Here is a 51,947-nt window from a genome sequence, read left to right on the forward strand (position 1 = left end):
GACACAGGCAGTAGTGCTAGGTAGCAGCTGTGAGGTCAGAGGTTCACCCAACTTCATTGTCATCATGCTGCTCTGTCTCTGTGCTGTCATGAACTCAGATGAACCTCTGAGGTCAGTGCCAGGACACAGGCAGTAGTTCAAGGTCCGGAGCTGTGACGTCAGAGCTTCACCCGAGTTCATCGTGCTTCTCTGTGTCTGTGTGCAGTCATGAACTCAGGTGAACCTCTGAGGTCAGTGCCAGGACACAGGCAGGAGTCCGCAGGAGTGACATCAGAGCTTCACCCGAGTTCACTGTCATCGCACAGCTCTGTCTCTGTGTCACTGCCTGATTTGTGGTTACACATGAAGAACTTACCTGTGAGCGCAAATTGCCTGAGTGACGGCACCGCTGATCACGCAGCTCACTTCAGTCAAACAGGCGCCTTGCTGTCACAGGTGGAGGACTCTAGCTGTGGCCACGGGTAACCTGAGTGACGTCATCACCGATAGAGCGACTCACTTTATTTGCTGCATGGAGCTCACAGAAAGCGGTCGTGCTCTATGGCCGCTCGTTGTCAGCTTCCAATGTAGCAGAGCTGAAAGCGTCGGGAGACCTCGTGTGGATTACGTCGGACTTGGAGGGGTGTTTGGGGATTAAGAAAGTGGTGAAAGAGGGTGGGGTTTTTTGTCATTTATTCCAAATAAAGGATTTCTTGGGTGTATGTGTTTATTTACTTTCACTTACAGGTTAATCATGGGGGGTGTCTCATAGCCATGATTAACCTAGGACTTAGTGGTAGCTACGGGCTGCCATTAACTCCTTATTACCCCAATTGCCACTGCACCAGGTTAATCGGGTAAGGTCCCGGGACTGTCGCATCTAATAGATGCGGCAATTCCAGGCGGCTGCTGGCTGATATATTTAGGCTGGGGGCAGCCTAAAAACGATAGACCTCCTCAGTCTGAGAATACCAGCCCCCAGCTGTGAAGCTTTCTCTTGGCTGAGTATCAATTGGGGAACCACACATTGTTTTTTTTTAAGTCTTTATTTATTTATTTTACTGCACGATATAGACCCGCTCACTGGCAGCTGTGATTGGTTGCAGTGAGACAGCTGTCACTCAGCGTGGGGGCTCGTCTGAATGCAACCAATCATAGGCACCGGTGGGCGGGGTAAGCAGTGAATATGAAAAGGCCTAATGAGCGGCCGGCACTTTCAGAAGCAGGAGAGGCCGCGGGAGCAGTGTGAAAGCCGCGGCGTGCCGTGTCTGTGACCGGTGAGTATGAAGGAAGGAAAAAAGGGGAGTGAGGGAGAGGGAGAGACCGACAGAGAGAGAGAGACCAACACCGACAGAGAGACCGAGAGAGACCCGACGCCAACAGAGAGAGAGACCGACCGAAAGACCTCAGTTTTTGTTGACAAGAATGCATCCAAAATGCAGTGCAAACGCCCAGCTAAACATTTTGGTTGCGTTTTGACACACCTCATTCATTTCAATAGGCGGAAAATACAACCAAAACGCAATGAAGAAGTGACATGCTGCTTTTTTTTACACAACGATTTTGACAAATATTTGACAAACAAAATGCTGCCTAAAAAAAAGCAAAGTGCGCATGGAATTTTCTGACTTCTCATAGACTTTGCTGGGGATGCACAACGCATAAATTTTGTCAACGACACGGTGCAGTTTAAAACACAACCAAAACGCAGGAAAAAAAGCACAAGTGCGCACATGGCCTAAAAGAGAAGACACGCAAAACTCAATTCACACAACTTAGAAAGGGCTGGAATTTCAAGGAGCAGTTTGTGCAGCAAAGCAGCGACCTTCTGAAACCGGACAACAGAGGGTTGTCTGTCAACGGTGACATATATCATACTGCCCATTAAGTATCCTACCAAAATTGCAACCATTCTAATGCTATCTGACTAATTTTAAACTTGTTTGGGCAGATAGTCACCCGGCCTCTTACAGTGCTGGCCAAAAGTATTGGCACCCCTGTAATTCTGTCAGATAATACTCAGTTTCTTCCTGAAAATGATTGCAATCACAAATTCTTTGGTATTATTATCTTCATTTAATTTGTCTTCAATGAAAAAAAAAGAAAAGAAATTGTCATAAAGCCAAATTGGATATAATTCCACACCAAACATAAAAAAGGGGGTGGATAAAAGTATTGGCACTGTTTGAAAAATCATGTGATGCTTCTCTAATTTGTGTAATTAACAGCACCTTTAACTTACCTGTGGCACCTAACAGGTGCTGGCAATAATAAATCACACTTGCAGTCAGGTGACATGGATTAAAGTTGACTCAACCTCTGTCCTGTGTCCTTGTGTGTACCACATTGAGCATGGAGAAAAGAAAGAAGACCAAAGAACTGTCTGAGGACTTGAGAATCCAAATTGTGAGGAAGCATGAGCAATCTCAAGGCTACAAGTCTATCTCCAAAGACCTGAAAGTTCCTGTGTCTACGGTGCGCAGTGTCATCAAGAAGTGTAAAGCCCATGGCACTGTGGCTAACCTCCCTAGAAGTGGAAGGAAAAGAAAAATTGACGAAAGATTTCAACGCAAGATTGTGCGGATGGTGGATAAAGAACCTTGACTAACATCCAAACAAGTTCAAGCTGCCCTGCAGTCCGAGGGTACAACAGTGTCAACCCGTACTATCCGTCGGCGTCTGAATGAAAAGGGACTGTATGGTAGGATACCCAGGAAGACCCCACTTCTTACCCCGAGACATAAAAAAGCCAGGCTGGAGTTTGCTAAAACTTACCTGAGAAAGCCTAAAACGTTTTGGAAGAATGTTCTCTGGTCAGATGAGACAAAAGTAGAGCTTTTTGGGAAAAGCCATCAACATAGAGTTTACAGGAAAAAAAAGAGGCATTCAAAGAAAAGAACACGGTCCCTACAGTCAAACATGGCGGAGGTTCCCTGATGTTTTGGGGTTGCTTTGCTGCCTCTGCCACTGGACTGCTTGTGTGCATGGCATTATGAAGTCTGAAGACTACCAACAAATTTTGCAGCATAATGTAGGGCCCAGTGTGAGAAAGCTGGGTCTCCCTCAGAGGTCATGGGTCTTCAAGCAGGACAATGACCCAAAACACACTTCAAAAAGCACTAGAAAATGGTTTGAGAGAAAGCACTGGAGTCTACTAAAGTGGCCAGCAATGAGTCCAGACCTGAACCCCATAGAACACCTGTGGAGAGATCTCACAATGGCAGTTTGGAGAAGGCAGCCTTCAAATCTCAGGGACCTGGAGCAGTTTGCCGAAGAAGAATGGTCTAAAATTCCAGCAGAGCATTGTAAGAAACTCATTGATGGTTACCGGAAGAGGTTGTCCGCAGTTATTTTGGCTAAAGGTTGTGCAACCAAGTATTAGGCTAAGGGTGCCAATACTTTTGTCTGGCCCATTTTTGGAGTTTTGTGTGAAATGATCAATGATTTGATTTTTGTTTCATTCTCTTTTGTGTTTTTTCATTGCAAGCAAAATAAATGAAGATAATAATACCAAAGAATTTGTGATTGCAATCATTTTCAAGAAGAAACTGAGTATTAGCTGACAGAATTGCAGGGGTGCCAATACTTTTGGCCAGCACTGTAGCTTCTGCATAAGAAAAGCACAAAGGGGACCTTATTCTTCAAATATTCTGCCCACCTTTCCTAGAAGTCCAACCAGACCTTCCTCGTATATTGTGACTGGGTTAAGATATAATAAATTTCAACCCAAATAAAGCCTGCTTTACACGTTACAATTTAGCATACGATATTGTATGCGATCGTAACCGCCCCATCGTATGTGTGGCACAGTCAATTTGTTGAACGTGTCGCACAAATGATTAACCCCCGTCACATGTACTTACCCGTCCATATGACCTTGATGTGGGCGGTGAACGTCCACTTCCTGGAGTGGGAGGGACGTTCGGCGTCACAGCGACGTCACGCGGCAGCCGGCCAATAGAAGCGGAGGGACAGAGATGAGAAGGACGTAAACATCCTGCCCACCTCCTTCCTTCCGCATTGCCGGCGGGAGCCGCGGGACGCAGGTAAGATCTGTTCATCGTTCCCGGGGTGTCACACACTGCGATGTGCGCTACCCCGAGTACGATGAACAACCTGATGTTCAATTTTTAGGATTTGAACGACGTGCATGCGATGAACGTTTTCCCGTTCAATCGCCATCGCATGTAGCTGTTACATGCTACAATGTAACTAACAATGCCGGATGGGCGTCACCTACAACGTGACCCCGCCGACACATCGTAAGATATATTGTAGCGTGTAAAGCGGCCTTAACTTTAGTTTCCTAATTGTTTTTTTCCTGTCTAGAATTTCTCTTAGTATAAGCAGTGTTCTTAATTTTAGTCTCTATTCCCTACTATCAGTCAGCGAATTTTGCAAATTCTGCCACCGTGGATTAATCTTTAAATATGAACCAACATTTTTTGGGTGACTTTTGAGTGGACACATTGGAGGATTGATATTACTTTAGTTTTGTAATCTAATTTTTTTGCACAAACAGGGAGGCAGAAAAATGATATCAAAACAGCGGTGAAATATATTCAAATACAAGCATTACCTTCAAACTATTGGTAGAAGAAAAGATAAAAACAAAAAAACCCTTATTATACAGTACTGACCAAATGTTTGGACACACCTCCTCATTCAAAGACTTTTCTTTATTTTCATGACTCCGAAAATTGTAGATTCACACTGAAGGCATCAGAACGCAGAAAAGGTGAACGGATGGACTCTACATGGCTGGTTCCCACCGTGAAGCATGGAGGAGGAGGTGTGATGGTGTGGGGGTGCTTTGCTGGTGACAATCCTGGGGTTTTAATCAAAATTGAAGGCATACTGAACCAGCATGGCTACCACAGCATCTTGCAGCGGCATGCTATTCCATCCAGTTTGCGTATAGTTGGACCATCATTTATTTTTCAACAGGACAATGACCCCAAACACACCTCCAGGCTGTGTAAGGGCTATTTAACTAAGAAGGAGAGTGATGGGGTGCTACGCCAGATGACCTGGCCTCCACAGTCACCAGACCTGAACCCAATCGAGATGATTTGGGGTGAGCTGGACCGCAGAGTGAAGGCAAAAGGGCCAACAAGTGCTAAGCATCTCTGGGAACTCCTTCAAGACTGTTGGAAGACCATTTCCGGTGACTACCTCTTGAAGCTCATCAGGAGAATGCCAAGAGTGTGCAAAGCAGTAATCAAAGGAAAAGGTGGCTACTTTGAAGAACCTAGAATATAAGACATATTTTCAGCTGTTTCACACTTTTTTTGTTAAGTATTTCATTCCACATGTGTTAATTCATAGTCCTGATGCCTTCAGTGTGAATCTACAATTTTCAGAGTCATGAAAATAAAGAAAACTCTTTGAATGAGAAAGTGTGTCCAAACTTTTGGTCAGTACTGTACATTGAAGTAGAATTGTTTTTAAAGTAAATATATTTTTGTATGCAAGTGTTATGTCTCCACTCCGGGGCACAAACATTGATTTCTGGTTGTTGGTTGGTTTCCATCTTGGTTGGACCACAGTCTCTTTTGTATTGGTCCAAGTGCTGAAGGATCTTTTGTCTTGTCTTTATTTCTTATTCTCTGTCTTCCCATTTAATTTCTACTCAGGTGTGTGAATTTTCTCGTTTTTTTTGCCCAATCACATTTTGGGAGGGGCTATTGATACTCACTACTCACATGCCTCAGTGCTGGCTACACTCCTGGATGGATGGTTGTCCCAGCTCCTCGGATAAATTTTTCTTACCGAGACATTAGTATTGCTATTCCCAGCAGTTTGCTTAAATCCCTTCCCAGTTATCTTCAAAATTGTTTTATGTAGGTTTAGGAGGGTTTCCACTTATTCTGTTAGTCTTTTTGCTTTCTTGTATTCCATCATTCCTGTATGACTTTATTTGCATGTTCCTAGCCCTGTGTCTCACCCGATCAGCAAGTCGCTTGTGCTAGAGGAAGAGGCCAGGAACGCTAGTGCCTCCTACTGGAAGCAACAATCCCTAAAGTTAATAATGACTAGGGATGATGGAATACCTCAAATTTTCGGCTTTGCGAATATCCGACGAATAGGTCGCCGCTATGCGAATATTCGATGCGCAATGTAAGTCTATGGAAGCCCGAATAGTTCCGAATAGTTATTCGGGTTTCTCATAGACTTACATTGCGCATCCAATATTCGCGAATAGTTGAATAGCGGTGCCTATTCGGCAAATATTCGCGAAGCCGAATATTTGAGGTATTCGATCGTTCCTAATAACGACTCTTAAAAGAGCATTACCAAATAATATAGCATAAGAAGCCAAACCAAAAACTCCATTTGCAGATATGTTTCTTGGTGTTTGTCCGTGATCAGTTCAAAGCGGGAGAACTGGGTCAATAGTGTCTTTTAGGATTGCTACTGCCAAATGATAGTTCTATTATACCGCTCTTCCTGGTCTTTGGAAAGGCAACTTGCATATTTCAATTCCCACGCCAGCATTGCCCTATAGGCTCATTCCACAAGGAAAAACCTTACTTCTAAGAATTCCTATCTTTGTATATAAGGGGCTGCTGATAAGTCTTTGGCTTTGTGATTTTTTTTGTTTCTATGGTAACGAATGTTACATCACTTAAAAGTCTTATGTGTCTAATATATGTTTTCAAAATTTTGAGTTTGTATCTTAGGTCAACAGTGTTCTACGCACGCGGGAAAAACAAAATGGTTGAGTCTAAAGCGATATTCACAGCAACTGAGCGCAGAGGAGTGATAAAATTCTTTTTTCTGCAAGGAAAGTCCACGAAGGATATTCATGGTGATGTGTCGCAGACATTGGAGGATCAATGCCCTTCATATTCCACAGTTAAGAACTGTGTTGCCAAATATAAAACGGGCCACTTCAGCCCCAATGATGAGGAACATCCTGGATGACCGAGAGTGGTTGTTGTTCTGGAGATCGTCGATGCTGTGCACAACCTCATACTGGATAATCCCCGAATTTCAGCTAAAGCAATAGCAGACATCATGGGGATTTCCAGTGAACATGTTTGTGTCATTATTAGGGATGATCGAATACTTCAAATATTTTGCTTCGTGAATATTTTCCGTTTAGGTCGCCGAAATGAGAATATTCGATGCGCATTGTAAGTCTTTGGGAAGCCCGAATAGTTCAGAATAGTTGTTATTCGGGTTTCTCATAGACTTACATTGCGCATCGAATATTCGCGAATAGTGGCGACCTATTCGGAAAATATTTGTGAAGCCGAATATTTGAGGTATTCGATCATCCCTAGTCATTATCCATGAACATTTGGACATGAGGAAGCGATCTGCAAAGTGGGTCCCCAAATGTTTGACAACAGATCAGAGAAGCAGCGAGTGACAACTTCCCGGTCCATTTGTCAGTGTTTCTGGACTGATAAGAACTTCCTGGATCGACTGGTCACTATGGATGAGACCTGTATTTATTTGTATGACCCTGAAAACAAGGAGCAGTCAAAAGAGTGGAGACACAGTGGTTCTCCATGTCCAAAGAAGTTCAGGGTGCAAAAATCAGCCACTAAGGAGATGGCGTCTGTGTTCTGGGATAAGGAGGGCATTCTGCTAGTGGACTACCTTCAAAAGGGTTCCACCATCAATGCAAGGTATTACATTGAATTTTTGGACCAATTGAAGGAAGCTCTGAAGGCCAAAAAGAACAACAAGTTGTCCAAAGGAATCTTGTTCCTGCAAGACAACGCCTCCGCTCACACTGCACAAGTGACCACGGCAAAACTGGCAGAGCTGGGCTTCCAGCTGGTTTACCACCCACCTTATTCACCAGATCTGGCTCCCTCCGACTATCATCTGTTTCCAAGCCTGAAGAAACACCTCAGGGGTACCAAATTACACACCATTTCTGATGCCATGGTACGATAGCCTGGTTTGAGGCACAACCGAAATCCTTCCCTTCTTTTTGCTAGGTTTACAGAACCTGGAATACCGAAGAAGTGTGTTGTCATCAGTGGAGAGTATGTGGAATAAATGTAAAGTTTCATCATCCTATCTCGTTTCTTTCTGGGTAAAGCCAAAGACATATCAGCAGCCCCTCGTTTAACCACAAAAATCCTAAGTGAAAATTTGATATAAAATTAATGAATGTGATGACTAATCCAATTTTTTACCCAAAGTCCTCACTTTTTCTGGAGACAAACAATGCCTGGAAAATAATGACTAGTGATGAGCGAGCACTACCATGCTCGGGTGCTCGGTACTTGAAATGAGCAGGTCAGATGCTGGGATGGGCTGGACTTGAGCACCGAGTATAATGGAAGTCAAGGGCAAACTCAAGCATTTTTCCAGGCGTTCTCAAGGAAAAATGCTCAAGTTTTCTATTGACTTCTATTCTGCTCGGTACTTGAGTCTAGCCCATCTGAGCATCCGACCTGCTAATTTTGAGTACCAAACACCCGAGCATGGTAGTGCTTGGTTATTACTACTAATCATATTAAATACAACTGCCTGTTCCAATAGCACTGAAAGGATTGTTTTCAGTTTTATATGTCAGGAGCACTTCACTCCTGTGCCTTCCAGCTTCCATCTTGCCATGGGGCAGTGCACTCCTGATTGATATTTTAGGTCAGTAAGGTGGCTCAGTGGTTAGCACTGTAGCTTTGCAATGCTGGGGTCCTGGGTCCGACCAAGGACAACATCTGCAAGGAGTTTGTATGTTCTCCCTGTGTTTGCACAGGGTCAGTTTGAAACTGAAGCTACAAGGACCCGTACAGAGGAAACCCTGATATACCCCAAACTGCAAGGAATGGGTGAGATCGTTGACAACTCATTCTAAAATCTTGACACGAGTGGATTCCTCTTTGAGGACCACTATACACTATATGGTTTGATTATATTGTTATTTTTGATACATTTTTTGCACTCATATATTGGACCACTGTCCTTTTCTGAGTGAAATTATCACACTCACATGTATGTTGTGTTTTTCTGTTAATTTCGTTATATGTTTATAGGCTCCCTGGATATACGCTCTAGGCTGAAACTGTCAGCAATCCAAGGAGCTTTGGGTTACTTATTATACCTAATCTAGGCTTTTATCGTGAATAGGATTAAAAGTTACATTTTAGCCTCTTAAAATTGCTTTTCTATATACATATATATATCTGTATATCTCTAATAATCTATAATATAATATATATAATATAATATAATATATATCTATAATAATGTATATTTCTATATACCTGTAGTGGTCAGTTCGGATGTTTAGGCTTTCAAATCCAAGAAAGTAAAGTTTAAAAAATCAGCAGCTTCTTGATTGGCATTTGCAACTGAGCAGATAATATATGGGTGGGTATTCATATGGATTCCCGCCCCCCTGACTGTTGCTCCTCCCTCTCTGAATGAATCACTTTGCTTAAGGACCTGTGTGAAGTCATTCCCATGTGATCAGAAGGGGCAGGGCCTCAGCCAACATAGCTGGATACCAGGTCACATGGGAATGACCTCACACAGGTCCTTAAGCAAAGTGATTCATTCAGAGAGGGAGGAGAAACAGGCAGGGGGGCGGGAATCCATATGAATACCCTCCCATATTTTATCTGCTCAGTTGCAAATGCCAACCAAGAAGCTGCTGATTTTTTAAACTTTACTTTCTTGGATTTGAAAGCCTAAACATCTGAACTGACCACTACCGGTATGTAGGGAATCAGCCTGATAGTGCCAGTATAGCACTGGGTTTAGGTTATATATGAAAATACTGGTGATTGGTTCCCTTTAAACAACTTCAAACTTTCCAAGTCAAAATGGCAACCACAATTAGCCATATTAAATCCAAACAAAAAAAGCAAATTCCCCTTGATTGCACACTAGTACCTTCCCTGTGTATACCTACTCTACCAGGTGACTGGCCAGAAGAGAGAACCTGCCAGCCTTAAAACCTAGGCCCCCAATATTTCACACATCTGTAACCCACCACTGCACCAGAGTTCATATTTAAACATAGGATGAAGTGGCGTAACTAGAGTCTGATGAGCCCTGGTGCAAAGTACGGACCTGCCCCCCTCCCTCACCCCCCACCTGCACAATAGTCAGATGTATGGGCCCTTGTAGGTTTCTACATCATATAAAGATATAAGCATTGGCCCATTATATAGTAATATCCCCCCATATTATACTAATATCCCCTATCCGGGGGTCCCTTCCTGTTGTATAGGTCCCCCTTCCTGGTAAATATGTCCCCATCCTGGTATATGTCTCCCATCCTGGGCCCCTTCCTGGTAAATATGTCCCCCATTCTGGGCCCCTTCCTAGTAAATAAGTCCCCCATTTTGGGTTCTTTCCTGGTAAATATGTCCCCCATCCTAATATATATGTCTCCCATCCTTGAAGCATTCTGGTATATATGTCCGCCATCCTGGTATTTATGTCCCCATCCTGATATATATATGTCTCTCCAGCCTAGTATATATGTCCCCCATCTTGGAAATATGTCCCCCATCTTGGTATATATGGCCCCAATACTGGTACATATACAGTGGGTATGGAAAGTATTCAGACCCCTTTGCCATTTTTCACTCTTTGTTTCATTGCAGCCATTTGGTAAATACAAAAAAAGTTCATTTTTTTTTCATTAATGTACACTCTGCGCCTCATCCCCCATCTTGACGGAAAAAAAACCCTAGAAATGTAGACATTTTTGCGAATTTCTTAAACAAGAAAAACTGAAACATCACATGGTCATAAGTATTCACACCCTTTGCTCAGACACTCATTTAAGTCACATGCTGTCCATTTCCCTGTGATCCTCCTTGAGATGGTTCTTCTCCTTCATTGGAGTCCAGCTGTGTGTCATTAAACTGATAGGACTTGATTTGGAAAGGCACACACCTGTCTATATAAGACCTCACAGCTCACACTGCATGTCACACCAAATGAGAATCATGAGGTTAAAGGAACTGCCCAAGGAGCTCAGAGACAGAATTGCGGCAAGGCAGAGATCTGGCCAAGGTTACAAAAGAATTTCTGCAGTACTCAAGGTTCCTAAAAGCACAGTGGCCTCCATAATCCTTAAATGTAAGAAGTTTGGGACCACCAGAACTCACCCTAGACCTGGCCATCAAGCCAAACTGAGCAATCATGGGAGAAGAGGCTTGGTGAGAGAGGTAAAGAAGAACCCCAAGATCATTGTGGCTGAGCTCCAGAGATGCAGTAGGGAGATGGGAGAAAGTTCTACAAAGTCAACTATCACTGCAGCCCTCCACCAGTTGGGCCTTTATGGCAGAGTGGCCCGACGGAAGATTCTCCTCAGTGGAAAACATATGAAAGGCCGCATAGAGTTTGCAAAAGAAACACATGAAGGACTCCCAGACTATGAAAAATAAGATTCTCTGGTCTGATGAGACGAAGATAGAACTTTTTGGTGATAATTCTAAGTGGTATGTGTGGAGAAATCCAAGCACTGCTCATCACCTGCCCAATACAATCCCCACAGTGAGACATGGTGGTGGCAGCATTATGCTATGGGGGTGTTTTTCAGCTGCAGGGACAGGACGACTGGTTGTAATTGAAGGAAAGATGAATGCGGCCAAGTACAGAGATATCCTGGAAGAAAACCTCTTCCAGAGTGCTCTGGACCTCAGACTTAGTCGAAGATTCACCTTCCAACAAGACAATGACCTTAAGCACACAGCTAAAATAACAAAGGAGCGGCTTCAGAACAACTCTGTGACCATTCTTGACCGGCCCAGCCAGAGCCCTGACCTAAATCCAATTGAACATCTCTGGAGAGACCTGAAAATGGCGTCCACCAACATTCACCATCCAACCTGACCCAACTGGAGAGGATCTGCAAGGAAGGATGGCCGAGGATCCCCAAATCCAGGGGTGAAAAACTTGTTGCATCATTAAACCAGATAGACCGGGTGGAGAAGACTCATGGCTGTACTAGCTCAAAAGGTGATTCTACTCAATACTGAGCAAAGGGGCTGAATACTTATGACCATGTGATATTTTAGTTTTTCTTGCTTAATAAATTTGCAAAAATTTCTACATTTGTTTTTTTTCTGTCATGATGGGGGTCGGGTGGCAGAGTGCACATTAATGAGAAAAAATGAACATTTTTGAATTTACCAAATGGCTGCAATAAAACAGAGTGAAAAATGTAAAGGGGTGTGAATACTTTCCGTACCCACTGTATGTCTTCCATCCTGGACCCTTCCTTTGCAGCCAATGACTTTGGGGTGTTAGGCATTGGTGTTGCATGGCAGTGATAATGTCAATGCCTGACATGCCAAAGTCAGCTGCTGGCCTGTTTGGCCGGCGGCATGTATTGCAGAGCAGCGACATAACAGGTCTCTGTGCCGCAATACATTTCACCTGGATGTGAGTCCTCGGACACACATCCAGCTGAACTAGGTGCTTGGGATGGCAGCCCCTCCACCCGTGGGCCCAGTTGCAACCTCATCCCCATTATGTGGATCTTAGCTTAACATTCTGATCAGACTGTATGAAGCCCACTGCCACGTCACAGCAAACCTCTGTGGGTCCCTAACTTAATAGCCTTAAAGGTGTGGCTGTTTACACTGCTGTCCACCCAGTCTATCTGATCTAATACTGGAGTAACTGGGGGTCCTGATGTAAGAAGAGGCTAAAGATACTGCTATTCACCCTAATAGATCCAATACTGGATAACTAGGAGTCATGAGGTAAGAAGAGGCTGCTCACACTACTGCCCAGTCTGATTTAATACTGGTGCTACCAGCTGTACAGGTATAAGAGGAGGCTGCTCACACTGCTGTCCACTGTCTGATCTAATACTGGAGTTACCAGGGGTCCTGATGTAAGAAGAGGCTGAAGATACTGCTATTCACCCTTTCTAGAAGATCCAATACTGGAGAACTATGAGTCATGTGGTAAGAAGAGGCTGCTCACACTACTGCCTAGTCTGATTTAATACTGGTGTTACCAGGTGTACAGGTATAAGAAGAGGCTGCTCACACTGCTGTCCACTGTCTGATCTAATACTGGAGTTACAAGGGGTCTTGATGTAAGAAGAGGCTGAAGATACTGCTATTCCCCCTAATAGATCCAATACTGGAGAACTAGGGGTCCTGAGGTAAGAAGAGGCTGCTCACACTACTGCCTAGTCTGATTTAATACTGGTGTTACCAGGTGTACAGGTATAAGAAGAGGCTGCTCACACTGCTGTCCACTGTCTGATCTAATACTGGAGTTACAAGGGGTCCTGATGTAAGAAGAGGCTGAAGATACTGCTATTCACCCTAATAGATCCAATACTGGATAACTATGAGTCATGAGGTAAGAAGAGGCTGCTCACACTACTGCCCACAGTCTGATTTAATACTGGTGCTACCAGGTGTACAGGTGTAAGAAGCGGCTGCTCACACTGCTGTCCACTGTCTGATCTAATACTGGAGTTACTAGGGGTCCTGATGTAAGAAGAGACTGAAGATACTGCTATTCACCCTTTCTAATAGATTCTATGCTGGAGAACTAGGGGTCCTGAGGTAAGAAGAGGCTGCTCACAGTCTGATCTAATACTGGTATAACCAGGTGTGCAGATGTAAGAAGAGGCTGAACACACTACTGCCCACAGTCTGATCTAATACTGGTGCTACCAGGTGTACAGATGTAAGAAGAGGCTGCTCACACTGCTGTCCACCATTTTTAACAGATCTAATGTTTGAGAACTAAGAGTCCTGAAGTAAGAAGGGGCTGCTCACACTATGGTTCACTGTCCGATCTACTTCTGAACTTACCAGGGATGCTGATGTAAGAAAAGGCTGCTCACACTCCTGTCCACCCTTGCTAACAGATCTAATACTAGAGAACTAGGGGTCCTGAGGTAAGAGTCTGCTAACACTGCAGCCCAGTCTGATCTATTGGTGGAGATAAAAGGGGTGCTGATGTAAGAAGAGGATGCTCACACTGCTGTCCACCCTTTCTAACAGATCTAATACTTGAAAACTAGGGGTCCTGAGGAAAGAAGAGGCTGCTAACACTGTGGTCCACAGTCTGATCTAATACTAGTGTTACCAGGAATGCTGATGTAAGAAGAGGCTGATCACACTGCTGTCCACCCTAACGGATCTAATGCTGGAGAACTAGGGGTCTAGAGGTAAGAAGAGACTGCTCACACTGCAGTTCATAGTCTAATGAATTAGTAGCAGTACCAGGGGTGCTGATGTAAGAAGAGGCTGCTCACACTGCTGCCCACCCTAACAGATCTAATACTAGAGAACTAGGGGGTCCTGAGGTAATAGTCTGGTAACACTGTGGCCCACAGTCTGATCTATTAATGGAGATACCAAGGGTGCTGATGTAAGAAGATGCTGGATATACTGCTGTTGATCCAGTCTGTTTGCTGTAATACTGGATTGTACACAATTATCTTACAAAATGCTCTGAAGCCGAATCTAGAGCAAAGCAATGTCAAGTGGAAAAAGTGTTGAAGTAGCAATTTAATTTTCCTTCTTTGCAGTGGAAATGAAAGATGTCTTCATTGTAGTCTGTTAGTGGTGGCTTTTGAGGTAAATGTGTTATATTTGCTGAGCATTTTGCATGATTACTGCATCGATAGCCTAACCTCAGATGTATCTGTGACCAGTCAAGTGCACGCTGAAGCCACATGAAGAAAGGTGTGGCCTCCCCAGATTTATAATACAGCCACAGGTTCCTAGTATCACCCCAAACATCGGCTGCCCGACACCAGTCACGAGGATGAGGCAGATGAGCAACTGGCTAAGGTGGCAGGTAATATATAGGCCGTTTTTTTACTTATGCATTAGGATTATTCCATTTTGGATTTTGTATTATTTGTCATTTTATATTTTTACTTTTTTTTTTTTTTTTAATTTTCTGGCCACAATGCAAATATTTAGATTTATTTTTTTAAGAGGCATTTGCAAATTTATACTTATTTATATATTTGTACATTACAAAAAATTCCTTTATGGTGTATAGTATTCCACTGAACTACTAGAGTATTTTTTTCCCTTTTTTATGGTGACTTATGCTACAACAAAACATTGTATTTAGAATGATTGATGTCTCAAGGCTTCTCCTTACCTTTTTCACGTTTTATAGCTTCTTGCTTTCTGCCCAGGAATCCTCTAATTTAGAAAAAAATATATATGATTTTTTTAAATCAGGGGATTCTGAAGTAACAGAGGGATGATCCTATTCTGGACCTCCACCCATAACCCAGAGTGGAGAGCAGGTACAGAGGTTTTTTTTGAAGATCCGTAAAAAACCTTCTCAAAAACGCTTGGAAAATATAGTAATAATTATATTATTATTGATTATTATTATTAGTATTATTATTATTAAAAAAATAATAGCAATTTTCCAAACGTTTTTAGAAGGTTAATTTAATTTTAATTAAAAAAAAATAAAAATATATTAATAATATTATAAATGTAAAATATATAATAAAAAAAATTATAATATATATATATATATTATATATAAATCTAATCTATAAAGCTGAGTATGTATGTATGTATGTGTGTGTGTGTGTGTGTATGTATGTATGTATGTGTGTGTATGTATGTATGTATGTATGTATGTATGTATGTATGTATGTGTGTGTGTGTGTGTGTGTGTGTGTGTGTGTGTGTATGTATGTATGTATGTATGTATGTATGTATGTATGTATGTGTGTGTGTGTGTGTGTATGTCCGCTAAAGGAATCCACCCCGTCGCATTTACAATCATGAAATTTTGCACAGACACCCCATGTGAATCAGGGAACGTCATAGACTATGTTTGGGCGGGAAAATATAACCCCGCGCTTTACAGTTACTCTCCAAAAAAAAAGCCTCCATTAAACTAAATGTAGCTGGGAGCTATAGACTATTGATAGCAGCTGTCAGCGGTTGCTATAGGAACAAAATAAACTGTTAGTATAAGAAGCTTGTGTGTGAGGGAATATGTCGTCGGTGGGGGAACGGATTGAGAGAGACAGAGACACATGCAGACACAGCCCTGGAAAGAGACAGCCCTGGAAAGAGACAGACGGGGAAAGAGAGAGACAGAAAGACACACACATAGAGACAGACACAGAGATAGAGACAGATAGACTGATACAAATACAGAGAGATAGAGACAGACAGACAGAGACATAGACAGACAAGGAAAGAGACAGACAGACAGCGACACACAGACAGAAACTGGGAGAGAGACAGTTACTATCCCGGGCAACGCCCGGGCACTACAGCTAATATATATATATATTATATATATACACAGTATTATTATAATTATTATTTATTTATAGTATTTATAGTATATACAGTACACACAAAGAGTTTTCTTTATTTTCATGACTCTGAAAATTGTAGATTCACATTGAAGGCATCAAAACTATGAATTAACACATGTGGAATGAAATCCTTAACAAAAAAGTGTGAAACAACTGAAAATATATCTTATATTCTAGGTTCTTCACAGTAGCCACCTTTTGCTTTGATTACTGCTTTGCACACTCTTGGAATTCTCTTAATGAGCTTCAAGAGGTAGTCACCGGAAATGGTTTTCACTTCACAGGATTGCCCTGTCAGGTTTAATAAGTGGGATTTCTTGCCTTATAAATGGGGTTGGGACCATCAGTTGTGTTGTGCAGACGTCTGGTGGAGACACAGCTGATAGTTCTACTGAACAGACTGTTAGAATTTGTATTATGGCAAGAAAAAAACTGCTAAGTAAAGAAAAACGAGTGGCCATCATTACTTTAAGAAATGAAAGTCAGCCAGTACGAAAAGTTGGGAAAACATTGAAAGTGTCCCCAAGTGCAGTAGGAAAAACCATCAATCGCTACAAAGAAACTGGCACACATGAGGACCGCCCCAGGAAAGGAAGACCAAGAGTCACCTCTGCTGCGGAGGATAAGTTTATCCGAGTCACCAGCCTCAGAAATGGCAGGTTAACAGCAGCTCAGATTAAAGACAAGGTCAATGCCACACAGAGTTCTAGCAGCAGACACATCTCGAGAACAACTGCTAAGAGGAGACTTTGTGCAGCAGGCCTTCATGGTAAAATAGCTGCTAGGAAACCACTGCTAAGGACAGGCAACAAGCAGAAGAGACTTGTTTGGGCTAAAGAACACAAGGAATGGACATTAGACCAGTGGAAATCTGTGCTTTGGTCTGATGAGTCCAAATTTGAGATCTTTGGATCCAACCACCGTGTCTTTGTGTGACGCAGAAAAGGCGAACGGATGGACTCTACATGGCTGGTTCCCACCGTGAAGCATGGAGGAGGAGGTGTGATGGTGTGGGGGTGCTTTGCTGGTGACACTGTTGGGGATTTATTCAAAATTGAAGGCATATAGAACCAGCATGGCTACCACAGCATCTTGCAGTGGCATGCTATTCCATCCGGTTTGCGTTTAGTTGGACCGTCATTTATTTTTCAACAGGACAATGACCCCAAACATCCCTCCAGGCTGTGTAAGGGCTATTTAACTAAGAAGGAGAGTGATGGGGTGCTACGCCAGATGACCTGGCCTCCACAGTCACCAGACCTGAACCCAATCGAGATGGTTTGGGGTGAATTGGACCGCAGAGTGAAGGCAAAAGGGCCAACAAGTGCTAAGCATTTCTGGGAACTCCTTCAAGACTGTTGGAAAACCATTTGCGGTGACTACGTCTTGAAGCTCATCAAGAGAATGCCAAGAGTGTGCAAAGCAGTAATCAAAGCCAAAGGTGGCTACTTTGAAGAACCTAGAATGAGACATATTTTCAGTTGTTTCACACTTTAAGTATTTCATTCCACATGCGTTAATTAATAGGTTTGATGCCTTCAATGTGAATCTACTAATTTATATATTCTATAATATATATATATATATATATATATATATATATATTCTATAATATATATATATATATATATATTCTATAATATATATATATATATATATATTCTATAATATATATATATATATATATATTCTATAATATATATATATATATATATATATTCTATAATATATATATATATATATATTCTATAATATATATATATATATATATATATATAGATACACACATACACATACATACACACACATACACACACATATATATGTATATATGTATATATATATAATTATATATTATGTATACTAATATATATATACTTTACATTTTTATATATTATATTTGATTATATATTTTTTTTTATAATCTGATTTTTATATATATATATATATATATATATATATATAATTAAAAACCTAAAAAAATAAACGTAATTATTATATATATTTTCTTTATTGAAATTAAAAACCTTCTAAAACGCTTGGAAAGTTGCTATTTTTTATTAATAATAATAATAATAATAATATAAATAAAATAAAAATATATATATAAAAATTTTATTTTTTTACTTCAGTAATTTACTTTTTTTCTGAAGTGGTTTTGAATAACAGTGGTAGACAAAAAGAAAAAAAGGTGCATGTTGCTTTTACAAAGAGGGTCTTGATGGAATCTGCTTCAAACTTGGCACTATACATTCAAAACACTTTGAGAAAAACTCTTCAAAAACTTTTAAGGGAAAAAACTCCTCCAAAGAAGGAATGTTTTCCTGAATCGGTTTCTGCTTGAAAAAGTTGCCGCTTTTGAAGACCTTAGAAAACGTACTCTGGGGGATCTCCACACTTTATATATACCATTGAAGTTAGCGGCTATTGTGCAATACTTCATTTGTCCTGCGGTTGTGCTGTAGAGAAATACAACACTTGATACTAGGTTTTTTTCACGGGTTATATCTGTTCTCAGCAGTAATATCTAAAAGGGTTAAGTCCTTTATTTAGGCAGAGGTGACAGATGTGTCCAGTGTGGCTCTTTGCAAGAGGACTGGCTCTGAGGACACCTAATTCAGAAAAAATGGTGTCCAAAAATATATATTGGGTTTACTGCTTTTTTTTTTTCTTTGAAAAACAGATGGCAGTAGAATGCCTTGCTTGCTTTGTTGACAGTGTATTATTATGAACTCATTGATAGTTTTTCCAGCATTGCCACAAAGCAAGATGTGGCCTGCATTAACACCCCCCCCACCCAACCAAATTATAGCTTTTGTGCTTTTATTTACCTTTGTTACTTCTTTCTTCTAAGCTACATGCGCACGCTGCTTTATTTCCTGCTTTTTTGGCTGCAGTTTTGTCAGCAGAACTTTCTGACATTTGACTTCCCAGCAAAGTCTATGAGAAGTCAGATTTGTCATGCGCACATTGCAGTTTGTCAGCGTTTTTTTGTCAAAAGTTTGTGACAAAAAAAATGCAGCATGTTCATTCTTCGGCTACATGCGCACGCTGCTTTTTTTCCTGCTTTTTTGCTGCTTTTTTGGCTGCAGTTTTGTCAGCAGAACTTTCTGACATCTGACTTCCCAGCAAAGTCTATGAGAAGTCAGATTTGTCATGCGCACACTGCAGTTTATTTGTCAGCGTTTTTTTTGTCAAAAGTTTGTGACAAAAAAAATGCAGCATGTTCATTCTTCCTGCGTTTTTGTCAACATTTGTCACCCATTGAAATCAATGAGGGCATCAAAAACGCAGGAAAAATGCATGCTAATCAAAAGTGGTGCATTTTACCTGCCTTTTACCTGCGTTTTTGCTAGCAAAAACGCAGGTGATTTGTCAGGAAGTGAGGTCAGGCAAGTGGTCCCGTCCCGTCCTCCACGTGTTCCCCGAAGTACCGCTGTCCCCAGGGGAGATGATGTGGAGGACGGGGACTATCAGCAGCGGCAACGAGAGGGGGATGGACATTGGCAGCTGAAAACATTGATTTGTCCCTCTTGCTGCTGCCGCCGCCGCTGATAGTCCCGTCCTCCCCGTGTTCCCCGAAGTACCGCGGTCCCCGCACAGGGGAGATGATGGACCCCTCTCACCGCCACCGCCGCCGCCGCTGACAGTCCCGGGCTCCACGCTCCTGCCGCCGGCCGGCTCCACGCTCCTGCCGCCGGCCGGCTCCACGCTCCTGCCGCCGGCCGGCTCCACGCTCCTGCCGCTGGCTCCACGATCCTGCCGCCGGCTCCACGCTGTAGCGCGATCAGCTGAGCTGTCAGAGGTTACTCGCGGCCACCGCTGGATCCAGTGACAGCGGGTAACCTCGGTGACAACTCAGCTGATCGCGCTATTGTCTTCATTAGCTGCATGGAGGTGACCGGAGCGGCGGTGTCTGCTGCTTCTCCGGTCACCTGCATGCAGCAGAGCTGGATGCGGCGCTGGAGCATGCTGGATTACGCCGGACAAGGAGGGCTTTGTCGGGGTTAATAAATTGGTAATGAGGGAATGTGTTTGTGTTTTTTATTTCTAATAAAGGATTTTTTCGGGTGTGTGTGTTTATTTACTGTAATTTACAGATTAATCATGGAAGGTGTCTCATAGACGCCTGACATGATTAATCTAGGACTTATTGGCAGCTATGGGCTGCCAATAACTCCTTATTACCCCGATTTGCCAATGCACCAGGGTAAATCGGGAAGAGCCGGGTACAGTCCCAGAACTGTCGCATCTAATGTATGCGGCAATTCTGGGCGGCTGTTGGCTGATATTGTTAGGGTGGGGGGGCTCCCCATAACGTGGAGCTCCCCATCCTGAGAATACCAGCCTTCAGCCGTATGGCTTTATCTGGCTGGTTTTAAAATTGGGGGGGACCGCACGCCGTTTTTTTTAATTATTTATTTATTTCTAATTTTTTTTTTTCCAATTCAACAAGCTTTATGGGCTTGTTTGAACTGAAAAATACATGAAACAATTGTTGACAAAACTGCAGCCAAAAACGCACCAAAAAAGCAGCAAAAATGCACCAAAAAAGCACCTACATTTTTTGTGACATTTCCAGGCTCTCTCTGACAAGGTGCAGTTTTGGCTGCAGTTTTGGCTGCAGTTTGTGAACACGAAAAAGAAGCAGCGTGCGCATGTAGCCTTCCTGCGTTTTTGTCAACATTTGTCACCCATTGAAATCAATGAGGGCATCAAAAACGCAGGAAAAATGCACGCTAATCAAAAGTGGTGCATTTTACCTGCCTTTTACCTGCGTTTTTGGTACCAAAAACGCAGGTGATTTGTCAGGAAGTGAGGTAACAGGCAAGTGGTCCCGTCCTCCACGTGTTCCCGTCCCGTCCCGTCCTCCACGTGTTCCCCGAAGTACCGCTGTCCCCAGCTCAATGTTTTCAGTTGCCAATGTCCATCCCCCTCTCGCTGCTGCCGCCGCTGATAGTCCCGTCCTCCACATTATCTCCCCTGTGCGTGCACGCTGGGGACAGCGGTACTTCGGGGAACACGTGGAGGATGGGACTATCAGCGGCGGCAGCGAGAGGGGGATGGACATTGGCAGTGGAAAACATTGATTTTTCCCTCTCGCTGCCGCCGCCGCTGACAGTCCCGTCCTTCACGTGTTCCCCGAAGTACCACTGTCCCCAGCGTGCACGCACAGGGGAGATGATGTGAAGGACGGGACTATCAGTGGCGGCGGCAGCGAGAGGGAAAAATCAATGTTTTCCGCTGCCAATGTCCATCCCCCTCTCGCTGCCGCCGCTGATAGTCCCGTCCTCCACGCTCCTGTCAGCTCCACGCAGTAGCGCGATCAGCTGAGCTGTCACTGAGGTTACTCGCGGCCACCGCTGGATTCAGGTAACCTCACTGACAGCTCAGCTGATCGCGCAGCTGTCTTCAGTTGCTGCGTGGAGGTGACAGGAGCGGCGGTGTCTGCTGCTTCTACGGTCACCTCCATGCAGCAGAGCTGGAAGCGACGCTGGACCATCCTGGAGTACGCCGGACATGGAGGGCTTTTTGGGGCTTATTAAATGGGAGAACGAGGGAATTTGTTTGTGTTTTTTATTTCTAATAAAGAATTTTTTCAGGTGTGTGTTTATTTACTGTAACTTACAGATTAATCATGGAAGGTATCTCAGGGAGACGCCTTACATGATTAATCTAGGACTTATTGGCAGCTATGGGCTGCCAATAACTCCTTATTACCCCGATTTGCCAACGCACCAGGGCAAATCGGGAAGAGCCGGGTACTGTCCCAGAACAGCCGCATCTAATGGATGCGGCCATTCTGGGCGGCTGCTAACTGATATTGTTAGACTGGGGGACTCCCCATAACGTGGAGCTCCCCATCCTGAGAATACCAGCCTTCAGCCGTATGGCTTTATCTGGCTGGCATTAAAATTGGGGGGGACCGCACGCCAGTTTTTTTTAATTATTTATTTATTTCTAATTATTTTTTTTTCCAATTTAACAAGCTTTATGGGCTTGTTTGAACTGAAAAATACATGAAACAATTGTTGACAAAACTGCAGCCAAAAACGCACCAAAAAAGCAGCAAAAACGCACCAAAAAAGCACCTACATTTTTTGTGACATTTCCAGGCTCTCTCTGACAAGGTGCAGTTTTGGCTGCAGTTTGTGAACACGAAAAAGAAGCAGCGTGCGCATGTACCCTAAGAATCAGAACGTTTCTAATTTTTAATTTTATCAACATACTCATATGAGGGTTTGTCTTTTGCGGGATGAGTTGTAGTTTAGAAGTCAACATTGTGTTCACACTTTATATATTTATAATGTTCTGAAAAAAACTGAAAATAATTCTAAGTGCAGAGAAAATGGCTAATTAAACAAAATCTCAATACTGTTTTTTTTTTTTTAGATTTGCATTGGTATAAAAAAAAAAGTTTGTACAAAGTTTTGCTTTGCGTCACCATTTTCTGAGAACTCTCACGGGTTTTTTGTTTCTTTTTTTTTTTTTCAATGTGTCGACTTTAAGTTTGTTACATCTTTTAAACTTTTTTTTATATCTTACTCTATCTATATATAGTAAATATATTACTATATTTTATATATTTTCTTACTCTATATATATAAAATATATTTTTACATATTTTAAAAAAATAAAGAGAGAAATAGATACACATACTGAGCGAGTAAAACACACACATGTACTGATTATATATACTCATATATATATATATATATATATATATATATATACAGGGCCGTATTTACTATTAGGCACCCGTGGTCCGGTGCCTAGGGCGGCAGATTGTGAGGGGCGGCACCTTCTGGCAGCAAAAAAAAAAAAAAAAATTTATTTTTTTTTTTTTTTTTTTTTACATTTTTTTTTTTGTGGCCGCTGAGCACAGGGAGCTGATTGACCCCGGAACTGCCGGCGCCTGCACTTCCGGGGTCACAGGCGCGCGCCAATCAGCTCCTTCCTCTGTGCTGCGTCCACTGCTGTGTGGACGTCACATGCAGAGCTCACAGCAGGACGCCGTGGAGGACGCCGTGATGGAAGCCGGTGTCAGAAGAGGATACTCACGTGAGCCAGGAAGATGGCGGCGGGCACTGGAGCAGGTAAGTGGATTCATAAGGAGCGTGGGAGTGTCTCTAATGCAGACCAGAGATCTGCGCATGCGGGGGGGGGAGGCGGCAAAGGCAGATACTGGAGGGAGGCAGAGGCTGAGACTGGGGGGAGGCTGGAGGGAGGCAGAGGCTGAGACTGGGGGGAGGCTGGAGGAAGGCAGAGGCTGAGACTGGGGGGAGGCTGGAGGTAGGCAGAGGCTGAGACTGGAGGGAGGCAGTGGCTGAGACTGGGGGGAGGCTGGAGGGAGGCAGAGGCTGAGACTGGAGAGAGGCAGAGGCTGAGACTGGGGGGAGGCTGGAGGGAGGCAGAGGCTGAGACTGGAGGGAGGCAGAGGCTGAGACTGTGGGGAGGCTGGAGGGAGGCAGAGGCTGAGACTGGGGGAGGCTGGAGGGAGGCAGAGGCAGAGACTGGGGGGGAGGCTGGAGGGAGGCAGAGTCAGAGACTGGGGGGAGGCTGGAGGGAGGCAGAGGCAGAGACTGGGGGAGGCTGGAGGGAGGCAGAGGCTGAGACTGGAGGGAGGCTGAGACTGGGGGGAGGCTGGAGGGAGACTGAGGCTGAGACTGGGGGGAGGCTGGAGGGAGGCTGAGGCTGAGACTGGAGGGAGGCTGAGGCTGAGACTGGGGGGAGGCTGGAGGGAGGCAGAGGCAGAGACTGGGGGAGGCTGGAGGGAGGCAGAGGCAGAGACTGGGGGGAGGCTGGAGGGAGGCTGAGGCTGAGACTGGAGGGAGGCTGAGGCTGAGACTTGAGGGAGGCAGAGGCTGAGACTGGAGGGAGGCTGAGACTGGGGGGAGGCTGGAGGGAGACTGAGGCTGAGACTGGGGGGAGGCTGGAGGGAGGCTGAGGCTGAGACTGGAGGGAGGCTGAGGCTGAGACTGGGGGGAGGCTGGAGGGAGGCAGAGGCAGAGACTGGGGGGAGGTTGGAGGGAGGCAGAGGCAGAGACTGGGGGGAGGCTGGAGGGAGGCTGAGGCTGAGACTGGAGGGAGGCTGAGGCTGAGACTTGAGGGAGGCTGAGGCTGAGACTGGAGGGAGGCTGGAGGGAGGCTGAGGCGGAGACTGGGGCAGGCTGAGGCTGGGGGGAGGCAAAGGCTGAGACTGGGGAAGAGAGGCTGATGCTGAGGGAAGATAGAGGCTGATGCTGGGGGAGAGAGGCTGATGCTGGGGGAGTGGGAGAGAGGGGCTAATGCTAGAGACAGAGGACAAGGGATGAGGGATAGTGCAATGACAAAATCGATTGGGTGGGGGGAGTGTAAGGACTCAGAATAAGAGGGGGCAGCATTGGGAGCTCATTGTGAAGAAGGGGCAGCATGTGTGGGATCAGTATGGAGTGGAGCAATGTAGGGGAGTCAATATCAAGAGTGGGGTAGTGTGTGTGTGGGGGGTCTCAGCATAAGCGTTAGTGTGGTGGTCTTAGCATGAGTGGGGCAACATGAAGGTCTCATTATGGAAAAGAGGAAGGCAGCATTAGGAGCTCATGGAGAGGGACAGCATGCATGGGACATTGTGAAAAGGGGGCAGCATGCATGGGACACTGAGGAGGGGGCAGCATGCATGAGACATTGTGAGGAGGGGGCAGCATGCATGGGACATTGTGAGAAGGGGGCAGCATGCATGGGACACTGAGGAGGGGGCAGCATGCATGAGACATTGTGAGGAGGGAGCAGCATGCATGGGACATTGTGAGGAAGGAGCAGCATGCATGGGACATTGTGAGGAGGGAGCATCAAGCATGAGACATTGTGCGGAGGGAGCAGCATGCATGGGACATTGTGAGGAGGGAGCAGCATGCATGGGACATTGTGAGGCGGGAGCAGCATACATGAGACATTATGAGGAGGGGGCAGCATGCATGAGACATTGTGAGGAGGGAGCAGCATTCATGGGACATTGTGAGGAGGGAGCAGCATACATGAGACATTGTGAGGAGGGGGCAGCATGCATGAGACATTGTGAGGAGGGAGCAGCATGCATGGGACATTGTGAGGAGGGGCAGCATGCATGGGACATTGTGAGGAGGGAGCAGCATGCATGGGACATTGTGAAGAGGGGGAAGCATGCATGGGACATTGTGAGGAGAGAGCAGCATGCATGGGACATTGTGAGGAGGGGGCAGCATGCATGGGACATTGTGAGGAGGGGGCAGCATGCATGGGACATTGTGAGGAGGGGGCAGCATGCATGGGACATTGTGAGGAGGGGGCAGCATGCAAGGGACATTGTGAGGAGGGGGCAGCATGCAAGGGACATTGTGAGGAGGGAGCAGCATGCATGGGACATTGTGAGGAGGGGGCAGCATGCATGGGACATTGTGAGGAGGGGGCAGCATGCAAGGGACATTGTGAGGAGGGGGCAGCATTCATGGGACATTGTGAGGAGGGGGCAGCATGCATGGGACATTGTGAGGCGGGGGCAGCTTGCATGGGACATTGTGAGGAGGGAGCAGCATGCATGGGACATTGTGACGAGGGAGCAGCATGCATGGGACATGGTGAGGAGGGGGCAGCATGCATGGGACATTGTGAGGAGGGGGCAGCATGCATGGGACATTGTGAGGAGGGAGCAGCATGCATGGGACATTGTGAGGCGGGGGCAGCATGCATGGGACATTGTGAGGAGGGGGCAGCATGCATGGGACATTGTGAGGAGGGGGCAGCATGCATGGGACATTGTGAGGAGGGGGAAGCATGCATGGGACATTGTCCTCACATCATGCTGCTCCCTCCTCACAATGTACAGATCATATTTCATAATCGATGAAGGTGTGGTGGATATACAGTAGTTTATAAGGGAGGGCAGTGTGGTGTTTATTAGGGGCAGTGTCACAGTCACAGTATATAAGTGGGGACGGTGTGGTGGGAATATTTTATACTCATGCATGGGACATTGTGAGGAGGGAGCAGCATGCATGGGACATTGTGAAGAGGGGGCAGCATGCATGGGACATTGTGAGGAGAGAGCAGCATGCATGGGACATTGTGAGGAGGGGGCAGCATGCATGGGACATTGTGAGGAGGGGGCAGCATGCATGGGACATTGTGAGGAGGGGGCAGCATGCATGGGACATTGTGAGGAGGGGGCAGCATGCATGGGACATTGTGAGGAGGGGGCAGCATGCAAGGGACATTGTGAGGAGGGAGCAGCATGCATGGGACATTGTGAGGGGGCAGCATGCATGGGACATTGTGAGGAGGGGGCAGCATGCAAGGGACATTGTGAGGAGGGGGCAGCATTCATGGGACATTGTGAGGAGGGGGCAGCATGCATGGGACATTGTGAGGCGGGGGCAGCTTGCATGGGACATTGTGAGGAGGGAGCAGCATGCATGAGACATTGTGACGAGGGAGCAGCATGCATGGGACATTGTGAGGAGGGGGCAGCATGCATGGGACATTGTGAGGAGGGGGCAGCATGCATGGGACATTGTGAGGAGGGAGCAGCATGCATGGGACATTGTGAGGCGGGGGCAGCATGCATGGGACATTGTGAGGAGGGGGCAGCATGCATGGGACATTGTGAGGAGGGGGCAGCATGCATGGGACATTGTGAGGAGGGGGCAGCATGCATGGGACATTGTCCTCACATCATGCTGCTCCCTCCTCACAATGTACAGATCATATTTCATAATCGAGGAAGGTGTGGTGGATATACAGTAGTTTATAAGGGAGGGCAGTGTGGTGTTTATTAGGGGCAGTGTCACAGTCACAGTATATAAGTGGGGACGGTGTGGTGGGAATATTTTATACTCATGCTATGTTTTGATGTGCCTGTGGTGATTCCCATTGGGGGGGGGTTCGTTTCTTATTGATACTTTTTAAAGTGTGCTACAGAGTAGATCTGCCTTAAACAGATGTCGTGTGCGAAAACTCAGTTTTACGTTGTCACTAAGGGGCGCGACCACTTAAAGTGCCTAGGGCAGCACGAAGGCAAAATACAGCCCTGTATATATATAATGAGTAAAAGAGAGCGAGAGACACACACCATATATATATATATATTATATATATATATATATATATATATACATATATATATTTATATTTATATTTATATTATATATATTTTCCTCTATTATTTTTTTTTTTTTCCCTCTTAGGCCTCCGACACACATCTGTGCCGCCGGTACGTTTCTGGTACGTTTTTGCACGTACCGGCGGCACGGAGACACGTACACCAATGCTACCCTACGTTTTCCAACACACTCGACATGTCAGTTTTTCGCCGGCATCACGCAGGCACGGACCCGCTAAAGTCAATGGGTCCGTTCCTGTACGGACGGCACACGTAGCATGTCCGTGTGCTACACGCACCGTTCATGTGCGTTTTTTAGTGAGCGATGTCAGTCAATTTTTTATGTGGTTGTCAGTCAATTTCCCTTTTTTTCTGTGGTTGTCAGTCAATATCCCTTTGTCGGTTGGTCTGTATCTCCCCGTCTCATACTCACCGATCCCCGATCACCAGCGCGGCGATGAACAGCTGTGCAAAAGCTATGGCGGCTTTAACTATTTTGAAAATGCTGGCCACTCATTATTCAATCTACTATTCCCTGCTTCCCTCGCCCACCGTCGCCTATGATTGGTTGCAGTCAGACACGCCCCCACGCTGAGTGACAGGTGACTCACTGCAAACAATCACAGCAGCCGGTGGCCACGTCTATATTGTGCAGTAAAATAAATAAATAATTTTAAAAACCGGCATTGCAGTCCCCCCCCCCCCCCCCATTTTCATACCAGCCAGGGTAAAGCCATACGGCAGGAGGCTGGTATTGTTAGGATGGGGGGCTCCGCATTATGGGGAGCCCACCACCCTATCAGCCAGCAGCTACCCGGAAAAGCCGCATCCATTAGATGCGACAGTTCCGGGACTCTACCCGACTCTTCCCGAACTGCCCTGGTGCAGAGGCAATTGGGGTAATAAGGAGTTAATGGCAGCAGCCCATAGCTGCCAATAAGTCCTAGGTTAATCATGGCAGCCGTCTCCCCAAGATAACTTCCATGATTAACCTGTTATTAAAAGTAAATAAAACACACAAAAACAAATAAACCTTTATTTAGAATAATAAACACAAACAAACACCCTCGTTCACCAATGTAATAAAACCAAAAAACCCCTCCTTGTCCGCCGTAATCCATGGATGTCCCACGACACTCTCAGCTCTGCTACTGTACATGAAGGTGACAGGAGCGGCCACACACAATGACCGCTATCACCTCCAAGCAGCAACTGAAGTGAGCCGTGCGACCACCGCTCACGTCACTCAGGTTACTCGCGGCCACCGCTGGATCCTCCACCTGTGATAGCGAGTCGCCCAAGTGACTGAAGTGAGCCGCGCGATCACCGCTGACATCAGTCAGGTTACTCATGGCCACCGCTGGATCCTCCAACTGTGACAGCGAATCGCCCAAGTGAGCTGAAGTGAAGTGAGCTGCGCGATCAGCGATGAAGTTACAGGTGAGTTGCGGTGTCGGGTGGGTGACTCCAGCTAGCCGCGGGTAGCCTGAGTGACGTCAGAGCTAATGTCGCCGCTAACTTCAGATACTCAGGGGATTAGCGGACACCGGTGGTCCATCACGGATGTCCACTAATCAGGACGCCCCACACAGACAGAGCCGTGGTATGACAATGAAGTTGGGTGAGGTTCACCAGAGTTCATTCTCATCGCTCGTCTCCGTCTGTGTCGGCTATCAGTGGGTATGTAGCAACGACATTGTACAACACACACCAATCAACACATACGGACACCACACGGGCATTCCACAGGCACACACGGCAAGCATACGCCATCACACGGATGTCACACGTACCGGAGAAACGCCCATAAAGAACGGAACACGGACCCGAAAAACAAAACGTGAGACACGTACGTTTTTTATGCGGAAGTGTATCGGAGGCCTTAGGGTGTATATAGCAATCGCTAATTCTATACACTGCGATACATGGCAGCTATGGGAGCATTCAACAGATCATGTCCCCCCCCCCCTCAACTGTCATGATGCCCCATCAGCCGCCTGCGATTGCATTGATAGCAGCATTTAAACTATTAAACAGCAGCGATCAGAGCGAGCCCTGGTCGCTGCTGTCACAGGAAGACGTCCACTACTTAAATGGGGAGCTGACAGCCCACATCACAAAAAATACGTAACATCATTAAAATGACATATTTTGGGGGTATTTTGAAAGTTTGAGTATTTAGTGCTGCACCCTTTGCTGAAATGTACTACTTAAAAGACTGTACGTGGGCTGTTATGTGGAAATTTCAAGTGTAGTCCAGGTAGGCTATCCTGTCCTTACTAAAGAAGATATAGAGTAAGAATAACTTTATGATCAGTAGGGGTCCGACCGCTAAGAACCCTCCTAGCTCTGAGCATGTGGCTTTGAAATAGCCCAGAAGAATAGAGATGTGGCCACGTGTGGTCAACAGCCCCCATTTATTGTCTATGGAACTGGCAGAGATAGTTGGGCTATCTTTGGTAGGCCACAAAGATGAAAAGGTTGTTTGCACGCTCGGCACCGCTCCATTCTAGTAGGCCATTTCAAAACCACATGCTCAGGGCCAGGAGGGTTTCCAGCAGTCAGACCCCCAGTGATCAAGGTAGAAGGTTTTCTTGCATCCACAGAATAGGTAGTAAGATTGGAATAAGAACGAGAGTTTCTAACTGGAGTAAAGTCTTAACCTTTCACCATTTCTGTAGGTTGCCATCACCATTATGGCTCTGGTACTCATCCCGCACCCCATAGATGGTGCCAAGAATCCCGATAAAAAGAAAACATGCTTCAGAAATAAGAAAGGCGTAAACTACATCCAGGTGCGAGTGGACAAAGCCGTCAACCGCCAAGTGGACGTTAGCGAAATCAGAAGCTTCCCGCAAAGAAACATTGTGCCCTTTCGATATAAGTAAGCGATAAACATAATGAACGGTATAAACTTCTATTTTTACGTAATCAACTGCATAATACTAACAATAAAATTATACATTTATAGTGATAAAATACAATAATGAAGAAAAGAGAAATGTAAATTCCATCAGTATTTGGGGACCGCTTGTTGCCTCCATCCTCTGTATTCTGTAACCGTCCATCGCCTCCATCCTCCGTATTCGGTGACCGCCCGTCTCCTCCATCCTCAGTATTCGGTGACTTCCTGTCGCCGCCATCCTTAGTATTTGGTGACTGCCTGTTGCCTCCGGCCTCAGTATTCAGTGACCTCCCGTCTGTTCCGTCCTCAGTATTCGGTGACCACCCGTCGCTTCCATCCGCAGTATTTGGTTACCGCCCGTCTCCTCCATCCTCAGTATTCGGTAATCGCCCATTGTCTCCATCCTCAGTATTCAGTGACCGCATATTACCTCGGTCCTCAGTATCCGGTAGCCGCCCGTCACCTCTAACCTCATTATTCAGTACGCCTGTCATCTCTATAACTTCTCTCTTGTACACAGTTTATGAAAGACCTCGGCAGGAGGTTGTTCCAAACATCTTGGAGCCCTGACCCCCAATCTTCTGTGTATGAGGCTTGTGCGGATCCTTATGTCTTTATCCCAGACAGACAGATGATGTGAGATCAGGGCTCTGAGGTCAGATCATCACCTCCAGGACTCCTTGTTCTTAATGACATTGGCTGGATGTTTTGGGGGTCGTTGTCCAAATGCAGAATAAATGTGGAGCCAGATGGCTCCTGATGGTATTACATGATGGATATATATCTGCCTATACAGTTAGGTCCACAAATATTTGGACAGTGACACAATTTTGGCGAGTTGGGCTCTGCATGCCACCACATTAAATTTGAAATGAAATCTCTACAACAGAATTCAAGTGCAGATTGTAACGTTTAATTTGAAGGTTTGAACAAAAATATCTGATAGAAATTGTAGGAATTGTCACATTTCTTTACAAACACTCCACATTTTAGGAGGTCAAAAGTAATTGGACAAATAAACCAAACCCAAACAAAATATTTTTATTTTCAATATTTTGTTGCGAATCCTTTGGAGGCAATCACTGCCTTAAGTCTGGAACCCATGGACATCACCAAACGCTGGGTTTCCTCCTTCTTAATGCTTTGCCAGGCCTTTACAGCCACAGCCTTCAGGTCTTGCTTGTTTGTGGGTCTTTCCGTCTTAAGTCTGGATTTGAGCAAGTGAAATGCATGCTCAATTGGGTTAAGATCTGGTGATTGACTTGGCCATTGCAGAATCTTCCACTTTTTTGCACTCATGAACTCCTGGGTAGCTTTGGCTGTATGCTTGGGGTCATTGTCCATCTGTACTATGAAGCGCCGTCCGATCAACTTTGCGGCATTTGGCTGAATCTGGGCTGAAAGTATATCCCGGTACACTTCAGAATTCATCCGGCTACTCTTGTCTTCTGTTATGTCATCAATAAACACAAGTGACCCAGTGCCATTGAAAGCCATGCATTCCCATGCCATCACGTTGCCTCCACCATGTTTTACAGAGGATGTGGTGTGCCTTGGATCATGTGCCGTTCCCTTTCTCCTCCAAACTTTTTTCTTCCCATCATTCTGGTACAGGTTGATCTTTGTCTCATCTGTCCATAGAATACTTTTCCAGAACTGAGCTGGCTTCATGAGGTGTTTTTCAGCAAATTTAACTCTGGCCTGTCTATTTTTGGAATTGATGAATGGTTTGCATCTAGATGTGAACCCTTTGTATTTACTTTCATGGAGTCTTCTCTTTACTGTTGACTTAGAGACAGATACACCTACTTCACTGAGAGTGTTCTGGACTTCAGTTGATGTTGTGAACGGGTTCTTCTTCACCAAAGAAAGTATGCGGCGATCATCCACCACTGTTGTCATCCGTGGACGCCCAGGCCTTTTTGATTTCCCAAGCTCACCAGTCAATTCCTTTTTTCTCAGAATGTACCCGACTGTTGATTTTGCTACTCCAAGCATGTCTGCTATCTCTCTGATGGATTTTTTCTTTTTTTTCAGCCTCAGGATGTTCTGCTTCACCTCAATTGAGAGTTCCTTAGACCGCATGTTGTCTGGTCACAGCAACAGCTTCCAAATGCAAAACCACACACCTGTAATCAACCCCAGACCTTTTAACTACTTCATTGATTACAGGTTAACGAGGGAGACGCCTTCAGAGTTAATTGCAGCCCTTAGAGTCCCTTGTCCAATTACTTTTGGTCCCTTGAAAAAGAGGAGGCTATGCATTACAGAGCTATGATTCCTAAACCCTTTCTCCGATTTGGATGTGAAAACTCTCATATTGCAGCTGGGAGTGTGCACTTTCAGCCCATATTATATATATATAATTGTATTTCTGAACATGTTTTTGTAAACAGCTAAAATAACAAAACTTGTGTCACTGTCCAAATATTTCTGGACCTAACTGTATCTCTTTGAAGTCACCATTAATCCGGATTAAATTGAATCGCCTATCCTTGTTTCCATGTAGAAGGCATGACTTTTTGGCCTAACTTCTGTCCATAAAGATCACTTTTAGGCTATGTGTCCACGCTGCGGAAAATGCGCAGATTTTGCCGCGGATTTCTCGTGGAAAAGCCGCGGATTTCCCGAAAATCTGCAGCACAGGTACTTCCCAGCCATTTCTATGGCATTTTGGAAATGCTGTGCCCATGCTGCGGATTTTTCCGCTGCGGATTTCGTGCGGATTTTGGTCCGGAAAAATCTGCAACATGTCAATTATTGTTGCGGATTTTCATCCGGATTTTGCCTTTACAATTGGGGGGGGGGGGAAATAAAAAAAAAAAAATCGCAAAATCCACATCAAAATCGGCATCAAATCCACACCTGCGGATTTTGCGGGAAAGCTGCGGATTTTGATGCAGAAAAATCCGCAGCTACATTCTCCCGTGGACACATAGCCTTAGACCTATCTCTGAATAGTAAATTTTTGTAGCTGGATCTCACTGGTTTCGGTCATTTCTGAGCTGATGGCACTGCTGGACAGCTCACAATTTATAAAAGGGAAACTATCATTAAGTATCTTACATTAGTGGCACTTTGTTTCTTCAGCCAACTGCTGCACCAACAGTACTCATCCGTTCAGATTTCAAGATGCTTTATCAAAAGAGCTGGAGCAGCACATCTCACAAGCCAAGTCTGCTTTGCTGATGCAGTATAACTACTTTGCGTCTTGTTGCTGTGCACACTCTTGCCATTGACCTGCGACATGAATCTGTCTTCCACAACCTCACCTTTGTAGACGCTTGTCTGTTCCTTTCCCAGTTTTAAGCCTCTTACACATCAGTTTCTGTTTCAGTTAACAAGTGTTTACATCTACATAAGAAAGGAACGATCATAATCTCCTGCATAGTATACTGCACCTGACTACAATCCTACAAAATCCAGGATTTCGTACAAGTGTACCTAGAAGACTGACCTTTTTAAGGCAAAGAGCAGTCCTCAAATATTAATGTGATTTAGATTTCTCTTGTTCTCGTAGTTTGCATTTATTCATTTATAAATTACTAATAACAATTGGGTTTTCTTTCTTAGATTAATTGTATATTAGTATTTACTGAAAATATATAGTTAGAATTCTAAAATGTAAATATCAACACTTTTATAAGCAAACATGGTGTTTTAATATACAGTGTGTCCACCCATATCCTGTTCACCGCCATTAACTTGAGAACGGCGGCAGCTATAGGCATAGAAGTGGTGTCTAGGTATAGTAAAGTAACCATGCGTTACGCAATGAAACCACCTATAGTGCCACCTGGTGGAAAACAACGGAGGTAGCATTTTTATTTCAAAAAGAGAACGAGATAGAGGAAAAAAAGTGAATTACAAAGTTGTAGAGCATCATCAATTCAATACGAATCGACACCTTGCATACAGAAATGCTATGATTAGAACGTGTAAAACTCACAAGGCTGCGGATGTGAAGCGATACCTCATGGAGACCTTCCTACAAGTCATTGGGTATGGTGGCTGTGTGGAGTGGCCTCCACTCACCTGACCTGACCCCATTGCACTTCTTTCTGTGAGGTCACATCAAACAGCAGGTGTATGCGACCCACTGAACGAGAATTTCGCTTAATCCTTGTGGCGAACTACAAGACCCAGGAGGACGACGATGGAACAGAAGGTAAGCATAATACGTGTACCTTCCGTTCCATCGCTGGCCTCCTGGGTCCCGTAATTCGCCGCTCCAGGCAGTGTATCGGTAACAATCAGCGACGAGGCAGGAACTTCACCTGTAAGACACTACTGAAAGGCAGCGTGCTGGCCAATCAGAGGCTCCTGCCTTTGACGCCAGCGCTCTGGGTGCGGAAGTTCCTCCCTCGTCGTCATGGTTACCCGACACACAGCCCGTGCTAGAGAACAGCAAGTCGCAGCAGGCCGGCGATGGAACGGAAGGTAAGGTGAGCCTAATATGTGAGCGTGTGAGTTTGTACGTGTGTGGAATGACAGAATAGGGGACCAGGATGGGACATTTAACAAGTGGTGGAAGGAATTGTCTGCATTGCAATGATTTCCTATGGGAAATTTTGCTTTGCTGAATGAGTAACTTGATTAACAAGCACAATCCCAGAACGGATTGTTCTCGTTAACCAAGGTTCTGTACACTTTATTATTGTTGATTTTCCCTGTAACTTAGGCTGGCAACAAGGGGAATTGCGATAAGTGTGGCATAGTTTGTTGGTCTACAATTGTTACAGGATAACTAAAAAATTACCAACAGCCCTAAAAGGTTTGCAAGAATTTTTTTTTCTAAAAATACAGTATATACAGTGCCTTGTGAAAGTATTCAGGCCCCCCCCCCTGAATTTTTCAACCTTTTCCCACATTTCAGGCTTCAAACATACCGTATTTTTCGGACTATAAGACGCACCGGACCATAAGACGCACCCTGGTTTTAGAGGACAAAAATATAGGAAAATTAATTTAAGCAAAAAATGTGGTCATGACACACTGTTATGGGGCGAGGATCTGCTGCTGACACTGTATGTGAGTAATAAAAAAAACAAAAAACGGCATGCGGTTTATTCAATTTTGATAACCAGCCAAAATAAAGTCTCACAGCTGGGGGGCTGGTATTCTGAGGCTGGGAAGACTCACATTATTGGGAGCCACCCAAGCCTAAAAATATCAGCCAGAAGCCGCCCAGAATTGCTGCATCCATTAGATGCGACAGTCCTGGGACTTTTCACAGCTCATCTCGATTGCCCTGATGCGGTGGCAATCGGGATAATAAGGAGTTAATGGCAACAGCCCATAGCTGCCACTAAGTCCTAGCTTAGTGATGGCAGGAGTCTATGAGACACCCCCTCATCACTAAGCTGTAAGTGAAAGTAAGTAAACACAAACACAAAAATCCTTTATTTGAAATAAGACAAAAAAAACACCCTCTTTCACCACTTTATTAACCCCTAAACACCCAGGTCCGACAATCCACACGATGTCCCACGACGCATCCAGCTCTGCTACATCTGACAATCACAGAGAGCGGCCATAGAGCACGACCGCTCTGAGGGTCAGGCCGCAAGTGAAGTAAGCCACCGGGATCAGATGGTGGCTCCAGCTGTCACCGCACATCACCTGACTGAAGTCACCGCGGATCTTGCGCTCACTTCAGCCGTGGCCGGATTTGCGGTAACAGTTGGAGTCACCGCTGTATACTCACCTCTCCTCACTTCACGCAGCATCGCTCGCTTCCTGTCAGCTGACCTGTGTGGAGCCGTGTGTACAGGCATGACGTCATCGCTGTGCTCATCGCTCTCCACACACAGCAGCTGGCAAAGACAGGAGGACACCGCGATGCTGCAGGGGAATGGTGAGCGTACCATACTTATTCACTGCCCCCCCACGCCGGCTCCAGGGCTGAGAGATGATGGGCGGGATGATGAGTGTGCATATCAAATGAGCGGGCCCACATGGTCACGGCTGGCGCTGCTACAGCCTCCTCCTGCCTCCGATGACCCGCTGCACCACCACCGCACCCGCCTTCATCCACTCCACCACTACCACCACACCGCAGCCATCGGACTATAAGATGCACCCCCTACTTTCCCACAAAATTTTGGGGAAAAAAAGTCAGTCTTATAGTCCGAAAAATACGGTAGATAAAACTTTTAAATGTTCTGGTGAAGAAATCAACAAGTGGGACACAATTGTGAAGATGAACGAAATGTATTGCTTATTTTAAACTTTTTTAAAAAATAAACTGAAAATTGGGGCGTGCAATATTATTCATCCCCTTTAAGTTAATACTTTGCAGCGCCCCCTTTTGCTGTGATTACAGCTGCAGTCGCTTGGGGTATGTGTCTATCAGTTTTGCTCATGGAGAGGCTGAAATTCTCGCCCATTCTTCCTTAGTAAACAGCTGGAGCTGAGTGAGGTTGGATGGAGTTGTTTGTGAACAGCAGTTTTCAGCTCTTTCCACAGATTCTCGATTGGGTTCAGGTCTGGACTGTGACTTGGCCATTCTAACACCTGGATACGTTTATTTGTGAACCATTCCATTGTAGATTTTGCTTTATGTTTTGGCTCATTGTCTTGTTGGAAGACAAATCTCCGTCCCAGTCTCAGGTCTTTTGCAGACTCCAACAGGTTTTCTTCAAGAATGGTCCTGTATTTGGCTCCATCCATCTTCCCATCAATTTGAACCATCTTCCCTGTCCCTGCTGAAGAAAAGCAGACCCAAACCATGATGCTGCCACCACGTTTGACAGTGGGGATGGTGTATTCAGGGTGATGAGCTGTGTTGCTTTTACACCAAACATTGTATGGCATTGTGCCAAAAAAGTTCAATTTTTGGTTTCATCTGACCAGAGCACCTTCTTCCTCATGTTTGGTGTCTCCCAGGTGGCTTGTGGCAAACTTTAAACAACACTTTTTATGGATATCTTTGAGAAATGGCTTTCTTCTTGCCACTCCTCCATAAAGGCCAGAATTGTGCAGTGTACGACTGATTGTTGTCCTATGGGCAGACTCTCCCACCTCAGCTGTAGATCTCTGCAGATCATCCAGAGTGATCATGGGCCTCTTGGCTGCATCTCTGATCAGTCTTCTCCTTGTGTGAGATGAAGGTTTGGATGGACGGCCGGGTCTTGGTAGATTTGCAGTGGTATGATACTCCTCCCATTTCAATATGATCACTTGCACAGTGCTCCTTGGGATGTTTAAAGTTGTGTAAATCTTTTTGTAACCAAATTCGGCTTTAAACGTCTCCACAACAGTATCACAGACCTGCCTGATGTGTTCCTTGGTCTTCATGATGCTCTCTGTGCTTTATACAGAACACTGAGACTATCACAGAGCAGGGGCATTTATACGGAGACTTGATTACACACAGGGGCTTATATTTATCATCAACAGTCATTTAGGACAACATTGGATCATTCAGAGATCCTCAATGAACTTCTGGAGTGAGTTTGCTGCACTGGAAATAAAGGGAATGAATAATATTGCACGCCCCAAATTTTAGGGTTTTTTTTTTAAAGAAAAGTTCAAAATAAGCAATAAATTGTGTCCCACTTGTGGTTGATTCTTCACCATAACATTAAAATGTTTATCTACCTGAAGCCTGAAATGTGGGAAAAGGTAGAAAAATTCAAGGGGGACGAATAATTTTGCAAGGCACTGTAAATAAACAAATATATACACATACATACACAATAGTGGTACTTTGGATTACACTTTTTTTGTTTCATAGATACATTATTATTTCTTGTTAATTGAGCAAAAACATGGAAAAGATTAAAACTAGATAATAAATGTAAATACATTGTATTCTAAAAATCTCTTTAATTTTCGTAGGCACATTATGAACCCCCAAGGGTATCCTGAGCGGATTATGGAGGTGGTTTGCTCTAATAAATGTATGGGCAATGAAATGAATGTGGCTCAGATTAAAAGGAACATCCCTTACCTGAAGAGAGAGGGGGACCTACTGGTGCTGGGGGAGATGGCGGTGACGGTGGGCTGCACGTGCGTCTACCCCGAAGTGAGGGAACAGCAGAAGACATGATCTTCGGAGATCACACCATGAAGGACATTGCTGCACATTGGGCCCTCGGAGCGTGGATGGGAGGAGGCTGTAGATTAGGAGACTGGACACCGCTCGTATACAGCATTTATATATTTAACCCTTTAGCATGCATTGCTGCCATATCTTCTCACACACTGACAACGCTAGGATTTAAAGGGATTGTCCAGAGTTGGAAAAACAGCCCCGACTATATACAGTGGAATCTTGGTTTAAGAGTAACTTGGTTTGAGAGCGTTTTGCAAGACAAGCAAAGCTTTTTACAAATGTGTAACTTTGTTTAAGAGCAATGCTTTGCAATAAGAGCAAATCCTCACCGTGCACACGTCCGGTTCTGTCCTTTCACCGCCCTCTGGAGGTAACTTTGTCCACATGTACTGTATACAGTATACAGTACAGTATATACTATATAACAGTTCTATCAATTTGCATTTTTGGATACAGAATTGTACGCTTTCGGCTAACCAGTGCAGCACATCGCTTGTACTGTACCTCCCGCACACCAACAATTCTATTGGAAGCTAATGTGCAGTTTGCTTTATGCTTTTTACTGTACAGTATGTTGTATTAGTGACTGTAATAATTTTATATGAATACAGGACATTATTTTGTATGACTAATAAGTTATTATAAATACAGTAAATATTGGTGGGTTGTGGAACGAATTATCTGCATTTCAATTATTTCCTATGGGAAAATTCGCTTTGATATAAGAGTAACGCTCCTGGAACCAATTATGTTCGTAATCCAAGGTTCCACTGTAAATGGTAGCCAAAGGTCACCTAATTTATTCTGGTAACTCATCACTTACCGCTGGATAGGCAATACAATAAACGCTAGATGGGTGGAGACCCAATTTTGCATAAAATGCAATAACAGGTGACCAAAATGGTAGTTATAAATAGCTCGAGACGCAAAAAAATAAGCCGTCACTGAGCCCCATATACCAGAAAAATGAGCTCTATGGGGGGGGGGGTAAGAAGAAAAAAAAAAATCGCCCAGTGTTTATTTTTATTGCAGTTTTCCATACAAGTAGCTATATATGCCCAATGTTGAGAGTTGGAGTTACAACTTTACCAATCTGATTTCTTATAAGATTTGTAATGAACCCGTGCCATCAACCAGCAGTGATGTTACACCGCCTCCTAGTGGACAAAGGTGGTATTTTCGATTTCCTCACATGAATGAAAAGTTTCTCTAAACATAAGATCAGATGTAAACTATGATCTCCTCTAGATTATTAACAGTGCATCCATTCTCCATTAACACTTTGTGTGCTACTGAAATAGCAGGGGCCATGTGTAATGTGATCAGCGACCTCTGTAATGTATATTTATTACTATTAAACATTGGTACTACCTATGCTATGGATTTTTTATTTTTTTTGCCAGGACTTAAAGAATGGTAGCAGACATCAGGACATTACACGTTTCTTCAGTCACAGATCAGAAATTGGCAACACTTTACTGTCAAAAAGTACAGGGAATAACGAGGTATGGGCACTGAGGATGCCAAGCCACTCGCCAGATGGAGCACAAGGCCGTATAGGATATGTGCATGAGACCGGCCAACCACGTATAAAACCTGGCAAGGGGCCGACTGACACTGGCTCAGCAGCTGCTCCCGAAGGAAAGCACCAAATTACCCAGTTAGGAGATGGACATTCATAAAGGGGTTAAGTGAACACTCATCTTGCTAATCTCCCTCTGCTCTCAGTACAATAGTCAACTTTTTGCCTCCTTTTGGTTAGGCAATTCATTTCAGAAAGGGGAAAAAGAAGGAAATAGGGAAAGAGCACATAAAGGAGAGTGTGAATGGAAAGAGCGCTTAAAAGGAAAGAGGGAAAGGAAAAGAAGGGAATTTTGTTTACTTACCGTAAATTCCTTTTCTTCTAGCTCCTATTGGGAGACCCAGACAATTGGGTGTATAGCTTCTGCCTCTGGAGGCCACACAAAGTAATTACACTTTAAAAAGTGTAACCCCTCCCCTCTGCTATACACCCTCCCGTGCATCACGGGCCCCTCAGTTTTGGTGCCAAAGCAGGAAGGAGGAAACTTATAAATTGGTCTAAGGTAAATTCAATCCGAAGGATGTTCGGAGAACTGAAACCATGAACCAAAGAACAATTCAACATGAACAACATGTGTACACAAAAGAACAACAGCCCGAAGGGAACAGGGGCGGGTGCTGGGTCTCCCAATAGGAGCTAGAAGAAAAGGAATTTATGGTAAGTAAACAAAATTCCCTTCTTCTTTGTCGCTCCATTGGGAGACCCAGACAATTGGGATGTCCAAAAGCAATCCCTGGGTGGGTAACAGAATACCTCGATAAAAAGAGCCGGAAACCGGCCCCCTCTTACAGGTGGGCAATTGCCGCCTGAAGGACTCGCCTACCTAGGCTAGCCTCTGCCGAAGCATAGGCATGCACCTGATAGTGTTTTGTGAAGGTGTGCAGACTCGACCAGGTAGCCGCCTGACACACCTGCTGAGCCGTAGCCTGGTGCCGCAAAGCCCAGGACGCGCCTACGGCCCTGGTAGAATGGGCTTTAAGCCCTGAAGGAATCTGAAGCCCCGATGAACGGTAGGCTTCAAGAATCGGTTCCTTGATCCACCTAGCCAAGGTTGACTTGGAAGCCTGAGACCCCTTACGCTGGCCAGCGACAAGGACAAAGAGTGCATCCGAACGGCGCAGGGGCGCCGTGCGAGAAATGTAGATTCTGAGTGCTCTCACGAGGTCTAACAAGTGCAAATCCTTTTCACATTGGTGAACTGGATGAGGGCAAAAAGAAGGCAAGGACATATCCTGATTGAGATGAAAAGGGGATACCACCTTGGGGAGAAATTCCGGGACCGGACGCAGGACCACCTTATCCTGGTGAAAGACCAGGAAAGGGACTTTGCATGACAGCGCTGCTAGCTCAGACACTCTCCTAAGTGAAGTGACTGCCACTAGGAAGGCCACTTTCTGTGAAAGGCGAGATAGAGAGATCTCCCGCATCGGCTCGAAAGGTGGCTTCTGGAGAGCCGTCAGCACCTTGTTAAGATCCCAGGGTTCTAGCGGACGCTTGTAAGGTGGGACTATGTGGCAAACTCCCTGCAGGAACGTGCGGACCTGCGAGAGTCTGGCTAGACACTTTTGAAAAAACACTGAAAGCGCCGACACTTGTCCCTTGAGAGAGGCAAGAGACAAACCCTTGTCCAATCCTGATTGAAGAAAGGAAAGAAAAGTGGGCAATGCAAACGGCCAGGGAGCAAAACCCCTATCCAAGCACCAGGCTAAGAAGATCTTCCAAGTCCTGTGGTAGATCTTGGCGGACGTTGATTTCCTGGCCTGTCTCATGGTGGCAATGACATCTTGAGATAACCCTGATGACGCTAGGAGCCAAGACTCAATGGCCACACAGTCAGGTTGAGGGCCGCAGAATTCAGATGGAAAAATGGCCCTTGAGACAGCAAGTCTGGTCGGTCTGGGAGTGCCCACGGTTGCCCCACCGTGAGGTGCCACAGATCCGGGTACCACGACCTCCTCGGCCAATCTGGAGCGACGAGGATGGCGCGCCTGCAGTCGGACCTGATCTTGCGTAACACTCTGGGCAGTAGTGCCAGAGGGGGAAATACATAGGGTAGTCGAAACTGCGACCAGTCCTGAACTAACGCATCTGCCGCCAGCGCCCTGTGATCCTGAGACCGTGTCATGAATGCCGGGACTTTGTTGTTGTGCCGAGACGCCATTAGATCGACGTCCGGCGTTCCCCAGCGACAACAGATCTCTTGAAACACGTCCGGGTGAAGAGACCATTCCCCTGCGTCCATGCCCTGGCGACTGAGAAAGTCTGCTTCCCAGTTTTCTACGCCCGGGATGTGAACTGCGGAGATGGTGGAGGCTGTGGCTTCCGCCCACAGCAGAATCCGCCGAACTTCTTGGAATGCTTGACGACTGCGTGTGCCGCCTTGGTGGTTGATGTATGCGACTGCCGTGGCGTTGTCTGATTGTATTCGGATCTGTCTGCCCTCCAGCCACCGCTGGAACGCCTGTAGGGCTAGATACACTGCCCTTATCTCCAGAACATTGATCTGCAGGGCAGACTCCGGAGTCCAGGTTCCCTGAGCCCTGTGGTGGAGGAAGACCGCTCCCCACCCTGACAGGCTCGCGTCTGTCGTGACCACAGCCCAGGATGGGGGCAGGAAGGATTTTCCCTTCGACAAAGAAGTGGGAAGAAGCCACCACTGAAGGGAGGTTTTGGCTGCTCTTGACAGGGAAACATTCCTGTCTAGTGACGTCGACCTCTTGTCCCATTTGCGGAGAATGTCCCACTGAAGTGGACGCAGATGAAACTGCGCAAAGGGAACTGCTTCCATTGCTGCCACCATCTTCCCTAGGAAGTGCATAAGGCGTCTCAAAGAGTGTGACTGACCCTGAAGAAGAGATTGGACCCCTGTCTGTAGTGAACGCTGTTTGTCCAGCGGAAGCTTCACTATCGCTGACAGAGTATGAAACTCCATCCCGAGGTAAGTCAGGGATTGGGTCGGTGTCAATTTTGACTTTGGGAAATTGATGATCCACCCGAACCTCTGGAGAGTCTCCAGGGCAATGGTCAGGCTGTGCTGGCAAGCCACCCAGGAGGGTGCCTTGACTAGGAGATCGTCTAAGTAAGGGATCACCGAGTGGCCCTGAGAGTGTAGGACCACCACCACTGTTGCCATGATCTTGGTGAAGACCCGTGGAGCTGTCGCCAAGCCGAAAGGCAGTGCCACGAACTGAAGGTGTTCGTCCCCAATGGCGAAACGCAAGAAGCGTTGATGTTCGGGTGCGATCGGCACATGGAGATAAGCATCCTTGATGTCTATTGATGCTAGGAAGTCTCCTTGTGACATTGAGGCGATGACCGAGCGGAGAGATTCCATCCGAAACCTTCTGGTGCTGACATGCTTGTTGAGCAGTTTGAGGTCTAGAACGGGACGGAAAGATCCGTGCTTTTTTGGCACCACGAACAAGTTGGAGTAGAAGCCGTGACCATGTTCCTGAGGGGGAACGGGAATCACCACTCCTTCTGCCTTCAGAGCATTCACCGCCTGAAAAAGTGCAGCGGCTCGCCCTGGGGGCGGAGATGTTGTGAAGAAACGAGTTGGAGGACGAGAGCAGAACTCTATCCTGTAACCATGAGACAGAATGTCTCTCACCCATCGGTCTTGAACATGTGGCCACCAGGCGTCGCAAAAGCGGGAGAGCCTGCCACGGACTGAGGATGCAGTTTGGGGAGGCCGAGAGTCATGAAGAGGCCGCCTTGGTGGCGGAGCCTCCGGCGGTCTTTTTAGGCCGTGACTTAGACCGCCATGCAGAAGGGTTCCTCTGGCCCTTCTCCGACCTGTTTGACGTGGAGGAACGTGACTTTGCCGAAGGCCGAAAGGACTGAAACCTCGATTGAAACTTTCGCTGTTGGTTTGTTTTGTTTAGACTGGGGTAAGGACGAGTCCTTTCCCTTGGATTGTTTAATAATTTCGTCCAATTGCTCGCCAAACAAACGGTCGCCAGAAAATGGCAAACCGGTTAAGAATTTCTTGGAGGCAGAGTCTGCCTTCCATTCACGTAGCCACATGGCTCTGCGGACTGCCACCGAATTGGCGGATGCTACCGCTGAACGGCTCACCGAGTCCAGGACGGCGTTCATGGCGTAGGACGAAAAAGCCGACGCCTGAGAAGTCAGAGACACAACCTGCGGAGTAGCGGTGCGTGTGACCGCAGTAATCTCAGACAGACAAGCTGAGATAGCTTGGAGCGCCCACACTGCCGCGAATGCCGGAGCAAAAGATGCTCCTATGGCTTCATAGATGGATTTCATCATGAGCTCTATCTGCCTGTCAGTGGCATCCTTGAGCGATGAGCCATCTGCCACTGAAACCACAGATCTGGCCGCCAGCCTAGAGACTGGAGGATCCACTTTTGGACACTGAGCCCAACCCTTCACTACTTCTGGGGGGAAGGGATAACGTGTGTCATTAAGGCGCTTAGTAAAGCGCTTGTCCGGGTATGCTCTGTGCTTCTGGACAGCATCCCTGAAATTAGAGTGATCGACAAAGGCACTCCGTGTACGTTTGGGAAACCGAAACTGGTGTTTCTCCTGCTGTGAAGCCGCCTCCTCTACAGTTGGAGTTGGAGGAGAAATTTCTAGCACCTGGTTGATGGACGCTATAAGGTCATTTACTATGGCGTCCCCTTCAGGTGTATCTAGATTGAGAGCACCGTCAGGGTCTGAGCCCTGAGCTGCGCCTTCCTCTTCATCCTCTAGAGAGTCCTCATGCTGAGACCCTGAGCAGCGTGATGAAGTGGAGGAAGGTCCCCAGCGAGCCCGCTTCACCGGTCTGGGACTGCGGTCCGAGTCGGAGTCCTCACCGTGGGACCTATGTGTCACCTCAGGAGCAGATTGCTGCGCCAACTGATGGGGACCTGGGGAAGAAGAACGCACAGTGCCCTGCATCTGTGTTGTTGGTCTGGACTGCAAGGCTTCTAGTATCTTAGCAGACCATTTGTCCATAGACTGAGCCATGGACTGTGAAAGCGACTCAGACAGTTTGTCAGCCAAAACTGCAAACTCTGTCCCTGTCACCTGAACAGTGGGAACCGGTGTCTCTACCTGAGCCGGGGGTCCCACCAGTGCCTGAGGCTCCGGCTGAGTGAGTGTCACAGGGGCCGAGCATTGCACACAATGAGGGTAGGTGGAACCTGCAGGTAGCATAGCCGCACATGAGGTACAGGTTGCAAAATAAGCCTGTGCCTTGGTACCCTTGCTCTTTGCGGACGACATGTTGTTGTCCTCCAAGAGATAAGTAAGGGATCACCGTGATCACTGAGGGATATTATATAGCCTCAAGTTAACAGTACAGCCGAACTAGCAAATGTATACACACAAGATATATATATATATATACAGTTCGGCACTCTGGGGGGGTCCAACACCGGCAGACCGGTGTGGCTTACCAACCGCTCTGTGTGGCCACCAGATTCCCTGCCCCGGGTCTCCCTCAGCTGCAGCCAGAAGTTCTCCACCGCAGAATGTGCTGAAAAAATGGCTGACGGCGTTCTCAGAGGAGGAGGGAGGCGTGGGCGTAGTCACAAAAGTGCGGGAATCTGGTGCCCCAGCGTGAGTAGTGAGGGGGGCGGAGGACAGCTCAGTGTACTCCAGCCCTCACTGTCGGCGTCATACCGACCGTCCCGCCCTTTTCCCTGACTGGCAGGCCTGGGGGCGGGAGAATACTATACTAGGCCGCAAAAGCCGGGGACTAAAGTTAAAACCGCGGCCGGCCGGCAGTGCACGGTCGGCGCGGTAGTCCCGGACCCATAACCACGCCGCAGTCGCTGCAGCGTCTGGGCCCAAGGTGCTTTATGCGCCGTCCCAACGGGGACACAGAGTACCTGTGGATGCAGGGCCATGACGTCTCCTGTCCGGCAGATTCCCCCAGGGGCTGCGGAGGGAGACCGGTCCCAGTGTCTGGATGACCGGATAGGATCCCACTTCCCCAGAGCCCCTAAGGGATGGGGAAGGAAAGCGGCATGTGGCTCCAGCCTGTGTACCCGCAATGGGTACCTCAACCTTAACAACACCGCCGACCTGAGTGGGGTGAGAAGGGAGCATGCCGGGGGCCCCTTTATAGGGGCCCTCTTTTCTTCCATCCGATAAAGTCAGCAGCTGCTGCTGACTAAAAACGTGGAGCTTGCGTGAATGTGTGCCTCCTTCAACACAAAGCAAAAAACTGAGGGGCCCGTGATGCACGGGAGGGTGTATAGCAGAGGGGAGGGGTTACACTTTTTAAAGTGTAATTACTTTGTGTGGCCTCCAGAGGCAGAAGCTATACACCCAATTGTCTGGGTCTCCCAATGGAGCGACAAAGAAAAGGTCATAAAGGAAAGAGGGAAAAGGAAAAGAGCGCCAAAAAAGGAAAGCCGGGGGAAGGGGGGAGAGCGCCAAAAAAGGAAAGCCAGGGGAAGGGGGGAGAGCGCCAAAAAAGGAAAGCCAGGGAAAGGGTGGAGAAATGTTGTGAATGTCAGTTATGCTTTGGCTGCTGTGAGGCTCCCTCTTGTGGCCAGGAATGGTTTGGTCAGAGACCAGGTGTGTTGAGCAATGGGCGTTTCCATTGCTAACTCTCTGCCTATTTAAACCCTGGTCTGCTGGCAGGCTATGCCGGATATCAGCTGTTCCTTGTTCACCAGCCTGCTTCATCCTGCTCCAGACCACATCTATCTCAGATAAATGCTTTGCTCTTTATTTTGTTGCTTGGTTCTTTTGGCTCTTATCTGACTTTGTCATTTGCTGTGGTTATTGTTAGTTTATTTGCATGCAGGAATTTTCCCTCTCATTTGCTTAGCTGGGAAGCTCCCTACAGCTAAGTTTGGATTATAAGTCCATGTGTTTGTTTCTTCTTGAATTTGTAATGGTTCCTGCTTTCTGTTCATTGGTATGATAAGAGCGCCTGGTATAGGACGGAGTTCAGATCCAGTGATCTGAGAGCTTTTTTGTACTATCAGGTATTTGGATTTTTGCAGGATTTTTCTCTGGCCACCATCAGTCCCTTTCCTGTCCTATTTAGTCAGTGGGGCCTCACCTTTGCTAATCCTATCATCTGTGTATTGTGTTTTCCTATATCACCGCAGTCTTTGAATGTGGGGGGCTTGCTATTCTTTATTTTCTGAGGCAGAGAGTTATTCATCTTTCCTTCCTTTAGGATAGCTAGTTCTCCGGCTGGGTTCGCGGTGCACAGGATGTTAGTTCACCCCTCGGCTACTTCTAGTGTTGATGGTTAGTAAGGGGATGGCAGCCAGATTAGTTGCCAATGCTCTTGTCACCTTTTACCAATGATTTATGGTGGTCTTCCATGGTTCCGGATCATAACAGTACATCCGGCCATCAAATTTAAAGGGTACTCTTAAGAAGAAGAAAAAAAAAAAATAAAAAAAATAAGTTGCTAAAAAATTTTTTTTTTGGGGGGGTTTTCCTCTTCTTCTTTGGGTTCTGTGGATGATTTATTTTTTCTAGCATGGATGAATTGGGTGAGTGTGTTGCTCATCTTGATGCTAAGGTTCGTCATATAGAGTCTTGTCTTGCAGAGCCTAAGATTCCCTTTCCTGAATTTTTTTCGGGAGATAGGTCGAGGTTTTTGAGCTTCAAAAATAATTGTAAATTATTTTTTGACCTACGCCCTAAGTCCTCAGGGAATCCCGTACAGCAGGTTAAGATTGTCATCTCCTTGCTGCGTGGTGACCCTCAGGACTGGGCCTTCTCTTTAGTGTCTGATGATCCGATTCTCAGTGATGTGGACTCCTTTTTTCAGGCCTTGGGATTATTATATGACAAACCCAATATTGTGGACCAAGCAGAAAAGGCCTTGTTGTCCTTAACTCAGGGTTTGGACTCTGCAGAAACCTTGTGTCAGAAATTTCAAAAGTGGGCGGTCCTTACCAAATGGAATGATGACACGCTTGCTGCTCTTTTTCAGAAGGGTATTGCTGATACAGTGAAGGATGTAAGGGTGGGATTCCCCGTCCCTTCTGGTCTTGATGCCTCTTTGACCTTAGCCATTCAGATTGATAGGCGTTTACGTGAGCGCAGGAAGATACCTGATTTTGTGCCTGTGGAACAGCCTTTAGAGCCTATGGAGTGTGATAGGGTCCTTTCTAATGCTAGTCGGCAGGGGTTCAGACGGAAGAATAGACTGTGCTTCTATTGTGGAGACGCTTCTCATAACATCTCTGTCTGCCCTAAACGTGAAAGGAGATTGGCTACTTCTGTTTCTGTGGGTTCTTTGCAACCAAAGTTTCTTTTGTCTGTCACATTGATTTGCCATTGTCATCCTTTTCTGCATTGGCATTTGTGGACTCAGGGGCAGTGCTCAATTTGACGGATTTTGGGTTTGCTAAGGATTGTAGTTTCCCCATGGTTCCTTTGCAAACTCCTATTCCTTTAAGGGGCATTGATGCTACACCTTTGGCAGAAAGTAAACCCCAATTTTGGACCCAGGTGCCTATGAGAGTTGCACCAGCGCATCAGGAAACTTGTACATTTTTAGTATTGCATAATCTACAGGATACCTTGGTACTGGGATTTCTGTGGTTGCAGACCCATAATCCGGTTCTTGACTGGAGATCCTTGTCGGTAGCTAGTTGGGGTTGTCAAGGTTTGCATCAGGACCTTTCCGTGTCGTCCACGTCTGCTCAGGCAGTTGATGTTCCGGCCTTCTTGTCTGATTTCCGTGATGTATTTAATGACCAGGAATCTGATTCTCTGCCCCCACACAGGGACTGTGACTGTGCCATTGAGTTGGTGCCCGGTTGTAAATTTCCCAAGGGGCAGATTTTCAACTTGTCTGTGCCCGAACATGATGCCATGCGGTCATACATCAGGAAATCATTGGAGAAGGGGCACATTCGGCCCTCTTTTTCGCCTTTGGGTGCTGGCTTTTTCTTTGTTGCTAAGAAAGCTGGGTCGTTGAGACCTAGTATTGATTACCGTCTTCTTAATAAAATTACGGTCAAATATCAGTACCCTTTGCCTCTGATGTCTGATCTTTTCTCTAGAGTGAAGAGCGCCAAATGGTTTACGAAACTGGATCTCAAGGGTGCGTATAATCTCATCCGTATTAAGGAGGGTGATGAATGGAAGACGGCTTTTAATACTCCTGAGGGGCATTTTGAGTACATAGTGATGCCTTTTGGGCTTACTAATGCCCCCTTCGTCTTCCAGGCCTTCATGAATGATATTTTTCAGGACCTTATTGGTAAATTTTTGATTGTCTTTTTGGATGACATCTTGATTTTTTCTGATGATTGGGACCCTCACGTTGGGCAGGTACGGGCTGTTTTTCAGATACTTAAGGATAATGCACTGCACGTTAAGGGGTCAAAGTGCCTCTTTGGGGTTCAAAGGATTTCCTTTTGGGCTTCATCTTGTCTCCCTCCGCTATCGAAATGGACCCGGTTAAGGTTCAGGCTATATACAACTGGGTGCAACCAACTTCTCTAAAATCCCTGCAGCGGTTTTTGGGGTTTGCTAATTTTTACCGTAAATTTATAGCCAATTTCTCTGCCATTGTCAAACCTCTTGACAGATTTGACCAAGAAGGGAGCTGATGCTGAGCATTGGACCCCAAAGGCGATTGTGGCCTTCCAGGAGCTTAAAAGGCGATTCACTTCTGCCCCAGTCCTGCAGCAATCTCATGCGTCTCGCCCATTTCAGGTTGAGATCGATGCCTCAGATCGGAGCAGGAGCTGTTCTGTCTCAACGAGACGCTACTTCGGGTAAACTTAAGCCCTGTGCCTTTTTCTCTCGGACGTTTTCTCCTTCTGAACGGAATTATGTGGGGAACCGGGAATTATTAGCTATGAAGTGGGCATCTGAAGAGTAGAGACATTGGTTGGAGGGGGCTAGGCATCAAGTTGTGGTGCTTATGGACCACAAGAATCTTACCTATCTGGAATCTGCCAAGAGGTTGAATCCTCGGCAGGCCAGGTGGGCTTTGTTTTTGACCCGTCTCTTTTTTGCCAGGCACCAAGAATGTTAAGGCCGATGCCCTTTCCAGGAGTTTCTGTGCTGACTCTTTGGAGGTTGTCGAGCAGTCTACTATCCTGAAGGATGATGTAGTTCTCTCTGCCATTTCGCCTGATCTGCAGTTGGCACTGGCGGAATTTCAGGGGGGATAAACCTGAGAGATGTCCTGCGGGGAAATTGTTTGTCCCGGACCAATGGAGAAACCGTTGTCTCTGAGGTTCATTGTTCTGGTTTGGCGGGTCATCCTGGCATTTTTGGTACTCTGGATCTTGTGAGCCACTCTTTTTGGTGGCCGTCCCTGTTCCGGGATGTCCGTAGTTTTGTGCAGTCGTGTGGAGTTTGTTCTAGGTCCAAGTCCTGTTGTTCACGTTCTAGTGGGCTGTTATTGCCTTTGCCGGTACCTAAGAGACCTTGGATGCACATCTCTATGGATTTTATTTCAGAGCTTCCCGTCTCTCAAATAATGACTGTGATTTGGGTGATCTGTGATAGATTTTCCAAGATGGTCCACTTGGTTCCCCTAAGTTGCAGTCTTCATCAGAGTTGGTGCCTTTGTTTTTCCAACATGTTCGTTTGCATGGTATTCCCGAAAACATTGTTTCTGACAGAGGGGTGCAGTTTGTATCCAGATATTGGAGGATTTTTTGTTCCAACTTGGGTGTTCAGCTGTCTTTCTCCTCGGCATTTCATCCTCAGACCAACGGTCAGACTGAAAGGGCTAACCAGACCCTGGAGACCTGTTTACGGTGTTTTGTTTCTGCGGATCAGGATGACTGGGCTTTGTTTCTGCCTATGGCTGAATTTGCCCTTAACAATAGAGCTAGCTCTACCACATTGGTGTCCCCCTTTTTCTGCAAGTTTGGGTATCACCCCAGGTTTCTCTCGGGGCAGCTTGAGGCATCTGATTGTCCAGGGGTGGATTCGGTGGTAAACAGAATGCAGCAGATTTGGGGGCAGGTAGTGGGTAAATTGTTTCAATCCCAAGAATCTGCCCAGAAGTTTGCCAACCGGCGTCGGATTGTGGGGCCCCGGTTTAAAGTGGGGGACATGGTGTGGTTGTCCTCTAAAAATATTCCTATGAGAGTTCCATCTCCTAAATTTAAGCCCAGATTTATTGGACCTTATTAGATTTCGGAAATTATCAACCCTGTATCTTTCCGTTTGTGAATCTTAAATGACACAGGCAGAGTCAATGTCTTCCATAAGTCCTTGATGAAGAGACATGTGGAGCCAACAGTTCCTGCAGCAGCGCCTCCTGACCCTGTTTTGGTACAAGGGGATCTGGAGTATGAGGTTGAAAAATTCTGGATTCCCGTCACAGTAGGTGACAGCTTCAATACCTTGTGAAATGGAAGGGTTATGGGCAGGAGGATAACTCTTGGGTTGTGGCTTCTGACATTCATGCGGACAAGTTGGTTCGTGCCTTCCATCATACTCATCCTGAGCGACCCGGTGGCGTTGGTGAGGGTTCGGTGACACCTCCTCAAGGTGGGGAGAGGGGGGGGGTACTGTTGTGAATGTCAGTTATGCTTTGGCTGCTGTGAGGCTCCCTCTTGTGGCCAGGAATTGTTTAGTCAGAGACCAGGTGTGTTGAGCAATGGGCGTTTCCATTGCTAACTCTCTGCTTATTTAAACCCTGGTCTGATAGCAGGCTATGCTGGATGTCAGTTGTTCCTTGTTCACCAGCCTGCTTCATCCTGCTCCACACCACATCTACCTCAGATAAGTCCTTTGCTCTTTATTTTGTTGCTTGGTTCTTTTGGCTCTTATCTGAGTTTGTCATTTGCTGTGGTTATTGTTAGTTTATTTACATGCAGGGATCTTCCTTCTCAGTTGCTTAGCTGGGAAGCTCCCTACAGCTATGTTTGGAATATTGCTCCTATAAGTCCATGTGTTTGTTTCTTCTTGAATTTGTAATAATTCCTGCTTTCTATTCATTGGTATGACAAGAGCACCTGGTATAGGACGGAGTTCAGATCTAGCAATCTGAGGGCTTTTTTGTACTATCAGGTATTTAGATTTTTGCAGGATTTTTCTCTGGCCACCATCATCCCTTTCCTATCCTGTCCT

The 51,947-nt window shown here is 45.9% G+C and overlaps 1 protein-coding gene across 1 annotated transcript; it reads left to right on the forward strand.

Annotated features, from left to right (window-relative positions):
- The first annotated feature begins 14,687 nt into the window (after nucleotides 1-14,687).
- Nucleotides 14,688-39,302, forward strand: LOC142295741 (interleukin-17A-like). Its single transcript, XM_075338833.1, has 3 exons — nucleotides 14,688-14,742; nucleotides 30,047-30,249; nucleotides 38,113-39,302. Exons 1-3 carry the CDS (start codon nucleotides 14,710-14,712, stop codon nucleotides 38,321-38,323), a joined length of 447 nt encoding a protein of 148 aa, XP_075194948.1. The 5' UTR covers nucleotides 14,688-14,709; the 3' UTR covers nucleotides 38,324-39,302.
- The last annotated feature ends 12,645 nt before the right edge of the window (nucleotides 39,303-51,947 follow it).

Source organism: Anomaloglossus baeobatrachus, chromosome 3 (assembly GCF_048569485.1).
Source record: "Anomaloglossus baeobatrachus isolate aAnoBae1 chromosome 3, aAnoBae1.hap1, whole genome shotgun sequence".
NCBI classification, from domain to species: Eukaryota; Metazoa; Chordata; class Amphibia; order Anura; family Aromobatidae; genus Anomaloglossus; species Anomaloglossus baeobatrachus.

Coding starts and splice junctions, on each gene's coding strand:
- LOC142295741 (XM_075338833.1), top strand. CDS start 14,710: ATGAGGCAGATGAGCAACTGGCTAAGGTGGCAG. Junction 14,743..30,046: donor GCAACTGGCTAAGGTGGCAG/GTAATATATAGG, acceptor CCATTTCTGTAG/GTTGCCATCACCATTATGGC. Junction 30,250..38,112: donor ATTGTGCCCTTTCGATATAA/GTAAGCGATAAA, acceptor TAATTTTCGTAG/GCACATTATGAACCCCCAAG.